At 49.9% G+C, this 71,196-nt stretch overlaps 1 protein-coding gene across 1 annotated transcript; it reads right to left on the bottom strand.

The window, feature by feature from the left end:
* Positions 1-48,727: 48,727 nt before the first annotated feature.
* Positions 48,728-70,362, bottom strand: LOC144276036 (uncharacterized). The gene is made up of 9 exons (XM_077835856.1): positions 70,075-70,362; positions 67,302-67,435; positions 64,631-64,727; positions 63,770-63,894; positions 62,928-63,111; positions 60,935-61,010; positions 54,851-55,008; positions 53,540-53,663; positions 48,728-52,491 (listed from the first exon to the last, which is right to left on the bottom strand). Exons 1-9 carry the CDS (start codon positions 70,105-70,107, stop codon positions 52,175-52,177), a joined length of 1,248 nt encoding a protein of 415 aa, XP_077691982.1. The 5' UTR covers positions 70,108-70,362; the 3' UTR covers positions 48,728-52,174.
* Positions 70,363-71,196: the final 834 nt, after the last annotated feature.

Here is a 71,196-nt window from a genome sequence, read left to right as displayed (position 1 = left end):
GCAGGGGGTTGGACTAGATGACCTCCAGAGGTCCCTTCCAACTCTGATATTCTATGATTCTCTGGTATTAGACTGGGCAGTGAGGGGATGGGACTGGCACCAACACGCACGTGAAACTGCAGGGAAATAGGCACAGGCTGGCGAGAATGGAAACTGAGGCACCGAGCCAGGGAATGAGAAGGCCAAGGTTTCCCAGACAGACAGTGGCAGGGCAAGAATAGCACCTGTTCCCTGGACCCTGCTGCCACTCCTGTAGCTGATCCTCGGAGTGAGCTTCTCCCCAAAGCCATTGCAGTGTTACTGGAGTGAAAAGAACACCTCAGTCAGGAGAAAGGGAACCTTCCCACCACCTCTGCCAGAGGAGCCACCCTTGGGAGGTGACCTGGGAGTGGGAGGGGCCGTGACTCCCAGCCCTGGGCCTGAGCAGCACAGGGGTTATGGGAACCGGGCGGGAGGTTCTCGGTACCTGAGGTTGCCCACAGCAATCAGGGAGTTAGTGAGGACGGTGCTGGGTGGAGAGCGATCAGGAAGCTCCTCAATGAGCTCCTGCGAGACCCAAAGGACACAAAGGAGCGTGTGAGATTAGGGCTCACTGACACTTCCCAGCAAGGAGATTACCCAGCCAGCGTCCCACACAGCCAGCAGGATCCCCCACCTGCCTGCCACTCCTCCAATTCCTGTCCGCTAGTGATCAATCTCCAAATTTCTCCCGTCTCTTCTCCCCAGACTTCAGCCCCAGCAATCCCTGCCCTCAGCTGCCCTCCAGCACCAGCCATCCCCCATACATTGGCCCGGGGAGACCCCTGCCCCTCCCATGTCTCTGTCCTCCCTCCAGCTGCCGGGTGCCGTGTCTCGCTCACCACAATCCTCTCCACCACAGCCACCTTGCAGCAGTGCGGCTCCAGTGTGTCCTGCCCTCTCTGCTGTGCAGCGAAACACGCAGGGTGAATGGCAGGCAGGAACCTGAGCTGCTGGGCCTCATCCTGCACCCACCAGGAGTGGGGGTAGGGGAGAGAAAGCCAATTAGCCAGGGACCTCCCTGCCCCACCCACACCAGCTGCAGGACTCAGGCCTGAATGGGGGATAGTGGGGACCCGCCCACTGTCCAAATCACCCACAACTCCTACACAAGCAGGGTCAGGAACTGGGACAGGGCCTGTGGGGGGAGGAGACCCCGGCTGGTGTGTGACAAGCACCCCCATCTTGAGGGTCCCAGATCATGGAGGAGGAAGGTCCCCATTAGGGTTGGTGGATCATCAGAGACAAGACCCTCTGCAGGGGCTCAGGGTGCTGGGAAGGGGCAGGACAATCTCAGTTCCAGCACAGCTGGGGAAGGTCTGTACCTTTTCTCGGCCCTGGAGCTGTTCTTGGATGTTATTGAGAGCAGCCTCCTCTGTGGCCATGTCTACCCATTCCTCCTCTTTGTCTTCTGAGTCCCTGGGGGTCCCTGCACCAGGGAGAGAAGAGGACAGGGTGACACCTGCTGCTACTCGGGGTAAGGACAGGGGCATGGTGGGGCAATGTACCCCCTTCCCACCTCCGGACCCAGAGCAGATTGGGGCCCACACTCCCCCTCTCCCAACTCCGGGGAAGTGCCTGCACCGGGAGCGGGTTTCCTCTGCCAGAAGGCTGGGCACTTCCACCTCCTGGCCCGTCTGGGAGCTCCTTCCCCGCCAGCAGGGACGGAGGGGCCGCTCTGCTCCTGGGGAAGATGGCAGCTGCTTCCCTCAGCCTCTGGGGCCACCTGCAGAGCCTTCTTCCTGAACACCCTCAGGAGCCTGGCCGTCCTGGACCCGAGCGGGGAACAGGCATGAGTCTGGGCTCAAGGCAGCCTCTCATTAACCAGCTGTTTGGTCCCTCCCCATCCCTGCCCCAGCCAGAGCAGCTCCTCCTCCCCGCACAGGGGTGCAGGGAGTGCAATCTACACACACTGCTCGGAGTTCATGACATGATCTGCTCCCAACGTTCCCCCTCATCATCCCTGGTGCTGCAATACCCAGAGAGTCTCCTCCTTTTCGAGCACTGGGGTCAGTCACAAAGGCCATCAGCCACTTTGGACAAGCAGCTCCCTCCTGCCGTCCCAGGCCAGAGAAGGAAGAGAACCCAGGAGTCCGGACTTCTCCTGGGAAACCATTCTCCACATCAAAGTCCCTAGGCATAGCAAGACCAGGGCCCCCTTGTTTCCCATTGATTTCCATGCTCAGCGGCTCACAGGGTCAGGCCCAGCTCAGAGACTCTCAGCCTGGGGAACAGTCTCCAACAAGGGAAGGGCTGGGAGCCCCATTGCTGGGATCTTTCCAAACACAGTGGAGATGGCTCTGGAGAATCCGCTTCCCGGTCTGAGAGTGAGGGACTCCTGGGGGCAGTTTGCAAATCCAATCTCCTTTGGGAGATTTCAGAGTAACAGCCGTGTTAGTCTGTATTCGCAAAAAGAAAAGGAGTACTTGTGGCACCTTAGAGACTAACCAATTTATTTGAGCATGAGCTTTCGTGAGCTACAGCTCACTTCATCAGATGCATACCGTGGAAACTGCAGCAGACTTTATATATACACAGAGAATATGAAACAATACCTCCTCCCACCCCACTGTCCTGCTGGTAATAGCTTATCTAAAGTAATCTTCAGGTTAGGCCATTTCCAGCACAAATCCAGGTTTTCTCACCCTCCACCCCCCCACACAAATTCACTCTCCTGCTGGTGATAGGGGCTATCACCAGCAGGAGAGTGAATTTGTGTGGGGGGGTGGAGGGTGAGAAAACCTGGATTTGTGCTGGAAATGGCCTAACCTGATGATTACTTTAGATAAGCTATTACCAGCAGGACAGTGGGGTGGGAGGAGGTATTGTTTCATATTCTCTGTGTATATATAAAGTCTGCTGCAGTTTCCACGGTATGCATCTGATGAAGTGAGCTGTAGCTCACGAAAGCTCATGCTCAAATAAATTGGTTAGTCTCTAAGGTGCCACAAGTACTCCTTTTCCTTTGGGAGAGATTCTCTCCCCCTCTTTCTGCCTCTCCCCAGACAGACAGGGGACACCACAGAGGAACCCTAATGCTACTTACTTGCTCTAGGTGATGGAGCGATGGATGGCAGATTGTTCAGGGTCGATAGCTGTCCCTCGCCCTCCTCCTCACTCGCCAAGCCCAAGGCAGGCTGCAGAGGGTGGTGACCTGAGAAGTTACCCTGCCCAGCCAGCAGGCAGGGTGATGACACTGGGCGATTGACTGGCTGGGAAAACAAGTCTGCTTATTGCCAAGGGACGGAGAAACTCAGCCAGCCGCAGGGGGTGCAGAACACCGCACTAGTGCGGGGGTGACAGAGCCTCCCAGCTCCTGACATCCCGGCACTTTACACACCTTCCTGGAGTCTCCCACCATCCTGGACTGTACTGACCGGGACCTCAACCCTACTGAGGAGAAACAGGCCTGGGAAAGGGAAGCTACTGGCTCAGGGACACCCCATGTGTCAGAGCCAGGGATGGGACCCAGCAGTCCATATTTCCAGGCCCCTTCACTAACCACAGCTGCACACTCCCTCCCACAGCCTACAATTACAACCAGGCCCTCAAGTCCGGTCCCCCTGTCTTTGAGAGGGAGTGTGCTCTGCTGTAGTGACTAGACCAGGGGACTGGGAGTCAGGACTCCTGGGTTTCATTGCTGGTTTTCCTGTTGACCTGTGGGACTTTGGGCAAGTTGCTCCCTCCTCTAGGGCTCTGTCCGCAGCAGTTAAAATGAGATTTCATACTTTCCCACCATTGGAAAGTGCTGGGAGAATCCCCCAGCAGAAGCTGGTCTGACAGTGCGAAGCAGCATCTGCCCATTACAGGTCAGAGTGCACTGCCCAGGAGGAGTGTTTGGCTCTGGGGTTTCACTTCAGCCCAGTCTATAGAGAGGGGCCCAGCCATGGAGTTTGGCTCAAGAAGACCAAGTCTCCAATTAGTTAGGGGCGTTTTGAATTCCAATCCTGTGCTCCAAAGTGCTTGTTGTCATCTGTACATTTTAGAACCATACTCTCCACTCCATTTTCCAAATCCTTCATGAAAATATTGAATAGTACCAGACTCCGGACTGATCCCTGTCGGACCCACTAGGTACATCCTCTCCATTGGACAGCCAAACATGGAGAAGGACTCTTGGAGTATGGGCTTTCAACCAGCTGTGCACCCACATTGTACTAATTGCATCTAGACCACATTTCCCTAGTTTGCTTGTGAGAATGTCCTATGGGACTGTGCCAAAAGCCTTATTAACACCAAGATAGATCACATCTACTATTTACCCACCTCCACTAGACCCATAACCCTGTCAAAGAAGGAAATAGGATTGGTTTGGAATGATTTACTCTTGACAAACCCATGCTCACTAGTCCTAAGAACCAAATTATCCTGTAGGTACTGACAAACTGATTGTTTAATAGTGTGTTCCAGTGTCTTTCCAGGTATCATATATCTATGATATATGCTAGTATGGAAGTGAGGCTGGCTAGTCTGTAAGTCCCAGGGTTCTCTTTGTTCCCCTTTTAAAGATAGGGACTGTCTTGTTAATGGATGGGAAGATGTTCTTTTTCAGGGATCTCGGACGACAACTGGGCCACAGCACCTGGTTTGTTAAGGCCACAAAAAAAGAGTCAGGAACCTCTTCTCTCCTCCTGGCAAAGAACCCCAGGTACCTAAAAGAGTGGGACTCACATCCCTGAATGGGCCTTAAAAAAGACAATGGTTAAAATTTGGCCCCAACCATTTCTGGTTTCCGCAGACTAGACATTTTAGCAAAGTTTAGAATTCCTTGGTGCTCAACACCGTGAAACTCCCCTTTCTCCTTCACAAAGGGCTTTAATGCCCCTTTTCTCACCCAGGCTCACGATTGCCCAGAGTTCAAGAATTGTCCCTGTTCCCACTGGACAGATGGGGAGCCTGAGGTAAAAGAAGGGAAGTGACCTACCCAAGGGCCTACACAGCAAGAATCACTGGAGACATTAGAGTTTGTCCTTTTTGAAAGAGAAGCCACCAGTCCTGACTCCTGTCCTTACAGACAACAAACCCCCCAGAGGCAGGGATAGAGCCCAGGAAGCGCTCTGTATCGCTGCCCTCTCCTGATCAGGAATTACCACTCTGCCAGTATTTTGTCACCCACCAATCTTATCAGCAGTGATTGTATGTTTTCTCCCAATTCATTGATAAAATATATTTAAAAAAATTAGCCTGTGAGAGCTTCTTCAGACCCTTAGTACCCAGGACCTGCTCCCACAGCACAGTGAAAAAAGGCCATCCAGCCCTGCTGATACATAGGGGATAAGCACAGAACAAACACACCTTTAGGAGCTGTGTTGTCCATAGGCTCTGAACAACATGTGCAGGTCAGCAGTTTACAAATGCACTACAGACCTGTAGTGTAGACAGGTCCCAACTGTGTCTCAGTTTCCCACCCTGTAAAATGGGGAGAACAAACAAAACCTTTCTTGGCTCTATTTGATAGTTGGGGAAACTGAGGCACCTGGCAGTGAAGAGACTCGCTCATGGTCCCAAAGCCAGGAATATAAAACGGCAGGTCTTCTGATAGCCAGTCCTGGGACCTAGCCCCAGTTTATCCTGGCCTCACTGCTCTAACTTTAGTCACAGTCTCCATGTCTTTTCTTCCATGTCCCTCAACCCCGCATCACTGCAGAGAAAGATTTTCTGTCAGCCAGCTGGCTCTAATGCATGTGGATGCTGTACCAAAAGATGTGCTCTGGCTCAGTCACATGTTTTGGTTGGTTGAAGGAACCACTTGGTGACATTCTAGGGCCTGACAGGTTTCAGGGGGGCAGCCATCTTAGTCTGTATCCGCAAAAAGAACAAGGATCCTTGTGGCACCTTAGAGACTAACAAACATATTTGGGCATAAGCTTTCGTGGGCTAAAACCCACTTCATAGGATGCATGCAGTGGAAAATACAGTAGGAAGATATACATACACAGAGAACATGAAACAATGGGGGTTGCCATACCCACTCTAACAAGACTAATCGATTAAGGTAGGCTATTATCAGCGGGAGAAAAAAATTTTTTGTAGTGATAATCAGAATGGCCCATTTCAAACAGTTGACAAGAAGGTGTGAGTAACAGTAGGGGAAAAATTAGCATGGGGAAATAGTTTTTACTTTGTGTAATGACCCATCCACTCCCAGTCTTTATTCAGGTCTAATATAATGATGTCCAGTTTGCAAATTAATTCCAATTCTGCAGTTTCTCGCTGGAGTCTGTTTTTGACGTTTTTTGTTGGAGTATTGTGACTTTTAGGTCTGTAATCGAGTGACCAGGGAGGTTGAAGATCTCTCCAAGATCTCTTTCTTCAGTTGCAAGAGCTAATTTAGACCCCATCATTTTAGATGTAGAGTTGGGATCATGTTTTTCAATGTGCATTACTTTGCATTTATCAACATTGAATTTCATCTGCCATTTTGTTGCCCAGTCACCCAGTTTGGTGAGATCCCTTTGTCACACTTTGCAGTCTCTTTTGGACTTCACTAACTTGAGTTGGTTTGTATCATCTGCAAATGTTGCCACCTCGCTGTTTATCCCTTTTTCCAGATCACTTAGGAGTATGTTGAACAGTACTGGTCCCAGTACACACCCCTGGGGGACATCACTATGTACCGGTCTCCATTCTGAAAACTGACCATTTAGTCAGACCCTTTCTTTTTTGGCTTTTAACCAGTTACCTATCCCAGAGAGGACTTTCCATCTTTTCCCATTTTGCTTCAGAGCCTTTGGTGAGGGACCTTGTCAAAGGCTTTCTGAAAATCTGAGTACACTATATCCACTGGATCACCTTTATACACATGCTTGTTGATTCCCTCAAAGAATTCTAATCGATTCGTGAGGAATGATTTCCCTTTACAAAAACCATGTTCACTCTTCCCCAACAAATTGTCTTTATCTATGTGTCTAATAATTCTGCTCTTTACTAGAATTTCACCTGATTTGCCTGGTACTGAAGTTAGCCTTAGTGGCCTGTAATTGCCGGGAGCGTCTCTGGAGCCTTTGTCATATTAGCTGTCCTCCAGTCATCTGTTATGGAAGCTGATTTAAAGGACAGGTGACATACCATGGTTAGTTAGTAGTTCTGCAATTTCACATCTGAGTTTCTTCAGAACTCTTGGGTGAATGCCATCTGGTTCTGGTGACTTATTGCTGTTTAATTTATCAATTTGTTCCCAAACCTCCTTATTGGTCCTTACTGAATACAGTCAAGCCATGATCAGTGGCCCCAGAGCAACCACGAACATCCAGTCCAGTGATCAGTTCATCTTTATCCACCACAAGGAGGCCCACAATAGTCACCCCTAGTTGGGTACAAAATTTAGTATTAGAAAAGTATTTATAATTTTTCAAAATCTCCAAGGATGATTTATTCGTGGCTACGTGAGACCTCCCCCATCTGTGTCCCAATAGGAAGTCCCCCTGTGCTAACCGAATTTCTTCCCACAAGTCACAGACAGGTGCAAAAAGAGAAACATTTCCTGCTCTCTGGTTTGGATTCAGTGAACTGTGCCAGCCCCCCACCAGTTCATCTGCTGGGCTGTGTTAGTTAGCAGATTGATCCCCATCCATTCAAGGTCCTGGGGTTCTCAATAACCAAGAAGTTAAAACAGGTAATGATGTGTCTAATGCAGGGGTTCTCAAACTTCATTGCATTCCGACCCCCTTCTGACAACAAAAATTACTACACGACCGCAGGAGGGGGGACCGAAGCCTGACCCCTCCTGAGCCCCACCACTCCAGCTGTGTGTGTGGTGGTGGGAGAAAGCCAAAGCCCAAGACCCACCACCCTGCGTGGGGAGGCCAAAATCGAAACCCAAGGGCTTCAGCCCCAGATAGGGGGCCTGCAACCTGAGCCTGACTGCCCCGGGCTGAAACCCTCAGGCTTTGGCTTTGCCTCAAGCAGTGGGGCTCAGGCTTCAGCTTTGGCCCCAGACCCCAGCAAGTCTAAACCAGCCCTGTTGAACCCATTAAAATGGGGTTGCAACCCACTTTGAGGTCCTGACCCACAGTTTAAGAGCTGCAGATCTAATGGAAAGTGCCACCCTGCCCACCACATTTCTTACCCTCTCGCCCCTACCTCAAGCGGTTGTAACCAGTGACACTAACATTCCAGTCATACACATCCTCCCATCGGGTTTCCCCATTTCCCCTCCCCAGGGAGAATTTCCGACTCCTCTTCCTTATTGCCCAGACGCCAGTGCCAAGAGCAATGTCGCTTCCCTTCATGAGTGATATCTTGCAGGGCACATACACCGCAGCACAGCATTCCCCTGAGTCCACACTTGTGTTACTGCAGGACGGGTTATCTGTAAGCCAGGGAGAGACTCCATCTCATGTGCCCCTTTCTTCCCTCCATGGAAGGTGCCGGGGGTGAAAGAGAACGTGTCCCCAGGGCTGAGGCAGCATGGAATTGCTGGGGTTGCAGCATGCTGCCAAGGAACCCTCAAGCCTTCCCTATCAGCTCTGCAGCATCAGAACAGCAGAGCCTGGATTGGAGCAAGGGAAAGGCCTGTTTTCCACAGAATCCTTCCCTCAGGCCCAGAGCATTTAGAGCAGAAATTACATTATGCTCCTTTAATTCTTTATTAATCAAGTCCCTTATCAGCCACTTCATTATCTTGCCTGGGGTTGATGTCAGATTGACAGGCCTGTAATGACCCATGTTGTCCAGTTTACCCTTTCTCAATATTGGCACAACATTAGCTTTCTTCCAATCATCTGGAACTTCCCCAGTATTCTAAGACTTCTTAGAGATCCAGTGAGGTCCTGAGCCAGCTTCTTTATAACTCTTGGGTGCAAGTTAACCAGACCCACTGATTTAAAAATATCTGACTTTAGCAGCTGCCGTTTAACATCCTCCTAAGTTATTATTGGAATGGAAAGAGTGTCATCATCATTATCATCAAGTAATATGACTACATCATCTTTTTTTCCGAGCTTCTGATTTATATCAGTTACTATCGACTTCTCCTTTCTTCCATTTGTTGTCTTTTTTTTTTTTTTTTTAAATTTTCCATAGCTGCCTTTCACTTCCCTACCAGACCAGGTTGGTTTTTAAGACCTTTGTCCTCGATTGTGGCTTGTATCTCCTGTTTCCTCCTTCCCTGTAGCAGATTCTGGCATTCTTTGACATGGGCCCCCTTACCCATGTGTTATCTGCACACTCTAGGGCACCCTACCTTTACCCTTCTGTGGGCTAATGGTGTAACCCGGTTAATTTGGGCATCCCTGCCCCTTTCCCAGTTCCTAGTGCTCCAGGCTAAAGGCACCTACATTCTTAGGGCTCAGGACCACCCATACCCAATTTCTAGGGCTCCAGGCATAATCTTCTGCACATTTTCAGGGCCTTTTACCAGTGAAAGACGGGGGTATGCCATTTTTAAGAGCACGCTGCTCTCCCCCCAACCTCATTCCCCCCTGCCTCCCGTGACTTGGCACACACATCATGCTGGCAGGGGTGGGCCCAGGGCATTCCTGGCAGCACTGGAATGGCTGGTATTCAGGGAACTTGTCGGTGATCACCCTGTGTCTACACTGCAAACAAGGTGATGTCTACACAGCATTTTGGAGCTTTTCTTGACTTGCTGCTCACAAACCGGGAAGAACTAGTAGGGGAAGCAAAAGTGGATGGGAATCTGGGAGGCAGTGACCATGAGTTGGTTGAGTTCAGGATCCTGACACAGGGAAGAAAGGTAAGCAGCAGGATACGGACCCTGGACTTCAGGAAAGCAGACTTCGACTCCCTCAGGGAACGGATGGGTAGGATCCCCTGGGGGACTAACATGAAGGGGAAAGGAGTCCAGGAGAGCTGGCTGTATTTCAAGGAATCCCTGTTGAGGTTACAGGGACAAACCATCCCGATGTGTCGAAAGAATAGTAAGTATGGCAGGCGACCAGCTTGGCTTAACGGTGAAATCCTAGCAGATCTTAAGCATAAAAAAGAAGCTTACAAGAAGTAGAAGGTTGGACATATGACCAGGGAAGAGTATAAAAATATTGCTCGGGCATGTAGGAATGAAATTAGGAGGGCCAAATCGCACCTGGAGCTGCAGCTAGCGAGAGATGTTAAGAGTAACAAGAAGGGTTTCTTCAGGTATGTTGGCAACAAGAAGAAAGCCAAGGAAAGTGTGGGCCCCTTAATGAATGAGGGAGGCAACCTAGTGACGGAGGATGTGGAAAAAGCTAATGTACTCAATGCTTTTTTTGCCTCTGTCTTCACGAACAAGGTCAGCTCCCAGACTGCTGTGCTGGGCATCACAACATGGGGAATAGATGGCCAGCCCTCTGTGGAGAAAGAGGTGGTTAGGGACTAGTTAGAAAAGCTGGACATGCACAAGTCCATGGGGCCGGATGAGTTGCATCCGAGAGTGCTAAAGGAACTGGCGGCTGTGATTGCAGAGCCATTGGCCATTATCTTTGAAAACTCGTGGCGAACAGGGGAAGTCCCGGATGACTGGAAAAAGGCTAATGTAGTGCCAATCTTTAAAAAAGGGAAGAAGGAGGATCCTGGGAACTACAGGCCAGTAAGCCTCACTTCAGTCCCCGGAAAAATCATGGAGCAGGTCCTCAAAGAATCAATCCTGAAGCACTTACATGAGAGGAAAGTGATCAGGAACAGTCAGCATGGATTCACCAAGGGAAGGTCATGCCTGACTAATCTAATCGCCTTCTATGATGAGATTACTGGTTCTGTGGATGAAGGGAAAGCAGTGGATGTATTGTATTTGACTTTAGCAAAGCTTTTGACATGGTCTCCCACAGTATTCTTGTCAGCAAGTTAAGGAAATATGGGCTGGATGAATGCACTATAAGGTGGGTAGAAAGTTGGCTAGATTGTCGGGCTCAACGGATAGTGATCTATGTCTAGTTGGCAGCCAGTGTCAAGTGGAGTGCCCCAGGGGTCGGTCCTGGGGCCGGTTTTGTTCAATATCCTCATAAATGATCTGGAGGATGGTGTGGATTGCACTCTCAGCAAATTTGCGGATGATACTAAACTGGGAGGAGTGGTAGATACACTGGAGGGCAGGGATAGGATACAGAGGGACCTAGACAAATTGGAGGATTGGGCCAAAAGAAATCTGATGAGGTTCAATAAGGATAAGTGCAGGGTCCTGCACTTAGGACGGAAGAACCCACTGCACAGCTACAGACTAGGGACTGAATGGCTAGGCAGCAGTTCTGCGGAAAAGGACCTAGGGGTGACAGTGGACGAGAAGCTGGATATGAGCCAGCAGTGTGCCCTTGTTGCCAAGAAGGCCAATGGCATTTTGGGATGTATAAGTAGGGGCATAGCGAGCAGATCGAGGGACGTGATCATCCCCCTCTATTCGACATTGGTGAGGCCTCATCTGGAGTACTGTGTCCAGTTTTGGGCCCCACACTACAAGAAGGATGTGGATAAATTGGAGACAGTCCAGCGAAGGGCAACAAAAATGATTAGGGGTCTGGAACACATGACTTATGAGGAGAGGCTGAGGGAACTGGGATTGTTTAGTCTGCAGAAGAGAAGAATGAGGGGGGATTTGATAGCTGCTTTCAACTACCTGAGAGGTAGTTCCAGAGAGGATGGTTCTAGACTATTCTCAGTGGTGGAAGAGGACAGGACAAGGAGTAATGGTCTCAAGTTGCAGTGGGGGAGGTTTAGGTTGGATATTAGGAAAAACTTTTTCACTAGGAGGGTGGTGAAACACTGGAATGCATTGCCTAGGGAGGTGGTGGAATCTCCTTCCTTAGAAGTTTTTAAGGTCAGGCTTGACAAAGCCCTGGCTGGGATGATTTAATTGGGGATGGGTCCTGCTTTTGAGCAGGGGGCTGAACTAGATGACCTCCTGAGGTCCCTTCCAACCCTGATATTCAATGATTCTATGAGTGTGGGAGTGAGTCTCCCAGTCTAGGCTGGGTGAGTGGGGCTCGCGCTAGCGAAAAGAGCTGACGCTGCAGCTAGGACGGGGGGACGATTTTGTGGAGGAAAAATCTAGTAGGCCTAAACTTATAGGTCTAAAACTTTGGTCAAGCTAACTGTGTGTATGAAGCATAAGAAGAAAAGTGAGAAAAGATTCCATTGTAAGGCAATTGCAACAACACAGCTTAAGAAATGTAACCCTAACAGCTAGAAATTAGGAAAGACCTGCTAACCACAAAGAACAACCTGTCAATAACAGGAAAAGCTTGTTTTGCTATGTTCCAAATAAGGGAAAGCTTAAGCTTTCTAAAACTTTCACTATATGCCAAATAAGGGAAAATGCTATTAAAGGAAATGTGCTTAACAAATTGTGGTTTTCAGCTATGTAAACTCCTGTATTTTCTGTTTACGCAGAGCAGCTTTGGCTGACTCTCCCTGTATGCGCATGCTTGAATAAACGGACCTCAGGCTTTGTTCTGATCCAAACACAAAGAGTGGTTAATTTTCCACCACAACTGGGTTTCACAAACTGAGCTCAAAGCACTGTCTACACAAGCCCCCTGCCCCACATCTCTCCACCTAGGCTGGGGGCTCGCTCCTGCGCTGTGTGGACCTCCCCGCAAAGGGGTGTTCTTAAGGCAGGTTAAAGTAGCAGCGAAGGCAGAGCCAGGGGGCCTGGAACTGGGGCTAGTGGCTGCAGGCCAACCCCTGTCTGCCCCACGCAGGCTCAGCCTGGGACGAGAGAGCCAAGAAGGGCGGCTGGCTGCCCCAGCGCAGCGCCCCCACTGCCTGCAGAGCCCAGCGGGACGTGGGGCCCTGCTCTGGGCAGCTGGGAGACCAAAGGGGAGCGAGCGAGCGAGCGCCTGGCGCCCACCTGGCCCGGCCCCAGCCCCAGGGCGCAGCGCGCACGGCCCGGCACAGCAGCAGCCCCGGCAGCCGCCGTGTCTCAGCCCCAGCGGGAGGAGGAGCCATGGGCCCATCACCTGCGCCCCCTCGCCCGGCACCCGGGCTCCTGGCCCGTCTCAGCCCCCGGGCAGCGCACCAGGAAGGAGGAGGAAGCCCCACCTGTTAATGCAGCCGCCCCGGCCCTGCCCCGGCCCCGGCCCCAGCCCGGCCGGCTCCAGTCCTGAGGGGACCGCACACCATGGCCAGGAAGGTGATCGCGGTGCTGCTGCTGCTTTGTGGGATCAGCATTGTGGGCATCCTGCTGCTGTGCTTGCCCACCACTGTTCCCTCTAAGCTGTGCGTGTGTGCACGAGCACAGAGATCTTAAACCCCGCGCACACAGCAAAACTGCGCACGCACAAAAATTTGCACAGAAGCACGACAATTTGCACAGAAGAAATTTTTGGGGCACACGGCCTGTCAAAAATTAGAGGCAACATTGCTGCTCACCAAGGACCTGCTGGAGCCGCCAGACATCAAGGTGAACGAGAGCCACCCAGAGTGTGGAGAACACAGGGGTGCCCAGAGCACCGGGGCCAGGAAGAGCTGGGAGACAGGGGCAGCCAGAGCCCGGGGGCAAGGCAGAGCCTGGGGCTCCCGCAGCTCCAGAGATGCTGGCTCAGGGATGCCCAGTGCAGAGGATCCATCCTGTCCCCTCCGCAGCAGCCAAGTGAACTCAAAGGCTCAGCTCCCTGGCAGAACAGCGAGCCCCCATGTAACACTGAGCTCAGGGCTCGTGGGCCGGTCCCTGCAAGCTCCCTTTGTTGCAAATAGTTTTATTTTCTCATTCAAAAAATAAATAGCTAGAAAACCGTAGCGGGTTGAGATGCAGTTCCCCACTCTAGGAGCAGCTCTAAGGGCTTGATTTTTCCAGAATTGAGTCCCACTGTTGTAGTGAAGCTGGTGCGAACTGTGGACTTCGCCAGCACCTGGACAGAGCCAGCCCCTGTCCAAAAATAAAATGGGCTGTTTTTTTCTTGCAGAAAATTCTGATTTTTTTTCCTGCAAAAATTCAAAAACTGAACATTTGCAGCTGAAGCCCCTCCCAAAATTTGATCCACACTCAAAATCATCTGTTTTTTGGCCAAAATCTTCTGCATTGGGGGTATTTGAGTTTTTCATTGAAAAATCTAAATTTTCCGCAGAAAGCAGATCCTGGTTTTGAAAAATGTGTATTAGTTGAAAACCCAATTTTCCCTCAAAAAACAGTTTTCTTGGAAAATGTTTGAACCCTCTCCCGCAAAACTGATCTCGCTATGTTGCCTTTTCTTAAGATTTGTTAGAGATAAGTAAGATCAGTTGTTCCATACAGCTGTTAAGAGACTCAAGGGTAGCACATTGCCAGCCGCAGATTTTAGAACTAGTCATTTCCTAGTCATTATTACCCCTTTGACAACATGGTGCTTGTGTTTACCAATCCAGCCTCCCATCAGGCTTGTGCAAACACATAATGGGCCAGATTCCCAGCTGGTGTAAATCATGCTAATGCCACTGAAATGAAGAGATGCTGATTTACACCTGGCCCATATTCACTGTACTTTATGCAGTTTTGAATGACTTGTGTTTCCTGAAGTTGATTCCTCACTGGGCCTTTCCTCTTTAACAAACTGCATTAATAATGATCAATATTTTATTTTGTAGCTAGGGCTTTGGGGAACTTTTCCGGAGATTTCCCCACTGTTAGTGGCTTTTGAGTCTCTGAGCACTCCTGTGGTTTTTGTGTTGCTGCGGGGAACATGTATTTGCTTCTCAGACCTGCTCCTACTTTCCTTGTGCACCTCCCAAAGCCAAAGGAAATTAGAGTGCCCAGGGAATGCAGGATCCAGTCTAGAAATAGCTCCAACCCAGCCTCACAGGAACAATGGACACTGGCTTAGGCAGCAACAAAAGAATCTGTTATACCCTCGAGGGAGTCACCCCCTTCCTTTGGGCCCTTTGGGACTGTGATGAGGTACTGTTCACCTGACTCTGAAGGGGGGGGGGGTCAAAGCCAGGAGGAAAGAAAGGACATGATAAAAGGGAGAGACATTTTGCCATGCTCTCTCTCTGCCACCTACATCTATAGACACCACCACCACCAAGCGACTGAAACGCTGATCAAAGGGGAGACTCTGACTGAAAACTAACCAGCCAGCCTGTGGTGAGAAGCATCTAAGATTTTAAGGACATTGAAAGTGTTAAGATCAGCTTAGAATGCTTTTTGCTTTTATTTCATTTGACCAAATCTGACTTGTTATGCTTTGACTTATAATCACTTAAAATCTATCTTTATAGTTAATAAATCTGTTTGTTTATTCTACCTGAGGCAGTGTGTTCAGTTTGAAGTGTGTCAGAGGCTCCCCCTGGGATAACAAGCCTGGTAAATATTAATTTCTTTGTTAAATTGATGAACTTATATAAGCTTGCAGCGGGGTCCTGGGGAAGCCCGAGGGTACTGCACCCCAACTCCGCAGTCAGACGTGACTCTCAGCCAGCCAGTAAAACAGAGGTTTATTAGGCAACAGGAACATGGTCTAACACAGAGCTTGTAGGTGCAGAGAACGGGACCCCTCAGCCGGGTCCATTTTGGGGGGCAGTGAGCCAGGCAACCACGTCTGCCCTTCACTCCATGTCCCCAGCCAGCCCCAAACTGAAACTCCCCCAGCCCCTCCTCCTCTGGGCTTTGTCCCTTTCCCGGGCAAGGAGGGCACCTGATTCCTTTGTTCTCCAACCCTTTAGCTCTCACCTTGCAGGGGGGAAGGGCCAGGCCATCAGTTGCCAGGAAACAGGGTGTTGGCCATTCTCTGTGTCCAGACCCCTGCACACACCTTCCCTCTAGGGCTCTGCAACGATCATACACCTTTATCCCACCACCTAGATACTTAAGAACTGCATGGGGGAAACTGAGGCACCCCCACAATATTCAGAGGAAACATTAAGAACAGTCCTGCTTCATCACATCTCTGCCCCCTTCGAGACCGAACTGAGCGGGGTCACGTTAGCCGGTGAGCTGGGGAAGTTCGAACCCACCAACTTTCCCATGGATGCCCCAGCATCTCTCCCATTTCTTGGTAGGAGTTACACCAGGTCCTTCCAGTTTTACGCCCTTCCAGTTTTACGCCCTCCCTTAGGTCGGGGGTGGTTGCTAGCACTCGCATGCCGCATGTGGGAAGGTTTATGCGGTCCGTGCCTTTTGCCACCCCAAAACCCGCGGGGGTCAAACTGGGATCGGGTCTTCTCCCAGCGCTCCAGTCTGGAGGCCTGCAATTCAGGCTCTCTTGGTTAAGAGTCCCCATCTTGACCTGGGCCACATAGTGTTCACTTACAGAACTAGCATGGAGACATCCCTTTCTCAACAACCTTGTCTCCCCAACAAACTGGCCCAACACAGCCACTTGGTTATAGGACTGTTTAACTTTCTTAACAGCTTTCACTCCTTAGTTGAATCCAGAACCAACTCTGAGACAACTGCACTATTCTCAACCGTCACAGGCTGAAAGGCCCTTTCTGTCTGCTCCACAGACAAGGAAGAGCCGGACACACTTTCTCCTTTTCCAGACACACAGCTTGGGATCTCATTCCCCTGGTCCCAGCACACAGGGCTGTTCACAGACAACTGCTTGGAGACTGGGGTAGCTCCCTCTACAGGCAAGTCAATACCCCTGACAGACACAGGCACATTTCCTTCACTGTCACAATTCTCGACACCGATAACAGGTAAGGTACAGGAACACTCCTCTTCCACTCTCGTCGCCTTCCCACACTGCTGACTAGACAAAGCCATCAGCTGACAAGGCTGCCTAGGCTCATCCAAACTTTCTTTACCAAGCACCTTGCCACTCCCAACAGATAACCTGCCCTGCCTGTGTCTTCCCACACTCAGCTGGGGTCTCAGCTCCCACTGTGCTCAGCGCTGCCCTTGCTGTCCCCGTGGGGGTAGGCAGCGAGCTCGCTGCTTTCCTTACTGCATCAGAGCCAGTGTGAGCCCCCACTCTGGTGTGCAAGGGGGCGGGGAGCATCTCTCTGTCCCACCCAGCCCCAGGGGTCTGGTTACAGGCAGGCAGGTAGCCTGAGCCTAGCAGCTCTTCCCCGCTGCCAGCGAGGTCATCTGCATTTTCACTGACCATTTCCCACTCCGCCAGTTGGTTCCCTGGATTCAAATTTAAACCTTTGGCCATTACAGGAGCAGGGCCTGGATTCTGTCCCAAAGAGACACAGTCACTCCCCAACAGGGTCTCACAGCTGATATCCTGGATAACCCCAACAACCAGCCAGCCCCACCCCTCCTGGGTCTGCACAGGGATCTGGGCCATAGGCAGGGTGAGGGACTTCATCCCTGGGACCCTCACCCAGGTCACACAGCCCCTCAACATCTGAGGCTGCACCACCAGGGGCCTGACAACAGTTCTCTCTGTCCCAGGATCTCGCCACCCCAGGAATGTCTCCCCATTGACCATCACCTTCCGCTCCCACTGGGGGTCCGAGGGGCTTGACCCCAGGAAACTCCACACAGACATACAGGTTGGGTCCAGGAGTGGGAGCCTGTCCACCTCCCCACCCATCTGGCTGACGGAGTCTATGGCCTTGGGACCCAGCAAGGGAGCTAGACACCGGGGCTTTTCCTCAGGGTCCCCCAGTTCAAATCTCCAGCCTGCTCAAAGGGGCATCCACATCCCCCCACTCCTTAACCAGGGGCAGCAATTTAGTCTCGAGGTTTCCTGCGGAACTGGCACCCCGGGGTCTATCCCCACTCACCCCGGGAGGTCCCCAATGCCTCTCGGCTCCACCATCGCCAGTTTATACTGCTGCTGCTTCTGCAGCTCTTTCTTGGGCTCTCGCTGTCTCTCACAGTCCCCTTGCTCTCTCGAACTCAGCTCCAATCCCGTTCGTCTCCGATCCCCGGATGGGGAACCCGATCGTGATGACCCTCATCTGGTCGGGGACAGGAGTCTTGTGGATGCCTGGCTCCCACTCCAGCTGCTCCCAGATCCTGCTATAGCCCCATTTGGGGTCAGGAATCTGTTTCTTAGAGCGGTCATCCTCCTCCAGCTGCACGATTAACTGTGCTTTGGTGAACTTTCCAGTGCACAACCTCTCTTTTTGCACAAGGTTACAATGTCCTTCTTAAGGAGACAGTGACAGGCCATCACTCCGCTGTTCCCAAGTTGTTGTGGACTCACAGGCCTGTGTGCTCTCAGCTCCCCACTGTTTCCAGGGAGAACCCCTAGGGTGCCAGCCCTTCTCGAGGTCACCACCTCTTTGCCAGGGTCGAGCTGCAGACTCCTCCGCCCCTTGGACTGCTCGCTGCAATCCCCAGGGGAACCCTGTTACTGCAAAAGTCCTTCTCTTTCCCAGGGCCAAGCTGCAGGCTCCTCCACCCCTGAGACTGCTCACTGCAGTCCCCAGGGGGACCCCATTAGTGCACAGTCCTTCTCACTGGTCACACACTCCCAGGGGTTAACCACCCCCTGAAACCACTCCTCTCTGAGCCTTCAGTATGCCTGGTCCTCGTCAATCCCCCTTCGTTTTACTGCTCCCCAGTCACTTACTGCAGGAAGCGCCATCCACGGGGTGCAGTACATCCCACCACTGCCACCAATTGTCATGGAGTCCTAGGGCGATGCTCTGGAACTGCTCCCCATGAAGCCAGGCAGGACTCTGGGGAAGTCTCCTTTCTGTGAGCAGACTGTCCTCAGGACACACAGCTCACACAACTTCCACCTTCCTGGGTCTGACCTCAGAACATTCAGCATCCTCTGCCCCTCCGTACGCTTCCCACAGTGAGTCCACCCAGACAGGGTCCTGGGGAAGCCAGAGGGTCCTGCACCCCAATTCCGCAGTCAGACGTGACTCTCAGCCAGCCAGTAAAACAGAGGTTTATTAGGCAACAGGAACAAGGTCTAAAACAGAGCTTGTAGGTGCACAGAACAAGACCCCTCAGCCGGCTCCATTTTGGGGGGCAGTGAGCCAGGCAACCACGTCTGTACTTCACTCCATGTCCCCAGCCAGCCCCAAACTGAAACTCTCTCCAGCCCCTCCTCCTCTGGGCTTTGTCCCTTTCCCTGGCCAGGAGGGCACCTGATTCCTTTGTTCTCCAACCCTTTAGCTCTCACCTTACAGGGGGGAAGGGCCAGGCCATCAGTTGCCAGGAAACAGGGTGTTGGCCATTCTCTGTGTCCAGACCCCTGCACACACCTGCCCTCTAGGGCTCTGCAATGATCATACACCCTTATCCCACCACCTAGATACTTAAGAACTGCATAGGGGAAACTGAGGTACCCCCACACTATTCAGAGGAAACATTAAGAACAGTCCCGCTTCGTCACAGCAGGTGACGTGCTTTTTGGCCCCCTCTTTTTCTCCAGGGCATAGAAGAAGCGGGAGCCACAATCCATCTCCCGAAGGATGCAGAAGCGTGATCAAACAAAGGCACCCAGGGCCCGAAGGTCCTCGAGGGCCCGGAGCTCCTCCCGCTTCTGCCAGCATGCTCCACAGAGGGGCGGATCCTCGGGGCTGGTGGCCAGACGCCTCTTCAGCTCTAAGACCTCCCGTTCCAACTGCTCTATCGCCGCATCCCTCTGTCAGCTGGCGCCCCGGGTGTAGTCACAGCAGAAGAGCCGGGCGCGCACCTTCCCCAGGTTCCACCACCACCGTGCCGAGGGAAAGGCACGCCGCTGCCCTCGCCAGGCCAGCCAGAACTCCTGGAAGGACATCACGAAGCCCACATCCTCCAACAAGCTGTTGTTGAAATGCCAGTAGGCCAGCGCCGGCCTCTCCGCACAGAGGGAGGCCGTCACGGTGGCTAAATGATGGTCAGAGAATGGGGCCGGCTGGATGCTGGCGGAGTGGGCTCGTGAAAGGTGGAAGCGTGATAAATAAATGCTGTCCAACCGGGAGTGGCGCGACCGATGGGCCTCCACCCGGACAAAGGTGAACATGGAAATGTCATCCGGGTGGTGGTCGCGCCAGACGTCCACCAGGGAGTGGTGTTCGACTATCTCCCGGAGGACGTCCGCGGCAGCCGGGCACTGCTCGGTCCCCAAGCGGTCCTGCTCCTCGAGGGTGGTGTTAAGGTCCCCACCCAGGACCAAGCACTTGTGAGGATCCAAGGTGCCGAGGAAGGCAGATGCCTGCTGATAGAATTGCAGCCGCTCCGGGCCTGATGTCAGGGCATAGACGTTAACGAGGTTGAGCATGAGCCCCTCCATATGGACCCGGAGGTGCAGCAGGCGGCCCGGCACAGCCTCGGCGACCCCCAGCACCTTGGGCCGTAGGTCGGGGGAGAACAGGGCCGCCACTCCAGCCGTACGAACTGTGAGATGGCTAAAGTAGACCCTGTCCCCTCATTCTGGCTGCCAGTTGTCTTCGGCGGCCGGATCCGTATGGGTCTCCTGCAGGAAGACCACAGAGTACCCCCCATCCCGAAGGAAGGAGAGCACCTGGGACCTGCGGAGACCCATCCTACAGCCCCGGGCGTTCAATTGTGCAATGATGAGAGGTGCCATGAGGAGGGCTGGCGGGGGATCCTCGCCGGCAGGGACGCTCGCGGCCCCCATTGGGCCACGCAGCAAACCGTGACCTACCCCTTAGGTGAGTAACAAGTCACGGAAGCCACGGACCCGCTAGTAGGCTGTGGCGGCCTGCTTCCCGGTCCTTTTACCCTCCCCCATAAGGGCCCTTGCGGCCCGGAGGATCTGATGAAAGTCCGCCCATCGCTGGAAAGCAAGCTGTAACTTGTTGCGGGAGCCACAGATGTCTTTTAAAAACTCCCGCAGCTCCTCTCACAGCGCATGGGGGGGTGGGGTTACTGTCTCCTGGTCATCCCGACGGGACCCTTGGTACAGCCCCGTGGCCCACCGGGACAGGTAGGCAGGGTGCGGACCCTCAATGGGGTGCCCGATGGGCCAGCGCCACACAGCCCGCCTTGAACCCTGGCTCAGTACGGGGCAGCGGAGGGAAGATAGCAGCCCCTAGTGGGTCGGGACAAGGAAACACAAAGGCAGCTCCCTGGGGCTCATCTGCTGGAAAAGAGAAGGAGACAGTCCAAGGGACTGCAATTATATCATGGGAGGTGGAGGGGATAGGGACAGGGTCAGCATCAGAGGCAGGGCCGGGGTCAGGGACAGGGGCAAGATTCTGGGCTCTAGAAGCCGAGCAACAGGGTAGTGGCACCCAGTCAGGCTCAAGGATTCGGGGGGTGGGGAGGGGGCTCTCCGCAATGCCCATGGTGGGTTTGGCAGCCATGGCATCAGGAGGTGGACTGTCTTCTGTAGGGCCCCCGCCTGGGAAGGAGGTCGGTTGCTCCACCCCAATGAGGGGTGCCCCTGGTGGCTCAGGTCCTGGCCGCATGACACTGGCCATCGCCTCAACAGGCTGGGCGGTGATCAGTGGGGTGCCATCTGCGGCCGGGTTGATGGAGGAGTCCAGGGGCTCCTCGGAGGTGGGAGCAGGAGCAACGGTTAGGGGGAGGGAGCATGGGGAAAGGGGGGCAGGAGTGAGGTCATCCAGATCGAGGCCCGCTGGCAAAGGGTCTTCGTCCCCCTGGGTGACTGGGGTCAGACCCAGGGCCTCGATCTCGTATATGGAGGGGAGATCGCCTTCCACCACCGCGGGGTTCTCCCCACTGGCACCCAAAGCGACGCTTGCCTTGGGGCTCACAGGGGCTTCAGATGGTACCGGGGCAGGAGGGGCTCCCTCGGGGGCCTCGGAGGGGAGGGACTCCCGTGGAGGTCTGATACTGCCTTCCGGTGCTGCCACGTCTTCCCCAGCCGTGCCAGTGCCCGGTGGATGGAACACACCCATGGGCAAGGTGGAAGGTTCAGCATTGGTGCCCCCCTTCCTGGTCTTCCAGGGGGCCTCTGTGTTGGATGGGAGGAACGGAGCTCGAGCCTTCCGCTTGCCCTGTTTCCCCTGGACTAGGGCCCAGCCCTCCACGGCATCATCCAGGGGCTGGCTAGCAGGGGTCGTGTCACGGGGCAGAGGCGATGGCTCAGGGACTTGGGGGGTAACAATGGGGCAGCATGAGGGAGGGAGGATTCCCCCTGGGGCAGGCCCTCTCCCATGCCCGGCGGTGTCCCTGCCGCACCCTCCTCCACAGGCCCCACCAGATTGCAAGCAGCGGGGGCGGGGCTCTTCCGCTTGTCTGGGCATAGTGGGGGAGGTGCCCCTTGGGCCCGAGCGGGAGCAGTGGTGGGCTGGGAAGGAGGAGGGGCGGCTTCGGGGGCCGGGCAGCCAGGGGCGCCGGCGATGACGGGTCTGGTGCCCTACCGGGGCTCGGGGGTCCCGGATGCCCCTCCTTGCCGGGCCAAGGGGCAGTCCCTCCGGACGTGCTCCATCGGCCGGCAGAGGTAGCACCGGGCCTCCCCCATGGAGTAGTGAACCCGGTAACAGGCCCCCTGGTAGGGGACCAGGAATGACCCCTTGAATCATAGAATCACAGAATCTCAGGGTTGGAAGGGCCTCAGAGGTCATCTAGTCCAACCCCCTGCTCAAAGCAGGACCAATCCCCAATTTTTGCCCCGATCCCTAAATGGCCCCCTCAAGGATTGAACTCACAACCCTGGGTTTAGCAGGCCGCTCCGTCCTGTGCCGCCGGTGGCAGTTGAAATGGCACCTGCCGGCGGAACAAGAGCACGTGACGGCGGGCGGGGTCTTTGCAGCCCAACGGGAGCGGGCTGACCATGGAGATGGGTTTCCCCAGGGTAGAGAGAGCGGGTAACAGGGCGACATTGGGAAGGAAGGGAAGGACGGAGATCAGGACCAGACGGACACCCAGGTCCTCCAGCGGCTCTTCCCGCTGGCTGCGGGGGCTCTCCCAGAGTCTGAGGGGGTGAGGGACGTGGCAGCAGCGGAGGTCGTTCTGCTGTCCACCACTGCCGGCGCCCCAGCGGGGGCAGTAGCTGGTGTTTCGGCCATGGCAGCAGAGGTAGAGGCTCAGGGGGGCAACGGGGCGGCAGGTGGGGGAGGGGCGGTGGGGTTTTCTGGAGGGGCCCCACCCGTCTCGTCCCCCGCCATCGAGAGCAGGGAGGGAAGGGGAGACGCCAGAAGGAGGAGAGGAAAGGGGAAGCAGGTCGACTACTCCTCCCCACTAGGCTGCAGGCAGGGGAGGAGGGTGCCGAAAGGGGTGGGCTGGCCCTGGGGGACAAATCAGGGGTTAGGGGTCAGTCGACGAAACAGGGTGGAATTCCAGTTCCTCTAGCTGCACTAGGGGAGGGGGGAAAACAACAGCATTAGGGGGTGCAGTGAAGGGGGTTCAAACTAAAATGGGGAGGGGCCAAGTGCATGGGAGGGGGCATGGGCGCACAGAGCAAGGGGCTGAGCGGGCTGGAGGTAGGGCAGGGAACCAAGGAGCTAGCTTCAGAGGCTGGGGCAGGGCAAACAAACAAAGGCTGCAGAGGGAAAATGGGCGGGGCAGGCAAACAAACTGAAGCTAGTAGGGGGGCTGGGGCAAAGGGGAGGGGCAAAAGGCTGCAAGGGGCAAATGGGGCAGGTAGCAAGGGGCAAAGGGGATGGGCAGTCCGGGGGGGGCACGTGCGCTTGCACAAAGAGTCTGTTTGGGCTGGCTGCTGCTTCTGGCCCAAAGGGTGGAAATAGGGCGTGGCAAGCCAAGCAAGCAGCTGAGTCCAGAGCCAGGAGCTGAGGCAGATGGTAAACAGCCAGTGGGGGTGGTTGAGGGGGCAGCGGTGGTGGTGGTGGTGGTGGTGGTGGGGTTTGGGGGTACAGATGGATCGGGGTGCAGGCTCCAAGACGCACCCCCTGTGTCCCCACAAGCACAGTCAAGTTCCCCACCACAAGAGCACAGTTCGAATGTTACTCAGTCCTTCATGGCCCCCTCCACACCGGTCTGCAGAGTCCCTGTGCGCTCCCCCAAGAGCGGAAGCTTGTATTAGTCTTTCTCCTCTAGGGTCCAGCAGCTCCCAGGCAGCAAGGGCAGCAGCAGCTCTAGCGACTCCAGGTGGCAGCCCGGTGGCTAGGCACTGGCAGGCAGAAAGGACCCCTCTCAGGTGGTGGTGTCCACAGCAGCAACAGCTAGGGCTGAGGTCCCTCACTCCCCACCTCTGGGGAATAGGCCAGCAGCCCCCCGCCAAGGGGCTGTAGTTAGAGCAGTAGAAGCACCCGAGGGTGGGGGATGTCTGGCCCAGACAGGGGAGCAGCTGGAGCAGCAATGGCAGTAGCAGTGGGGAGAGCCCAGGGCCTAACAGCAGCAGCAGTAGCCGCCCTCTCCCTCCTGCCTCCCTCCAGGCCAGGGGGCTACAGGAGAGTGATTTTTTTTTTGAAGCAGAAAAGAATTTTATTTGCATAACACTTACAAAGAAATCACCAAAAAGGAAAAAACAAAACTGTAACAAAACAAAAGCAAACGCAAGGTATAACACAGCAGCTTTCAGGGGAGAGAAGTGTTCAGGCTAGCCTGGGCCCAGAGCGGGGGGGCTTCCTCGACACTCGTCGTCTTCCACCCCCTCGAGTTAACCTAGTGCCACGCCCAGTGTCACCGATTGTTCCTCTCCTGAGAGTGCCCGACAAGATGGGCACGGCTCCAGGGTGGGCAGTTTGGGGGTGGGAGGGACGTACACCCACATGTGATAGGACCCCTCCGAGGTGACAGTGATGATGGTATCCACAGCGGCAATGGCTGGGGCTGGGGTCTCTCGCTCTTCCCCTCAATCAAAGGGTCAGACGGAGGGAACCTGATGGGGTCACCGAGCAGAGAACCTCGGACAGCGCCCACCGCTCCTCAAAGGCGTCAAGGGAGTCGGTGGACGCCACCCAGAGGAACTCCGCCCGGATACGTGAATGTACTGAGGATCGGAAAACGGCCCTACAGTCGCAGGACACTTCATTGGCCAACCTCCTCTCTCTGGTTTTATAGATGGCTGTTTTAGCTAGGACTAGGAGGAGGTTAACCAGGATCCCGCGACTTTGTGGGGCCACGGATGGGGAGTGTGTAGATTAAAAGATGAGGGGAAAAGTGTAGCCAAAAGCATAATAAAATATTCGTGAGGAGCCGGAAAAGGGGCTGCAGCCTGGCACACTCTAAATATACAAGCGCCAGGGTTTCCCTCATGCTGCAAAAAGGGCAAGTATCCGGGATGGGGGTGAACCATGTCAAAAACACGCCCGTGCTCACAGCTCTGTGAAGGAGCCACCAACTGATGTCCCCGACGGGTCTCGGGACCAAGGTAGAATACAGGCTGGCCCACCAGGGCTGCTCACCCTCCAAAGGTGGCAGGAAGTCCCGCCACTTTGTATCGGAGTGGGACACCAGGGTGTGGGCGTGAAGGGTGTGAAGCATGAGTGTATATAGATGTTTCCTTGGCGCGGTTTGGAAGCTGACCGGCTGCAGTTCATACAGCCGGCTTGCAGTGAAAGGGTGAGGGGTTTGTTGGGATCTACGGGGTAGGGGCCCAATTGAAAGGTCCAGCAGGCCTGGGTAAAGGGTGGGCGGGATGCTCCCTTGCGCAGGGCTCGGCTGAGATAAGCACGAGCAGCGGGCGTCAAAACGGCCTTCACCTCCTGAGGTACACGCCGGAGGGTAAGAGGTCTGGAGAGCCCCATGCGTCAAGCGAGCGTCAGGGGATCCAGCCAGTCTCCCCGGTCATAGTCCAGGAGGTCTCCGACTCTCGTGACTTCCGCCAGGACCAAACTCTGGCACACCGAGCGGGACTCTGCCACCTGCACACGGAACTGGGGGTTGTGTAGCAGGGGCTCCACGAGGAGATCCGCTCCCACGGTGGCCGCCATGGACCTGGTCATTGAAAACAGTTTCCAGGTCCGGAGGAGGTCCTGGTAAAAGACCAGCAGCCTGGAGAGGTCTCACGGAAAACCTCTCGGACAGAGATGAAAGAGCTGCCGGTCGTATCGGAGCCCTTGGAAGTGGCTCAGGAAGGCATGCACCAGTATGCTCCACGTCGAACTACCTGCACTATAGAGGAGCCTCTGCAGGGTCTAGAGGCGGAAGACGCAGACCTGAGTGTGCAGACACTTCAGGCCCTGTCCTCCTTCCTTCGGGGGTAGATGAAGAACCCCAACACGGGCCCAGTGCATTCCTGACCAAAAGAACTCTAGAATCGATGTCCGGAGGTTGGTCAGGAAACCCGGGGCCGGGGCCAGGGTGTTGAGCCGGTACCAGAGTGTGGACAGGACTAGTTGGTTAAGCACCAGTGCTCTCCCTCGGAGGGAGAGACATCGGAGTAGCCTCGTCCATTTCCGGAGCCGCTCTATCACCCTGCTCTCTAAATTTTGCCAGGTCTCCAGCGGAGAAGGGTGCATGGCAGAAAGGTAAACGCCTAGGTAGAGCAACGGACCCGCGCTCCACCAGATGGTCTGAAGCGCGGGTGGGAGGGAGCTCACCCGCCGCCAGTCCCCTACCGCCAAGCTAGAGCTCTTGACCCAGTTGACTCGGGCAGAAGAGGCTGCCGAAAAGATGGCCTGGCAAGCCTCCACCCATGCCAAGTCGCCTGGGTCCTGGACCACAAGAAGCATGTCATCGGCGTACACCGACAGGACCAGCCGCAGCTCTGGCTCCCGCAGCACCAACCCTGTTAACCTCCTGCGGAGGAGACAGAGGAAGGTCTCGATCGCCAGAGCGTACAACTGGTCTGAGAGGGAGCACCCCTGCCGTACTCCTCGCCCAAAGCTGACCGGTTCAGTCAGGGTCCGGTTGAGCCTAACCAGACTCTCCGCGGAAGCGTACAGCACCTGGAAAAAACTCACAAACTGAGGTCCGAATCCAAATGCCTGCAGAGTGCCCAGGAGGTACCCATGGTCCACTCTATCGAACGACTTCTCCTACGAGAGACAGGAGGGCGAATGACAGACCGTCTCGACGCCCGAGTTCCAAAAGGTCTCAGACTAGAAATAGGTTGTCAAAAATGCTGCGGCCTCGGACAGTGTAGGTCTGGTCTGGGTGGATCACGTCTGCCATCACGGACCCTAGCCGCAGCGAGATTGCTTTCGCTACCATTTTGTAGTCCGTGCTAAGGAGCAAGACGGGGGACCAATTTCGCAAATTGCGGAGGTCCTCCTTCTTTGGCAACAAAGTGAGAACCGCTCACCTGCATGAAAGAGGGAGGACCCTGTCCTGCAAGGATTCGGCCCAAACAGTGGCTAGGTCTGGGCCAAGGATGTCCCAGAACGCGCGGTAGAACTCCACGGTCAGCCCGTCCATGCCCGGAGATTTATTGGTGGGCATGCGACGGAGGGCTTCCGAGAACTTGGCCAGGATGAGAGGCAGCTCTAGTCGGTCTCGGTCGCCCATGCTGACCATAAGGAGTTCCTCCCAGAGCACCCTGCAAGCGCCAGGATCGGTCGGATCTGGGGAGAAAAGGCTTGTGTAGAAGTCACGGGCCCTCCCAGACATCTCCACTGGATCTGTGAGGGGGTGCCGTCTTCTGCTAGAAGGCAGGTGACGTGTTTCTTTCTCCAGGGCATAGAAGAAACGGGAGCCGCGATCCATCTCCTGAAGGAGGCGGATGCGGGATCAAACAAAGGCACCTCGGGCGCAATGGTCCTCGAGGGCCCGGAGCTCCTCCCGCTTCTCCCGGCACGCTCCGCAGAGGAACGGGTCCTCGGGGCTGGCAGCCAGACACCTCTCCAGCTCTAAGACCTCCCATTCCAACTGCTCTATCGCCGCATTTCTCCGTCGGCTTGTGCCCCGGGTGTAGTCACGGCAGAAGAGCTTGGCGCGCACCTTCCCTAGATCCCACCATCGCCGCGCCAAGGGAAAGGCTTGCCGCTGCTCTCGCCAGGCCAGCCAGAACTCCCGGAAGGATGTCATGAAGCCCTCATCCTCCAACAGGCTTTTGTTAAAATGCCAATAGGCCAGCCCCGGCCTCTCTGCACGGAGACAGGCTGTTATGGTGGCTAGATGATGGTCAGAAAATGGGGCCGGCCGAATGTTGGAGGAGTGGGCTCGTGAAAGATGGAAGCGGGATAAATAAATACGGTCCAACCGAGAGTGGTGTGACCGATGGGCCTCCACCCGGACAAAGGTAAATGTGGAAGTGTCATCCGGATGGTGGTCATGCCAGACGTCCACTAGGGAGTGATGTTCGACTATTCCTCGGAGAATGTTCACGGCGGCCGGGATCAGCTCGGCCCCTGAGCGGTTCTGCTCCTCAAGGGTGGTGTTAAAGTCCCCTCCCAGGACTAGGCACTCGTGAGAATCTAGGGTGCTGAGGAAGTCGGACACCCGCTGATAGAATTGCGGCCGCTTTGGGCTCGTTGTCGGGGCATAGATGTTAATGAGGTTGATCACGAGCCCCTCCATACGGACCCAGAGATGCAGCAGGTGGCCCAGCACGGCCTCAGTGACCTCTAGCACCTCGGGCCGTAGGTCAGGGGAGAACAGGGTAGCCACTCCAGCCTGTCGAACTGTGAAATGACTAAAGTAGACCCCGTCACCCCCCTCCAGCTGCCAGCTGTCCTCAGCGGTCGGATCCGTATGGATCTCCTGCAGGAAAACCACAAAGTACCCACCCTCCCGAAGGAAAGAGAGCACCTGGGACCTGCGGAGAGCCATCCTACAGCCCCTGGTGTTCCAAGTTGTGATAATGAGAGGCGTCATGTGGAGGGCTGGGGGCGTGGGGGTTCCTTGTTGGTGGGGGTGTTCTCGGCCCCCAGAGGGGCCGTGCAACAATCCGTGATCCATCCCATAAGTGAGTAATTTATCACGGAAGCTGTGAACCCGCCCATAGGCCACAGCACCTTGCCTTTCTGTCCCTCCACCCTCTCTTATAAGGGCCCTTGTGGCCTGGAGGATTTGGTCAAAGTCCCCCCATAGCTGGAGAGCCAGCTGTACCTTGTGGTGGGAGCCACGGATGTCTTCTAAAAACTCCTGCAACGCTTTTCACAGCTCATGGGGGGGTGGGGCTGCGATTTCTTGGTTTTTCCCTGGTGGGGCTCTTGGTGCAGCCTCGTGGTCCGCTGAGGCAGGCAAACAGGGTGCAGACCACCAACGGGGCATCTGACAGGCTAAAGTTATTAGGTCCGTCTCAAGCCTTGGGGTAGAAGAGGATGGCGGAGGGAAAATTGCAGCTCTTAATGGGTCACGGCAGGAAAATGCAAAGACTGCTCCCTGGGGGGGATTCGCAAAAAACGGGAAGGAAATAACCCCAGGGGCGGCAATAGCATTGCAGGAGGAAGTGGATTGGGCAGGGACGGGATGGGTGCGGGTGGGGGCAGGGGCAGAGGCGAGGCTTTGGGCTTCGGGAGGCAAGCAGCTGAGAGGTGGCGCCTCCCGAACAGATTCGAGGGTTAAGGGGGTGGGGAGGGGGCTCCCAGTGATGCCAGGTGCAGGCTCTGTGGTAGATTTGGCAGGCACGGCATCAGGTGGTGGACCACCTTCTGTAGGATCCCCGCCTGGGAAGGCAATTAAGGGGAGAGAGCATGGGGAAAGGGGGACTGGAGTGAGGTTGCCCAGATCGAGGCCAGCTGGCAGAAGGTCATCCTCTCCCTGGGTGACCAGGGTCAAACCTAGGGCCTCGATCTCCTCATACATGAAGGAGAGGTCGCCTTTCGCCACACCGGGGGCCTCCCCTCTGGCACCCGCCTCGACGGTCGCCTCGGGGTTCGCGGGGGTTTTGGGTGATGTCCGGGCAGAAGGGGTTTTCCCAGGGTTCTCAGAGGGGAGGGTCTCCCGTGGAGGGGAGATTCTACCTTCCAGTGCTATTTTGTCTTCCCCTCCCGACACCAGCGGATGGATCTCACTCGTGGGCATAGCAGAAAGCTCAGTATCAATGCCTCCCTTCCTGGTCTTCCAGGAGGCCTCCGCATCGGATGGGTGTAGTGGAGCTCGAGCCTTCCGCTTGCCTCGCTTTCCCTGGACTAGGGTCCAGCCCTCCATAGCATCGTCTGGGGGCTGGTTAGCAGGGGTCGTGTCGGGGGGCAGAGGCGATGGTTCAGGGGTTCGGGGGGGTAACGATGAGGCAGCATGAGGGGGGTTTCTCCTTGGGGCGGGCCCTCTCCTATGCCTGGTAATATCTTTGCTGCACCCTCCTCCATAGGCTCTGCTGGATTGTCAACAGCAAGGGCGGGGCTCCCTCTCTCGTCTGGGCATTGTAGGGGAGGTGTCTCTTGGGCCCGGGCAGGAGCAGCGGTGGATCGAGCAGGAGGAGAGGTGGTTTCAGGTGCCGGGCGGCCAGGGGCGTCGGCAACGACGGAGCCGATGTTCTGCCGGGTCTCGGGGGTTTCGGGTGCCCCTCCCTGCCGGGCCAAGGGGCAGTCTCTTCGGACATGCCCTGCTGATCGGCAGAGGTAGCACCGGGCCTCTCCCGTGGAGTAAAAGACCCGATAGCGGGCTCCCTGGTAGGGGACTAGGAAGGACCCCTTGAGCGCCTCTCCATCACGTGCCGCCAGCAGCGGTAGAAGCTGCACTTGCCGGTGGAACGAGAGGACGTGACGGAGGGTGGGGTCCTTGCAGCCCAACGGGAGAGGGCTGATGACAGAAACAGGTTTCCCCAGGTTGGAGAGAGCGGGTAACAGGGCGGCATTGGGTAGAAAGGGAGGGATGGAGGTCAGCACTAGGCGGATGCTCAGGTCGTCTAGCAGCTGCAGGGGGACAAACACCCCCCCCACCGCCAGGCCCTTCTCCACTGCCTCCTGGGCGGCAGCCTCCAATGCTAAGAAAAAGACGACCTTCCCATACATTTTGGAAGCCGCCACAATAGCTGTGGGTCCTACCACCCTCGCCAACGCCTGCACGTATGTCTCCACGTGGGGCGAGGCGGGCACCAGGAGGCAACGGACGCCGTGCTTCCTGGTCATGGTGGGAAAGGGGGCCCGGCCGCTATTGATGGTAGCGGAGGTGGTGGGTGGGCAAGATGATGTTAGCCGACGGCCAAGGATGTTTGGTGAGGTGCCAGCTATGCCCGTTTATACCATCCGTGACTTTAACCGCTAGGACGCACTGTCCCTTCGCGGCGGGCAGCCCGGGCTAGGCTGACGGATGCCCCAAGGTCCTAACCACCCGTGACTTTAACTGCTAGAGCTCAGAGCTCCTTCGCAGCGGGCAGTCAATACTGACTGACAGGTGCCCCAATGGCAGCACTAAGAGCCTCTCCACACCCGTGACTTTAACTGCTAGAGCTCACAGCTCCTTCGCAGCGGGCAGCCAGGATTGACTGACAGGTGCCCCAAGAGTTTGCCCCGTGGAGGCGGCACAACTCAACGCTAGGCTCTTAGTACTCTCACCTAATGGCCAGGCTTTAGAGCCAAAACGGCTGAGGTTCTTTAATTGTGTTGGCTGCTTTACAGTAAACCAGAGAAAACAAGTCAGGCTTATGCATAAATGGTTACCAAAATTTATTAAGCTAGATTCTAATCATGTGGTTACAAAATTGCTAGTGCCTACTTATTTAAATGTAGAGATGTTACACACACAAACAAGTTACAAAACTGAAGCCACAATCCCAAAGAAAGAAAACAAAGTATAGAGCTCTATTTCAAAATATGTGTACACTAAAGATAGGAGATCAGGTGTGGGTGCTTCTTACCCTCCTTGCATCTCTCGATTCCAGCGGTGCCAAGCCAGGATCGGTCACTCAATTCCGCGGAAAGACGAATAAGGGACAAGGCGTAGGGACCCTCTTAGCTGCAGAAGCCTTGGGAGGCTGTCACTTATCTGACCAGCAGATAGATAGTGAAAAGCACTCAAAAATCATGGTGCTGTAGGTCCCCTACTTATACCTCTGCACTCCTTTATTCTCTTTCTCCTTTCTTATGCCAAATTGAGGCTGGTCTGTCTGGGTGACGCCAGCTTTCGCAAGAGTAGTTTACACTTGCAAGGGAGAGAAACAATAAGTGTTGACTACTGGACATTTCTTTTATCAGGGTAAATATTTTCCCAACTAGGATGTTGGTGTGTGTGCATCACGCTATTTAGTAGGGGCTAAAAGCCATGTCTGTCACAGGGCCTCTGCCTGCTGTGAGCTTAATCGTTGTATCTGCCCCCAGAGGCACACCTGTGCTTTCACAGCTTCAAAGGCTGTGCTGGAATATATGTTAAGTGCCCTGTTCCGGCTTCCTCCTGTGTTTCCAGCAATGCTGGTCTGAGGGGGGGGGGCTGGCTGTCTGGCTACAGATGACGAGGCAGCAGGCAGTGGGAGAGCTGCTACCACCTGGGCATACGTCTTGGGGGCCGGGGGAGGGACACTCGCAGAGCTGGTGGAGGGAACAGCGGGGAGGGACGCCATGGTCAATGACGAGACCACAGCGGTGGGGGTAGCCCCTGCCATGGAGGGCCTGGTGGTTGTAGCAGGGCCCTTTCCCTTCTTCATGCCCTGGCCTTTCCGGCTAACCAGGGGGGCTCTCCTAGAATCTGGGGGGGCAGTGGGGGTAGCAGTGGCAGTAATCACGCTGGTGCCTCCTGCTGCCAATGCCCCTGCAGGGGCGGTGGCAGGTGTTTTGGAAGCAGTGGGGGGGGGGGAGGCTTGGGGGTTGGGCGGGGGGTAGGTGGGGGAGGGGCAGCTGAGGTTGTTAGAGGGGCCTCACCGCTCTCAGTCCCCACCATCGTGAGCAGGGAGAGACGGGGAGACACCAGAAGGAGGAGGGGAAAGGGGGAAGCAGATTAACCACTTCTCCCTGTTGGGCTGCAGGTGGGGGGGGGGGGGGCAAATGGGTCTGACTGGACAGGGGAAGGAAACAGAAGTTGGGGTCAGGTAGTAGGGGCAAACTGTGGGGTGGGCAGTCCGGTGGGGGGGGCGGAACGTGGACCCACGTGCATTTGTCCAAAGAGTCTCGTTTGGTCGGCTGTCGTGTCTGGTCCAGACGGCGGAATTCAGAGCAAGCAGCTGAATCCAGAGGCAGATGGCAAGTTGCCAGCAGGGACGGACGGCGGGGGGGAGGGGGCCATGACGGCTGTAGTAGTGTTGGGGGAGGGGCACCGATGGATCGGGGGGCAGCTCCGTGCCATACCCCCTGTGCCCCTACAAACACAGTTAAAACACAGTCAAACTCCCCCCACACGAGAGTACAGTTCAAAAGTTACTCAGTCTTACGGCCCCCTCCATGATGATTTGTAGCTTCCCTGGGCGATTCCTCTGTTGGCTGTTTTCTCTCCCGGGCTTTGTGGAGCATTCCAAAAATGTCAAGCAGATAAGAAGAAAAAAAATAACTTGTCGGTTAATTACGGATCCACAAACGAACAGCAAAACGGTTGGGTCTGGGGGCGTCCACTCCCCTCCTCCGGGGAGCGGGTCGGCAGTCCTCTCCCCGTCCTCCGGAGGTTTCAGCTGAAGCAGTAGCAGCGTCCGAGGGCAGGCGTGGGGGGGCTGGCAGCTTGCTGGCGGCCGACCAGCACTCGAACGGCAGCAAAGAAAAACAGCAAAAAAAAACAAAATGAAGAAAAAGCGTCTGGCTCAGTCGGGAGGGGGAACTGAAGCAGGGTCAAAAAGTAAGAAAAGCCCAAGTCAGGGGGCTTTAGGAGAGCATAGAAAGCAGGTAGCTGAGCAGCAAGTAAAAGAGGTCCCTTTTCCCTGGGTAAGGGAGCAGGGAAAGTTCCAGAATGATAAGGAACTTTCTGGAAACAATTAAGACAGACAGGCTGATTAGAACACCTGCAGCCAATCAAGAAGCAGCTAGAATCAATTAAGGCAGGCTAATCAGGGCACCTGGGTTTAAAAAGGAGCTCACTTCAATTTTTGGCGTGTGCGAGGAGCTGGGAGCAAGAGGCTCAAGAAGCTGAGAGTGAGAAGGCGTACTACTGGAAGACTGAGAAGTACAAGCATTATCAGACATCAGGAGGGAGGCTCTGTGGTGAGGATAAAGAAGGTGTTGGGAGGAGGCCATGGGGAAGTAGCCCAGGGAGTTGTAGCTGTCGCACAGCTGTTCCAGGAGCCACTGTAGACAGCTGCAATCCACAGGGCCCTGGGCTGGAACCCGAAGTAGAGGGCGGGCCCGGGTTCCCCCCATCCCTCCATCCCCTCAACTCCCTACTTGATACCGGAGGAGCAGACCTGGACTGTGGGTTCCACCAGAGGGGAAGGTCTCTGGCCTGTTCCCTGATACACTAGGTGGATCAGCAGAGACTGCGGGGATTGTTCTTCTTCCTTTCCTCATGCTGGCCAGTGATGAGGCTAACTGAGTGAACGGCAGATTTGAGCCACAAAAGTGGCCAAACTGAGGGCTGCTGTGAACCTCTGAGGTGAGAAAATGCGCCAATAAGCGCTGGACCCACCAAGGCAGAAGAGGAACTTTGTCACAGTAGGTAGGGAGAACAGCAGCATTGACAGCACGGAGATCCTGGACAAAGCACCAAGTCTGCTTGCCAGGTTTCCTTACAGGTAGAATGGGGGTGTTGCATTCATTGACTGTAGGAATAATAATTCCTTGTTGAATTAGGGAGGTAATTACTGGGTGGATTCCCTCCTCTGCCTCCCTTGAGAGAGGGTATTGCTGAACTCTAAGAAGGGGTTTTGCCGGATCTAGGTGAATTTGAACCGGTCGGGCAGTCCTGATGCACCCCACTTGGTTGGTATGCTCGGCCCACAAACGGGGGGAACCTTGGCCAGCAATTCCTTTTGCAACAAGGAAGGGCAGGGGTCAGTCTCCTCTTCTGGGGCGCTTAACTGCAGGACTGCCAAGACGTCATTTTGACTGGGGTCAGGGACATCCAAATACACACCATCTGGGGTGCAATAAATTGTACAGTTTAATTTGCACAGCAAGTCTCTTCCCAAAAGGTTAACAGTTGAGCAGGGGCTGAGGAGGAAAGCATGGTGCACAGATAGAGGACTGATAGAAATGGTCAGAGGTGAAGAGACGGGATGGGGAATAGGAGGGTTGCTCACTCCCACTGCATTTACTATTTCTGAGGTTACTGGGAGGGAAGGGAAATCGCTTGCGCAGAGAGTAGATCACGAGGCATCGGTACTTAGCAGGCAAGAGGTAAGGGTGCCATTAATTACACAGTTTACATATGGTCCCGTCTGGTTTAAAGGAACAAGCAGAGCGATGATGTCACCCATCTCCTGGCTATCTTTACAGCTTTGAGGGCATAAGGGAACAGGGGAAGAATATTGCAGTGAAAAGACAGGGTTAATTGGTCGGTTAAAATGATTGGGACAATTACCTTTCCAATAGCCCATCTGCCCACAACAGTAACAGGCATCATTGTCTTGCCCCAGAGTAGGGGAACAGTGGGAACCTCTGTTGGGTCTCCCTCCTTTCCCCCTTATTTGGTGGTTGCTGTGGGGTTTTTGTACATTCTGGATCTGAAAGGCCATTAATTTAGCTTCGATGTCGTCCTTTTTCTTTTCTGACAGTAGTAGTGCTGGGCGGCTGCTAGAATTTTGCCTGGGTTTTTTCCTTCCTAATCCACAATACCAATTTTTAATTGGTCCCCCAATTGTGAATTGAGTCCTTGGACAAAGGCAGCCACCACTGCTTGTTTAGCATCTCGCTTTGTATTATTTATGCCAGAATATCTCTCGAAAACCTACTTAAGGTGCTGCATATAATCAGCAGGGTTTTCTCCTTTAATTTGCCTACAAGCACTAATTTTAGTCCAATCTGCCTTTCTTGGGCAGATTTTAAGAACCATGTCCAACAGCTTATTTCTGTCTGAGTTTAAGTCCCTATCCTGGCCTTGGTCGTTGTCGAGCCACCAGGCCTCTTGTAGGAGGCGATTTAACATTTTCCTGGGCAGGACTGCTCTCAGGAATTTATTTAAATCTGCCCAGTTAGGGTTGTAACAGCTTATGACTGTTCTTAATTATTCTTGGAATTTGACAGGGTCTTCCCTTATTTTAGGGAATTTTTCAACCAAGTTATACAAATCTGTGGGAGACCACGGTGCATGTACAGTTACCAGGGTCGCTTGGCCTGACTCCTCTAAACCTGGGCCTGGAAGTTGGCGCAGGGAAAAGGTCGCCTCATGGTGGGGAACTAGGGGCCAGGGACTGGGCACAGGGGGTTCCCAGGATCGTAAAGTTCTTTGTAACCTAGTATTCCATGCCGGTGGTCTGGGTGAATTCTCCATCCGTCCATCTAGTTGGCCAGATAGGTATCGGACCGCGTCTGCTAGGGCAGTGATTGGGCTTTCTGTGGGATCCGAGGGTGACTCAGGGGAGGGGGGTGAAGTAGATGCTGATGTTGGTGTTACTGCTTGGAGTAGGGGTCCCTGGATAGTGGAGTCAGCCTCCCGGTTGTACTCTGGTGGAGGCATGTGGGGTCTACCGGCCTCTCTATTTGTCCTGCCCTGAGTGGATGGACCTGCACTATCTACCTACCTATCCGGTTCTCCCTGGGTGGATGGTCCTGCACCCATCTAGGTGATGTTGGGGCAGCCGGTTGTCTACATGCTAAGTATAAATCTACAACATCTCCGGATGGGGCCGTGGGGGTTTTTTGGAGAGGCCTTAAAGGATAAAGGGGTATCTGCTGGCCAACCGGGGTTTGGGGAAGACTTAATTTCTCCTTTTAATTGGGTTTTAAGTTTCTCCTGGGAGTCCTTGAGACTCCTCATTTGAGATTCACGGCACCATTTTCCTGTTTCCCCATACCAATCAAAATATGCATTAAACTGACATTGTCTGATATTATTGGCAAAAATTGGGCCTCTGAGGAGCAAAATCTTGTCAAGGTTGAAACTTCCCTCTAAGGGAAACTGTAATTTCAGATCATCCCTGGTATACCAATTCCATTTCTTTAGAAACTTGCAAGTGAAAGACTATAATTTGCGTATATGTAGTATGCCAGTGTGCCTTTTCGTGGGGCAGTGATCCTTTCAGACTCCCCAGCTCCCATCTGTACCTGGCGAGAGGGGAATCCACTTGGATCCTCCAGCCCCCAGTACTTAACTCAAAACACACTCATACAGGGAGGGTTCTGTTTAGGGCCTCCACAACGGTCTTACAGCCCCCTTTCAGCAAAGAGCATCGGCTGGCGCAGCATACTCTGTCACTTCAGGCCAGGTGATCACACCAGTCAGTGGCTTATCATAACCGCCTCCAGGCAGGAACCAGAGATAGGGGAGGAAAGAGGGTACGGAAACAGATCTTCCAAGGATGGAAGGGATGGGATCACACACTCCTAGACCCAGACAGACCCCTCGCCAGTCATGCCATGCAGAGGGAAAGTGCCGAGGTCAGGGCATTTATCATGATGCCCACTAGATGGAGTCACAGGGCTTGTGTTAGAGGCACCTCTGCTGTGTAGGGAGCTCTGGGCATCTTCCTGTGACTCTCATCACTCTGGTCTTCCGACGTTACTCATTTCACACTGGCACACAGAACCAGGTCTACCCACAACCTGCCCAGCCAGCCTCAACGGCTCTTCCCGGGGAAACCAAACCTGGATGGAACTCTGACCCACCCCAAGGGCGTCAGGCGTGTCTGGCAGCAAAAGTCTGGATAGAACGTACAACTCACTGAAGCCCCAGAGCCTACGGGCGGTCCTCCACCATAAACCCAATATAGAGATTTCAAAAGGTCTCTTACCTTTTTGGATGGGCCCAGGGTCTGGTGGGGAACAGCTCGCGGTCCTCCAGCTCTCGGGGGTCACCAACTATCTGAGTCACGGCACCAAGATTGTGGTGGAAAATTAACCAAGCGTTGTGTTTTGGTTCAGAACAAACCTGAGGCCAGTTTTTATTCAAGCATGCGCATACAGGGAGAGTCAGCCGGAGCTGCTCTGGCATAAACAGAAATACAGGAGCTTCGATTGCTGAAAACCACAATTTTCCAAACCCACTTCCTTCAACAGCATTTTCCTTCTTTGGCATATAGTGCAAGCTTCAACAGTAGCTTTGCCTTACTTGGAGTTTAGCAAAAACAAGCCTTTCCTATTATTCACAGGTGTTTCCTTTGCGGTTAACAGTTTTTCTAACTTCTAACGGTTATGGTTACATTTTTTAAGCTGTGCTGTTGCAATTGCCCCTTAATGGAATTTTCCTCACTCTCTTCTTATGCTTTATAGACACAGTTAGCTTGACCAAAGTTTTAGGCCTAGAAATTTAGGCCTACTAGATTTCCTTCAAACTGGGCTCAATGCAAGGATCCCTGAATGAGGATCTCTGCCTTGTGCTTTGAAGGAGATTAGACTAGATAGCTGGGGTGGGAATGGAGAGGGTATTAATGCTTGTGAAAGGAGGCCATGTGCCCAAGCAGGCCCCAATCTAAAGTACCTATGAGTGTGCGCTTGTTTATGCAGAATATGGAGCTGCATGGGGGTGACCCGGGTGCTCCCCACCACCACACACCCATACACCACACTGTGGAGTGCCAGGAGGAGAGAGGGGACTGACGGGGCCATTTTGTCTCTCCTGGATTCTGGCTGGGGAAGGAGGAGGATCCGGGGAACTACAGGCCAGTCAGCCTCACCTAAGTCCCTGGAAAAATCATGGAGCAGGTCCTCAAGGAATCAATTCTGAAGCACTTAGAGGAGAGGAAGGTGATCAGGAACAGTCAGCATGGATTCACCAAGGGCAAGTCATGCCTGACTAATCTAATTGCCTTCTATGACGAGATAACTGGCTCTGTGGATGAGGGGAAAGCAGTGGACGTGTTATTCTGGATTCTGGCTGGGGAAGGGGAAGTCCACAGGCCTGGCCCATCCACTTTTTGCTACAGTCCCCGCCCCTCCTCTTCCCCACGAGGCCCTGGCCGGGGAGCCCGGGCAACTGTGGGGTGTTGCACCACAGACTCTTCACCTGCCCGGGGTGGGGGGATGGAGAGCAATCCCCAGCCTACCTCCACGGGCCCCCCGCCCAGGGCAGGTGGAGGGTCAGCGGCTCCCCACAGCTGCCCATGTGACTCTTACCATGGTTGGGCTGCGATCCCTCCAGGTGCAGCAGCTGGTGCGTAGCTGTGGGGAGCAGCTGGTGAGCAGTTGTGGGGAGCTGCGGACCCTCCACCTGCCCTGGGCGGGGACATGGTCCAGGGCCTGCTCTCAGCCCCTCTAGCCTGGGCAGGTGGAGGGTCCGGGGCTCCCATCCTGCTCCAGCTTCTGGTTTGGCCGGGGATGGGACCTCGGGTGGAAGAGGCAGGGCAGGGGTAGGGCCAATGGGTAGGGGGCCCTCGGGCCCCCCACTTTTGGGAAGGCTCTGCCATCCCTGGAAGCTGAGTCTCCCATTGCCCTGGGAGAAGAGGAAGACCTGACTTGGCAGGTTCTGCCTCTGCCCCTCCTCGCCCCCCTGGGGGGGCAGCCAGTATGGGGACAGATCTCCCAGTGGGAGGCAGATAGGGGACTCACCGTTTGGACACCCCACCTCCCCTCCACTTGGAGCCCCCAGGCTCCCCAGCCAGATACCAGCTCCCCCTGCTGGTCCCACATCTTGCGTGCCCATGAAGAGGCAGGAGAAAGGGGAGCACATGGAGAGGGACCTCGCTGTACTAAGGGAGGAGGGGGAGCTTTGCTCTTACATGCCACGGCAGGGCCCTGTGCTAGTGTAAACAGGGAAATGGTCCTGCTAGTGTGGGGAACTTCCCTGGCTTATACACAACCCCGGTGAAATGGGCTAGCGAAAGGATCTGAGTCCTCGCTCCCACTCCCTTTACCCCGAGGTCTGCCTGACCTCGAGGGCTCCCTTCCACTCTCCTGGGTGGCAGAGTCCTCATAACCCCAACAAGTCTGGGCCAGGATTCCTGGGGGGCTCGACCCCCCCACCTTGTCATGGTCACTCAGGACAGAGTCTAGGGTGTCCTCAGTCCAGGGTGCTCTCTGTGCTCTGGATGCTTCCCTGACCCACTGATCGTTCCATACAGTTCAAAGCAAATACAATTTATTAAGGTTTCAGAATTTATTAAACAGCAATCAGTTTAAAAATAAGGAAAAAATGGGAAAGGTGAAAGGAAAACCCGTCACCCCACTCTGTGGCCCGGAGACGTCACAACCAGCGTCTCTGGAGCATCCGGGCAGTTCAGTCTGTCCCTCCCCCAGCCCAAGCCCCTGCCCAGGCCCTGGCTGTGCTGCAGGGATGCTTCGGGTTGGACACTTGCTCTGGTGGTGGCTGTCAAACAGGCTGACCTGGAGTGTTGGCCTCTCCCCATTGCCCCCTGGGACTGTCAAGTCACAGGGTCCTGGTTTCTCATTGACCCTTCTCCTTCCTTTTGGTGCTGGGAGATGGCCAGCCAAAAACCCCACTGAGTTTTGTAAGGGGCCAACAGTCCCCTTACACTAGGTCACTGGCTCAGCAGCTAGGCCAGAGCCAAGTTGCAGGCCCTGGGAAGCGGCTGATAAGTGCCTTGCCATGAGGATGTGGAGCACAGAAGCCCCAGACTCAGCACCAGTCTTAGAACATAAGAATGGTCCTACTGGGTCAGACCAAAGGTCCATCCAGCCCAGTGTCCTGTCTACCAACAGTGGCCAATGCCAGGTGCCCCAGAGGGAGTGAACTAACAGGTAATGATCAAGTGATCTCTCACCTGCCATCCATCTCCATGCTCTGACAAACAGAGGCTAGGGACACCATTCCTTACCCATCCTGGCTAATAGCCATTAATGGACCTAATATCCATTAATTTATCTAGTTCTCTTTTATACCCTGTTATAGTCCTAGCCTTCACAACCTCCTCAGGCAAGGAGTTCCACAGGTGGACTGTGCGCTGTGTGAAAAAGAACTTCCTTTTATTTGTTTTAAACCTGCTGCCCATTAATTTCATTTGGCGGCCCCTAGTTTTTATATTATGGGAACAAGTAAATAACTTTTCCTTATTCACTTTCTTCATACCACTCATGATTTTATATACCTCTATCATATCCCCCCTTAGTCCCCTCTTTTCAAGCTGAAAAGTCCTAGCCTCTTTAGTCTCTCCTCATATGGGACCTGTTCCAAACCCCTAATCATTTTAGTTACCTTTTTCTGAACCTTTTCTAATGCCAGTATATCTTTTTCGAGATGAGGGGACCCACATCTGTACACAGTATTCAAGATGTGGGCATACCGTGTGTCAAGGTTCCTTCCCCACTCTGAACTCTAGGGTACAGATGTGGGGACCTGCATGAAAACCTCCTAAGCTTACTTTTACCAGCTTAGGTTAAAACTTCCCCAAGGTACAAAATATTCCACCCTTTGCCCTTGGAATTTCCACTGACACCACCAAACTTTAACTGGGTTTACTGGGAAACGTAGTTTGGACACGTCTTTCCGCACAAAATCCTCCCAACCCTTGCACCCCACTTCCTGGGGAAGGTTTGGTAAAAATCCTCACCAATTTGCATAGGTGACCACAGACCCAAACCCTTGGATCTTAGAACAATGAAAAAGCATTCAGTTTTCTTACAAGAAGACTTTTAATAGAAGTAAAGGAATCACCTCTGTAAAATCAGGATGGTAGATACCTTACAGGGTAATTAGATTCAAAACATAGAGAATCCCTCTAGGCAAAACCTTAAGTTACAAAAAAGACACACAGACAGGAATAGTCATTCTATTCAGCACAGTTCTTTTCTCAGCCATTTAAAGAAATCATAATCTAACACATACCTAGCTAGATTACTTACTAAAAGTTCTAAGACTCCATTCCTGTTCTGTCCCTGGCAAAAGCAGCATACAGACATTTGTTTCTCTCCCTCCTCCCAGGTTTTGAAAGTATCTTGTCTCCTCATTGGTCATTTTGGTCAGGTGCCAGCGAGGTTACCTTTAGCTTCTTAACCCTTTACAAGTGAGAGGATTTTTCCTCTGGCCAGGATGCATTTTAAAGGGGTTTACCCTTCCCTTTATATTTATGACACCATGGATTTATATAAGGGCAATAAGAATCACAGAATATCAGGGTTGGAACGGATCTCAGGAGGTCATCTAGTCCAACCCCCTGCTCAAAGCAGGACCAATCCCCAACTAAATCATCCCAGCCAGGGCTTTGTCAAGCCTGACCTTAAAAACTTCTAAGGAAGGAGATTCCACCACCCCCCAGATAACCACCCTCCTAGTGAAATAGTTTTTCCTAATATCCAACCTAAACTTCCCCAACTGCAACTTGAGACCATTACTCCTTGTTCTGTCATATGCTACCACTGAGAACAGTCTAGATCCATCCTCTTTGGAACCCCCTTTCAGGTAGTTGAAAGCAGCTATCAAATCCCCCCTCATTCTTCTCTTCCACAGACTAAACAATCCCAGTTCCCTCAGCCTCTCCTCAGAAGTCATGTGTTCCAGTCCCCTAATCATTTTTCTTGCCCTCAGCTGGACTCTTTCCAATTTTTCCACATCCTTCTTGTAGTGTGGGGCCCAAAACTGGACACAGTACTCCAGATGAGGCCTCACTAATGTCAAATAGAGGGGAACGATCACGTCCCTCGATCTGCTGGCAATGCCCCTACTTATACATCCCAAAATGCCACTGGCCTTCTTGGCAACAAGAGCACACTGTTGACTCATATCCAGCTTCTCATCCACTGTAACCCCTAGGTCCTTTTCTGCAGAACTGCTGCCGAGCCATTCAGTCCCTAGTCTGTAGCGGTGCATGGGATCCTTCCATCCTAAGTGCAGGACTCTGCACTTGTCCTTGTTGAACCTCCTCAAATTTCTTTTGGCCCAATCCTCTAATTTGTCTAGGGCCTTCTGTATCCTATCCCTACCCTCCAGCGTATCTACCTCTCCTCCCAGCTTAGTGTCATCTGCAAACTCGCTGAGGGGGCAATCCACGCCATCCTCCAGATCATTAATGAAGATATTGAACAAAACTGGCCCCAGGACTGACCCTTGGGGCACTCCACTTGATACCGGCTGCCAACTAGACATGGAGGCATTGATCACTACCCGTTGAGCCCGACAATCTAGCCATCCAGGCACCAGTGCCTGTGAAATCTCTGACTCCCCACATGGGGCCTCTCCAATGTCACAGCCCAAAGGCCTATTGGCTCCTAACTTCCATTGAATTCCATTGAAGTTGGGAGCCTAAATGCCTCTGTACCAAGGCCTCCATGAGGGCACGCGCTTAGCAGCTTTAACATACTAGGCTTAGGGCATGCAGCTCTGTGGGCTTGGCAGAAGTGACTGACCGGTGGGTTATAATGCTGACAGAAAATAGCTGTGTTTATGTTTTAAGCTTTTTTAGTTTTATCAATTTCAATTTTCACAGTTGTGTAAGGTTGTGGGTTTTAAGCATTTTTCCTTCAAGTTTTATTTATTTAAATTTTCGCAGTCACAGGAAATTCTGGAGGGGTCAGACAGTAGTTAGTTAACAACAGTAGATGTGGAGATTCTAAAAGTTAAAGGTTTATAACCATGAAACATAAATTGTCAATAACACATGTCAAACTCTACAATGTAAAACTCCTTAAATTAAACTCTGCAGCGCTGTCTTACTTTGCCTATCTGTAAACATTGATTATTAGCAATGGAAATATTTTTTCATCAGTTTGCATGTGTATGGTGAAATCTGCTTTTACTGATAAAAATCTAATCCTTCCGACCCTAGGATCATATGAGGGCCATTGGCTCAACACCTCTGTCTTGCTAGGCTTATGTTCAGGTATTAAGCTCTGTGAGGCCATTAAATCAGCGCCTTTAGCTTGTACAGCTTATTTGAAAGCTCAGACTTCTATGACATCTCTAGCTCAGTGTCTTTGGGTGATGCTAAGGTTGAGTTTTTGGTGAGATTATTCCTTTAGGTTCCTTAATTTGCTGCGCTGTGAGGTCTGGGCTCGGTGTTCAACTAAATTAAAATAAACCCCTCCCTCCTCCCAGTGCAACCCAGATATGGTGAAAATCATAGGTGAGGACACCCAGTTTAGGTCTCAATTCAGGAAAGCAATTAAACACATGTTTAGGTCCCACTGAATTCAATTAACTGCTGTCAGAGCACAGAGCTTTAATTAATCAGAGTATTAGTTTTTATTATGTTCTGACACTTCTCACTCTCTTTGCTCCCTATCCCTACCTTTTTGACTCTTCAGGGGGCAGTTTGCAGACCTCCTTATTTCCCTACTTTCTAATGTGGGGGTTCTTTAAAGATTTTGGAGAATGTTCTCCTTGTTAGGATATAGATATTCAGGCCTGTCTGTAAAGGCCTACACTCTAAGAATTTAGGTGTATTCTTATCACTTAGTTAGTTCTAGAGGTATAAAAGAAAGAATCAGAATCACTGTCTGCCGGTGTAAGGACCTTCTCTTACTGTGACAGTCTGAGGCCCTGCTCTTAGGCTAAGATCTCTGGCTAAGCAGCAGAGGCAGCCATAAGCTGGGAAGCGAACGGTCACCTCCTCACATTCCAAACTAGTCACATTGAAAGAAGGCAATCTGGGGCTGTTAGAAAGGTGATCTGATCTATCACCTCCAGAGAAAGGGAAGTGCCTAGGGGATGTAAAAGGAAGTTTAGTTTGACAGTTTTCTGTTCAGTAAGAACTCACTTATCAATAGACACAGCTGGGAAACCCTTATCTCTTTATAGATGTAGTTGTGAAATCCTCACTTCTTCTGTATTGTTTTGTCATTATAGTTCTCACTTTGCTATTGTTTATTTGCATGGTCTCTGTCTGGTTCTGTGATTGTTTCTGTCTGCTGTATAATTAATTTTTCTGGGTGTAAACTAATTAAGGTGGTGGAATATAATTGGTTAAATAATCATGTTACAATATGTTACGATTGGTTAGTTAAATTTCAGGAAAATGATTGGTTAAGGTATAGCTAAGCAGAACTCAAGTTTTACTATATAGGCTGCAGTCAATCAGGAAGTGTGGGGTGGGGGAAGAATGGGAATGGGGTGGGGAAATCGGAATCGTGTTTTGCTAAGGGGGGGAAATGGGAACAGGGACACAGGTAAGGCTCTGTGGTGTCAGAGCTGGGAAGGGGGACACTAAGGAAGGAATCCGGAATCATGCTTGCTGGAAGTTCACCCCAATAAATATTGAATTGTTTGCACCTTTGGACTTTGGGTATTGTTGCTCTCTGTTCATGCAAGAAGGACCAGGGAAGTAAGCGGGTAAAGGAATAAGCCCCCTAACATCTTGGTGCCGTGACTTGGATACATCACATCTGATAGGTGAGTGGCAGCCTGTAAGTCCCCCTCCCCAGCAGTCTGCAAAGCTGCTTGGATGGGGTTTAGCGAACTCTCGTGATGGTAGTTGCGGGTTCTGGCAAGCCAGCGTAAAGGATTTTTTTGGATAAATGGATCAGGAAGAACCAGGCCCATACCAGGTGCAGGGGTCAACCTGGGATGAGATTAAAAAGGAAATGGAGGAAGTGTTAAGGGATGCAGAGGGATGGGGCGTGGCTGAGGAACCCACTCTCCTTGGTATATGGGTAGTGGAAGAAGGTCCCTGCCCATGCGGACTGGATGCCTTCCAGGGAAAGGAGGCACTTCAATCCCCTTGTGAGAGGTTTGACGTGAGGGCAGCATTATGGGAAGCTGCCAGTAATCTTTCAAGTTTGGTGCTGCTTCAGCAAGGGCTGCTGAAGGCTTGTAAATTAGTTAGGGGTGGTTAGAGATGATTTGGCACAACAGGGTTTAAAGTCAAAAGCAGAGTTAACAGACCACCTTTAGAGACTGGAGCTGGGACTTGGTCCTGGGGGAGTGGAGAAAAAAAAAAAGGGTTTCAAAGTGCAAAATGGCAGGGTTTGGAGGAGCAGGTAACAACCCCCACTCTTCTCCCAGGGCCAGAATAAGAACCTGGGGCTAAGGGTTCCCAACCGTTTCAACCCAGGGAGCCTACTCTTGGCTCAGAGCTATGTCCTTTTCCTTCTTCGTTTTCTCAGTTTGCTTAATTTGCTGCTGGTAGCCTATACTTTAAACTGACCTGACCAGCTTAATTGGTTTCTTTCCACCTCTTCCCCCTCCTTTCCCCCTGCCTTTCCCACACTTTTTTGTTTTTCTGAAGTTTTAATGGAGGGTACTTTGGATACGTGAAATGTTTTTGGTTATTTTGGACAAAGCATGATGGAGGTCTGCTGTATTCCGCTGGAATTTTTGGAGTAAAAGATCCATGGGGACAAATGTTTTACTGCCTTTTTGAACAGTCTCAAGGTTAAGACAGCACAGGTTAAGGCAGCTGTGTGGCAATAATTGTACTTGGTGGCGAAGTTGTTACAGACAATTTGCACTACCTTAAAGAACTGAATGTAGGAGTAAGTAAGTGAGTGAATAGTTACAAATGCCTTTGGCAGAAATTAATAATACAGGGTTTGGAGGAAAGTAAACATTTGGGAGCTGTGGAAATGGTAAAAGGTAACTGTTGTAAAGATGTTAAAGAGTAACAGTTGTGGTGTTACAAGAAGGAAGTTTTGTTTAATGATAAAACCCAGTTATCTAACTGTAACTGTATGTGCAACTCTGTGCAGTCACATTGGATGGAAGCTTGGTAATTAAATTATCCAAGGGGGTCAGGTAGAGTGTCTACTACCACCACTATGCTTCTGTCCCCAGAAGCCTTTACAGCTATTCTGAGGGGAAATGGGCCCTTTTCCCACAGAAATGGTCTATAAGGGACTGCTGCAGGTGGCAGAGAGAGAATCTGATCAAAATTATTTGACTTGGGTAATGTAATCAAAATCACTAAAGGAATGAAAGGAGTTTCTATTGGAACTTAACTTGGCTGCCCCTGGTTGTGTCTAGTTGTACAAGATGGGAGTGTAATCGGGTACAGTTGTGTAAAATAGAGTAATCGCAGTGCAAGAAATGTTAAGCAAAAGAGAATTTTGTGTGTGCACAGGTAAAAGAAAAGGAAAAGGGGAGGAATGATGGGAACACTAAGGCTTGGGGTGGATCTGGGGGATTGGACTGTTGCTTTGGTGGGTGTGAATAAAAACTCTGTGGGCATGGGGGAGGCAGTTACACCTTGTGTAAAATTAATATGGCTAATATAAAGTTATGGAGGTTAAACTATGGAAGGAATGCACATTTTCCCAGGACGTGTGCAGTGTATATTGAAGGAGTAAAAAAAAAAACATGCAAACAAAACATGGAACTTAATTAAAATCCTACCTATTAGGGCTCCAAAAGGGGCCACAATAGGTTGTGCTTTCTTTTTCACATCTCTGTGTGTTTTGGAGCAGGAGATGAAAGTGGAAGTGGATTCTGTCCCTTTTAAGACCATCTCTGAGTTGCTAATAGCTTTGGATCCAAAAGCAAGCCAGAAAGCCTCAGTGTAAATGCAAATTACCTAGCTGACAGGCACAAAGGAGCTGCAAATAATGAATACATCTGGTCAGCAAACAAGCTACTAGAAGACTCAGATTATGGCCCTCCAGGAAAGGGAAGTGAAAAAACAAGTCAAGCTTGAAAATAAGGGGAACAGGTTAACCCTAAGGGGTAGGGAGAAGTGTGTGTGTGTGTGTGTGTGTGTGTGTGTACAGTGCTAAAATCTGAAGCTGTCTCAGCTATTACCTGAGAATAAACTTAAAGGTTGGTACAGCAGAGAAACTATTGCAAACTTGGTTTGTTGTACAGGAGGGGAAACTGAGGTACACCACCTCATGAATTTCATAAATGACCAGTGAGTGGGGTAATTCACTAGCCTGACTATAGAACAAAATAAGGACAGCCTGGAGGTAATTCAGCCTGGAGGTTTTTCCTGCAATTAGCAAGGAAATTTGTAAAAGGAAGTGGTATTATATTTATTATTATTATTAAGCAATAATCTTTCCTACTAGGGGGTGGTGGAAATTGTTTTTGTTTTTCAGACACTCTACAAGCAAGCTGGCATCTGCAGAAAAATAACCCAGAATACCATGGATCTATGTTTTGTGTTGTTTGTCTGTGGTGTTTGTCTTGTTGCTAGCACTGTTGTTTTAATGAACAAAACAACCTCATGACATGGGCAGGAGATGGCTTTAAAAGGCTGACCTTGCGGGGGGGAGATGTGTATGGGAATGCAAAATGCTCAACTAGGAGGCCAGCACCTGTGTAATAGTTACCATGGTACCTGGAAATGGAATAGCAACTGAGGTGGTCCCCACAAGCCCTATGGAAATAATGAGAAGGGGAGGAGCTCACTGGGAATCAATGGAGGGGTGTGTAAAATAGTGTAAATCAACAGAAGATGTTTGGATGTGCCCCTCTCCTATGACTATGGAGGAGCAGGATCAATGGCCTATGCAAGGGGTGAACAATTGGGTGTACTGTGTATAAGGTGTTTTGCTGGGAATGTACATATTACTGGGGGCACAATTACACAAGCCCATAACCAAAGTACACCCATCTACATGCTTATATCTGGACACATGGATCTGTGAATTTTATTGCTGTGAATAAACAAACCAGGGCATGCTGCCTGATTCCATACCAAGTGGTTAAGCTGGTTTGGACAATATCCCATTTCTCTGTGAACATTCAATGGACTTATGATATGGACAAAAGCATGCAAAACCTGCAGGGGCAGCTTGTTGCAACTGCCAGCAACTGGACACACAAGATTGTGATCCTGTCAAAGGAGGAGAGGCAGTGTTTTGGGGGTGTCTCGGATGTTGGACCATACTGCAGTGGTCAGGACTCGGCGTTGCTGTGGATATTGTATTGTTAACTGTACTTGTGTTACGTTGCATATGGAGATAACCTATAAGTACTGTAGTAAGCACTCCCCACCCTGCAGTGTACTAGACAACTTGGACCCAACCTTCTCGGGCCCACTATAATAGGAAGTCTGGAACACTAATTGAAATAGGTGTGGTATGCTCGAAGTCCAAAGGTGCAAACAATTAGATATTTATTGGGGTGAACTTCCAGCAAGCATGATTCCAGATTTCTTCCTTAGTGTCCCCCTTCCCAGCTCTGACACCACAGAGCCTTACACCTGTGTCCCTGTTCCCTTTCCTGCCCTTAGCCCAACATGATTCCAATTTCCCCACCCCCATTCCCTGTTCCCATTCTTCCCCCGCCCCCCACTTCCTGATTTATTGCAACCTATATAGTAAAACTTGAGTTCTGCTTAGCTATACCTTAACCAATCATTTTCCTGAAATTTAACTAACCAATCGTAACATATTGTAACATGATTATTTAACCAATTATATTTTACACCCAGCAAAATTAATTATACAGCAGACAGAAACAATCGCAGAACCAGAGACCAGGCAAATAAACAATAGCAAAGTGGAACCTAAAATGACAAAACAATACAGAAGTGAGGATTTCACAACTACATCTATAAAGCAATAAGACATAAAGGTTTCCCAGCTGTGTCTATTGATAAGTGAGTTCTTACTGAACAGAAAACTGTCAAACTAAACTTCCTTTTACATCCCCTAGGCACTTCCCTTTCTCTGGAGGTGATAGATCAGATCACCTTTCTAACAGCCCCAGATTGCCTTATTTCAAGGATTTTTCCAACCTTCACTCCAGTGTAACAACATTTTTGGGCTGGGACTTTCCTTAATTTCCCCCAAAAAAGTCAGAGATGAATTCTGCTAGGTGCTCTCCCTCTGTCTCACCCAGGTGTTGCCAGATTGGCTCGCTGGCACCCTGCCACTGCTGAAGTATGGAATTGCATTAGGAAATCTGGATGCCAGTTGCTGGGGAAGCATCGGGCAAAAGCCTAGCCAGACAAGGTGTCTGGGGGAACAGGGAGACAGAATCTCAATGATGAACCTCCCTGGCGGTTACATTTTGAAGTTTCCTCTCAAGAAAAAGTGCCAGGGCCATTTTTCTAGTAGAAACTCTTGGCCAAGCTTCTCAGGCCTCTTGCTTCTGGAGCAGCATAGAAGGACCTTAAAGTAGCCCTTTCCCTTTGCTTTTGCCCCAATGCCCGGTTAATTTCCTCCTGCAGCCTCTCCATCTTGCATGATTTTTGCAGATTTCGTACATGGCTACAATGTTACTAACTCTCATCATTTTATCACAAAGCTCTTGCTCTTCAGCAGTTTTCTTAAAGCCCCAGCATCCGGAGGCCTGTGACTAGGTAAGAATTTCAGCTTTCATCGCCAAAAAAAACAAAAGGTTCCAGCCCTCATGATTTGCAGAGAAAAGCTTCAAACCGTGACCCAAGTGCAATCTACAAATTCAAACCCCTAAAGGCAAAGCAAAGAACCCAGCATTTCTTCTTATTGTTTTGGGGGATCTGACTCGTGAGTTTTGATGCTTGGGGCTGGCAGTGTTGCACCTGAGAGCAGAGGCGAGTGTAGGAGAACAGAACAGGGGTCACAGAAGGGGCAATCCTCACTGGGCAGGAGAGAAGAGTAAAAGGGGCAGCTCTTCATTCTAAAGCTATGGCCACCTCGCAGGACATTCTGGGGAAACTGGAACCTCACTCGCCCCAATTCACAACAAACACTGGGGTTTAAGTCAAGGCCTGCCTAGGAACCACAGGCCAAAAGGACTCCAGCTCAGGGTTTTCTGGTACCTGATAGAGGAGCCCCTTTGCTTGCCACGGGAGCACACTGACTGAGGCACTCGTCTCCATGGCCTTGCCTCCTCCATGTTCTCTTTGGGTTGACTAACGACCCAAGGACTGCAGCTGTAGCCAGCCGAAGGGCATCCTCCCCACTTTGCACAGCCATGCAGGGGACAGTCTGGGTCAAATCAGCACAAGGCTTGCAAGAGAGGTTGAAATGGTTATTTTACAAGCCACTCAGCAGGAAGCCAGCCAATGTTCCCAGGGGACCAGACGAATCCCCGCTGACTCCTGACCATATTTTAGACAAGTCTCAGGAGTGGGGAGGGAATCCCTTCCTCTTCATCTTATCTAGGGCTTATGGAAAGCAGCTGAACCTCAGTGGTGGCTCACCTAGACAGTGGAAGTGACCTTCTTAACTTAGCAAGGCCAATTCTGATGAACCATGAAAGCAGCGCTTCTCCAACAGACAGACAAGCAGATCTGTCCTGGGTGGTTTCTGGTGCTAATTCGTTGAAACAGGAACTGGATCTGTTTTGGTTGCTGAATCTGGACTATGGCTCTCCCCATTGGGGAAGTATTGCCAGGCTCTGGCCAGCGTTAGTTGCTCTGGAGTCACAAGAGCCTAAAGTGTTCAGAGCAGATTCTTTTCCTCAAAGCATCTGTCTTTCACTGCAGAGACCCCAGGCCTTGTATATATAGGAAGCTGAGCTTTAACCTTCAGCATCTGCCAGCTGCTTGGTGCCAAATTGAGCATTCTAGTGAGAGGCAGTGTTGATGCCATCCACTATGCCAGGGCAGTGGGGCTGGTCTAGGAGAAGAGCTCAGGAGAGATCTTTACTATACAGAAACATTAACAAACTCTGAGCTTTTACACCCATGAAGGATAAATACTGACCGCAAAGTCATCTACAAAGACTAGGTTACTGGCTTGGTGCTCCCTGCCACCTGACGGAACTACAGCTGGGCCCTTGGCTGGCAGGGGCAGAAATGCCATAAGGAGAGTAGCCCATAGAGGTAGGGTTTACTTATGTTTATGTAGAAAAGGGTTGAAATGTAAATAGGCCCAAAATCTATTTCCTAAGAATAGTCACATGAGGTCTGAAAAAATATGAGTAAAGTGACAATTCAGAGGCAAGTTGAAGATAAGTCAGGACAGATCTATGTTGTAAACATGCTTTTGTCCTAATTAGTTTTTACAAATGTTTTACATAGCATTTTCCAAAACATGAATATTTTATCTGTATTGATAGTTATTGACATGGCATTTATGTAAATGTTAACTAGGAGAATGTTTAATGTTGAATAGCCAATGAGAAAGTAGAAAATATTTAATTATGGTTGTGGAAATATAGATATGGTAACAGATGGGTTTAATGTTAATTAAGGGGCATAATTATAATTGATTATAAAAAGGGTAGCAGGCTAACTTTAGATTACATGCAGCCATGCACCGTCAAGGTACTGTTAGAGAACGTTTTATACCCACACTTCTCATTTAGGGACTGATCACCCCTAAATATATCATTTCATGTTAGACTAAGTATCAGTTCAGTGTAGGTTATAGCATAATACCTGTTTGCTTAACTATTTCCTATTAAATAAACTTTTTAATTGTATCACTCATCGTGTTATTGACAGTCATCCACTAAATTAGATGATCTGGAACCACCCTGGAGGCTGGAACTGTAAAGAATTCAGTTTGGTTTTATTCTTTTGTTTAACTATTTCATTGGGAACACACATGTATAAGGTTACAGGAGCTGCAGGGAAGTGCAGCAAAGCAGAGCTGGGTGGGGGGAACTCCTTTTCCCTCCCACAAATTGGCCCCTCTTCTGGAGAGACTAGCCAGGATAGATAGACATCCAGGGAGGAGGATGGAAAGCTGTGGTTTTAATTACAAAGCACAGAGCATTCAAGCTGTCCTGTACATTCAAAGGTCCCTGGAGCAGGCAGGTTACCTCACTCACCCTCCTTCTTGGTCTCTTGATGCAGCTGTCTATGGCAAGAGCAGGCACCCAAGGAGAGTGCCTGAACTCAGTCAAACTGCTCCTTAACCTGCACATTCACTTACAATCACCACACATTATAGGGTCAAGTTCCCACTGCAATTATCTAATGAAGGGTTAATCAAGACAGTGGCCTTGTTCACTGGATGCCCTTAGAGCACTGTCCTCTCTGAAGAGAGGGGATTCTACATCTGGGGAAGGCTTGTCATTGTCCCTCAATGGGAAAGGAGAAGGGGGAGGGGGGGGAGGGTAAGAGTCATCTTCATGTTTATCATTGTCTGGTGTTAGAGCAGCTGGGCTTGGCTGCAGCGGGCTGCTCCCTCCCTGAAGATAGCCCAGTGCCTGTGCTGCTTCCTTCCTGCTTGCTAGGCGCTTGCAGGACATTTCATGCTGTGCTCCTGGCCTTGGCAGCAGGTACCCGTTGTCTTCAACACCTGAGCAGAGAAGGAGAGATGAGGACATACCACCTCTAGTATTGCTCTGTCTTTTGTCTTTTTCCTCTGGGCTCTGACAAACAGGACCCAGGAACACATCTCTGAGGGATGAATGCCAAAACAAAACACCATGGGACAAATCTCGCAGTCCCTTCTTCAGGCAAAACGCTCGTTGAATTCAACAGGTGTTTTGCTTGAGTCAGGACTGGTGGGTTTGGCCCCATGTGACAGAACAGTCTATTATCCTATGGTGACGTCTCCCAACTCCAATTCCATGTCTCTCTGCTGCTGTCTCTTACACTCCCAATGGCCATTCAATAGAATAAATGTTACATTGTTATTCCACCTGTATCTGGTGCCCACCAGCTACAGATGACCTTTTAGACATTAAAAATTTGTTTAAATATTTGTATTTCAAGTCATTTATTTTTGAAATGACATGTTTCTATTTTGAACATTGTGATAACCAACAGGATAATGCTGGGTATCAGATAGGTAAAAACGGAGTAATCTCCTATGATAGTCACCTCAGATTTTAAAGAGCAAGCCTTAACCACCTTCATTCAGAGAGCAACCTCCCTTCGGTGTCCCCTATTTTCAGTCCTCTGAGTGGTCTCTTAAATAGGGGTTTCTCTGCATTCTCTGGAGTGAGTTTGCAAATAATTGGTTATTCGTAAGAGTTTCGTGTGTGTTAAGAACAAATGTGCTTTGATGCATAAGCTGTGTTCTGACTGTATAGAAATACACTGCTTCACTTCCCTCTGGTGCATCCAGCATGGCCATTTCCACAGGCAGATACCAGACTAGGTGGCCTAACAGTCTGAGATGCTGTGGCAACTCTTATGATCCTAACTACAACACTCTTCTCACAAAGCCAATTGGAATGCAGCTAATCAGCAATGGGACAGTAACCTTGGCACATGTATTTAAGTGCCTTCCCTCCCACACCCACCCGCACTATTCTGACATGGTTAATGCATAACAACACTGCAAAGAAATGTCTAATGCACTGTCATTACAGTACAGTGGAGATGTTTTCATCACTCACCCTCAAGGACCAGGCTTGCCGTGCTGCTGTTGTACAGCACATACATCCCCGAAGACCTTCTTTTCCCAAGTCCCATGTGTTGCTTCCTGGGGCCTTCCTCTTCCTGGGATTCCTGCTCTTCAGACTAAAAAGGTTCACAGACAATTCAGATGGGTTAGGAGGATATCAAATAAAAGGGGAGATTCTCTAGAGCTGCACATTATTTTGTTTCAGCAGGTGAGCACACTTCTGCTCCTCACTCACTCAACAGCAGCCAGGGCATATGGTAATAGGCTATTGGCTCAGTGAAGCAGGATGCCAGAAGATCATGTCAATCAAAAGGAGAATCCGTTTTCATTTCCCCCCATAACATTCTTCATTTTCCTTTTGTCACTGCACACAGACCATCCCTATAGCTAGTCAGCTCGCCTAGGGTAGCTTAAACTAATCCTACTCTTTAAGATCAAGAAGGCTTTTGCATGTAAGTTCTTTACTGGGAGGAAAGTGTCAAGGCTGAGGGAAACTCGTGTTCTGGAGACTGTCAAGGCTGATCTAAAACCCAGGTCTCCCTCAGCAAAGTCACTGTGCTGACCCTTTCACAATCAATACAAGTGACCGGGTGGAGTCTGATGCTAGAATAATGCCAACGATTGCATCTCTATAATAGTGTAATTACTGAGCATGCAAGTGATCAAGACAGAGACAAATGAAACCTCCTTGGTCACCCACTGCCAGGAGCTTGCTTTGTGCAGCATGATGTGATTAACAGGCCACAGAGAGCATGGACTATCCACATGCCTGGTTTTGGACCTTCTCAGTGATACTCCTCAAGTCTGTGACTGAGTACTGATGAATGCTGGAGCCACAGAGCTGTTGTCTGGGCTCTGTCATACAATTGGCCCTTGGAGAAGAACTCTTCTGTGCTGGTTAATGGAAAGAAAAACATGCTGCCCCTGCACTGGTATCTATTTTAAGGGATAAACAAGAGGTTTTGCTTGTCAGTTAACCCTTGTCATCCTGCCATTTATCCCAGCAGAGAGGATGTAACCTAAGGAGGGGCCTGGGACCTCAAAGAGAGCATAGTGAACATGCTCAGAAGACTCCAGTCCAGACAGCAGGAAGGGAGATTTTTGTTGATGGTTTGAACTGTTGGTTCTTTTCTTGCAGTTGCTGCTGCTTGGCAGAGGATAGGCACACAGGCAGGGATCTGTGACACATCCGATGCGGGGCTGAGGTGATGACTGTTGTTAAGCATAGTGTCAGGGTCCCTTTCCTGGCAGGGAAGCCTAGTCTTTCTGGCCTGTTGTTAGACATTGCTTTACTCAGACTTACTGGTTTTTGTGACAGTTGTTTTTTGTTTGCAGAGGCTTCCTCTGTGCCCGCTAGTGTGCAGGACTCCAGAGACTGGGTGGTGAGTACAATTAGCCCTGCTTCAGCATAGCCCGGTTGCTGGTCTAGTTTGGTCTCGTGGCTCTTCATACCGAAGGAGCCTACAGTGGGGTACAGAGAAGACAACTTAACCTTCCTACAAAGCCATCTGAACATCAGGCCTGTCAGAGCTCTCAGCCTGGAAAAACTGGAGAGAAAGAGACAAGTGTACAGGCCTGAATACAGCAGTCTTAAAGGTGACCTGTGAGTTAAGGGCTAGAAGATGCCCTGGCACTGCCCTGCGGCAGATGCATCTGGAGAGCACAAGAGCACTTGCACCCCTGTACAGCAGCCAAGCACCATGGCAATCTCCATGCTCCCCAAGCACAAGCACTTCTCCCTCCTGCTACCCCTCTGTACACTAGCCAGTATAAAGGGGATGGACAGGAGATGCAGCCATGGTTCTGTTACTCCCCCCACACCACCCAGCAGCAGTGGGACAAACATGCAAGTATGTTCTGCATCCCTAGAAAGGGCATAGCAGCCTGTGTCCTGGAAGGGACAGTCCTCCTAGTGCTCCTGGTATGCAGATCCACACCACTTACTCAGAGCGGTGTCTGTCAGCTATGGTTGAGCCCTAAAATGTATACGCATCACTCAAGGGTTTCTATAGCATCCATCGCTGTAGGACATAAGAGCCCAGACAAAAATCTATGGTAAAATCGAGTTAAGACAGAGAATAAATATCAGTCATTTAAGGGCAAATTGTTGCTGTGATTATCCCCAAACACACATAATAAACCAAGGTAATAGAGAGAGTTAAGATTACGTTGAAAAAATCCACACATATTAAGATCTGGAAATACAGTTAAGGCACCCAGTCTGTACTCTACCTTGTAGTGACACCAGACAATTACCATACCATTATGAGGAAAGCATCTTAGTGTCTCTAATCCTGCATGAGGGGACACTGAATTTTAAAGACTTGTTAGATTATTTTCATTTTGCCCCATCATAGTGTCCCTACAGGACAGAATTCATGTTACTTGGGTGTCTTAAATGCATTTGTAGCTCTTAACATGTTTAAGTGTAACTATAACTCTGAAATTGCTGGATTTGTTACTCTTGGTTTTGGGATAATTATAGCATTTGTGTATTGTTTTTCACCCTTAAATTACTGATAAAGTACTCTCAACCTTAACTCACTTTTAACATAATTATGTGTTTTGGAACTTTCTTTTTTTTAAAAAAAGGAGTGCTTGTGGCACCTTAGAGACTAACAAATTTATTTGGGCACAAGCTTTCGTGAGCTACAGCTCACTTCACTGGATGCATTCAGTGGAAAATACAGTGAGGAGATTTATATACACAGAGAACATGAAACAATGGGTGTTACCATACACACTGTAACGAGAGTGATCAGGTAAGGTGAGCTATTACTAGCAGGAGAGCGGGGGGCGGGGCAGGAGAGTCGGAGTGGAGGAACCTTTTGTAGTGATAATCAAGGTGGGCCATTTCCAGCAGTTGACAAAAACGTCTGAGGAACAGCAGGGGTGGGGGGGGGGCGGAAGGGAGAGTAAATTAGGGGATATAGTTTTACTTTTTGTAATGACCCATCCACTCCCAGTCTTTATTCAAGCCTCAGTTAATTGTATCCAGTTTGCAAATTAATTCTAATTCAGCAGTCTCTCGTTGGAGTCTGTTTTTGAAGTTTTTTTGTTGAAGTATTGCAACTTTTAGGTCTGTAATCGAGTGACCAAAGAGATTGAAGTGTTCTCCAACTGGTTTTTGAATGTTATAATTCTTGACGTCTGATTTGTGTCCATTTATTCTGTTAAGTAGAGACTGTCCAGTTGGCCAATGTACATGGCAGAGGGGCATTGCTGGCACATGATGACATCAATCACATTGGTAGATGTGCAGGTGAACGAGCCTCTGATAGTGTGGCTGATGTGATTAGGCCCTATGATGGTGTCCCCTGAATAGATATGTGGACACAGCTGGCAACGGGCTTTGTTGCAAGGATAGGTTCCTGGGTTTAGTAGTTCTGTTGTGTGGTGTGTGGTTGCTGGTGAGTATTTGCTTCAGGTTGGGGGGCTGTCTGTAAGCAAGGACTGGCCTGTCTCCCAAGACCTGTGAGAGTGATGGGTCGTCATTCAATTGGATCATTACACAAAGTAAAACAATTTCCCCATGTTTATTTCCCCCCCCCCCCCAGCTGTTCCTCAGATGTTTTTGTCAACTGCTGGAAATGGCCCACCTTGATTATCACTACAGAGGTTTCCCCCCCTGCACTCCTGCTGGTAATAGTTCACCTTACCTGATCACTCTGGTTACAGTGTGTATGGTAACACCCATTGTTTCATGTTCTCTGTGTATATAAATCTCCCCACTGTATTTTCCACTGAATGCATACGATGAAGTGAGCTGTAGCTCACGAAAACTTATGCTCAAATAAATTTGTTAGTCTCTAAGGTGCCACAACTCCTCCTTTTCTTTTTGCGAATACAGACTAACACGGCTGCTACTCTGAAACCTGTCTTTTTTTTAAAAAGAAAAGGAGTCCTTGTGGCACCTTAGAGACTAACCAATTTATTTGAGCATGAGCTTTCGTGAGCTACAGCTCACTTCATCAGATGCATACCGTGGAAACTGCAGCAGACTTTATATATACACAGAGAATATGAAACAATACCTCCTCCCTCTGCTGCAGTTTCCACGGTATGCATCTGATGAAGTGAGCTGTAGCTCACGAAAGCTCATGCTCAAATAAATTGGTTAGTCTCTAAGGTGCCACAAGGACTCCTTTTCTTTTTGCGAATACAGACTAACACGGCTGTTACTCTGAAACCTGTCTTTTTTTTAAGTTTATTAACGCTTTCATGCATGAACACACTGACGCTGGCAGACTAGCTCAGGCCAGAGTCACAGGTCAATTCGCTTGGGGGTGAACATCAAAGGGTTAAGTGTATTAGGGGTGGCGATTAATTGCAGTTAACTCACGCGATTAATTCAAAAAATTGATTGTGATTAATCGCAGTTTTAATCACACTGTTAAACAATAGAATACCAATTGACATTTATTAAATATTTTTGATGTTTTTCTACATTTTCAAAAATACTGATTTAAATTACAACACAGAATACAAACTGTACAGCGCTCACTTTATATTATTTTTACTACAAATATTTGCACTGTAAAATGATAAACAAAAGAGATCATATTTTTCAATTTACCTCATACAAGTACCATAATGCAATGTCTTTATTTTGAAAGTGCAACTTACAAATGTAGATTTTTTTTTTTTTTTTACATAACTGCACTCAAAAACAAAACAATGTAAAACTTTGGAACCTACAAGTCTACTCAGTCCTACTTCTTATTCAGCCAATCGCTGAGAAAAACAAGTTTGGTTACATTTTGCAGGAGATAATGCTGCCCGATTCTTATTTACAGCATCACCTGAAAGTGAGAACAGGCATTTGCATAGCACTTTTGTAGTCGGCATTGCAAGGTATTTATGTACTAGATATGCTAAACATTCGTATGCCCCTTCATGCTTCGGCCACCATTCCAGAGGACATGCTTCCATGCTCATGACGCTTGTTAAAAAAATGTATTAATTAAATTTTGACTGAACTCCTTGTGGGAGAATAGTATGTCTCCTGTTCTGTTTTACCCACATTCTGCCATATATTTCATGTTACAGCAGTGTAAGATGATGACCCAGCACATGTTGTTCGTGCAGATTTCACTGCAGATTTGACAAAATGCAAAGAAGATACCAATGTGATATTTCTAAAGATAGCAACAGCACCTGACCCAAGGTTTAAGAATCTAAAGTGCCTTCCAAAATCTGAGGGATAAGGTGTGGAGCACGCTTTCAGAAGTCTTAAAAGAGCAACACTCCAATGCGGAAACTACAGAACCCGAACCACCAAAAAAAGAAAATCAACCTTCTGCTGGGGGCATCTGACTCAGATGATGAAAGTGAACATGCATCAATTTGCACTGCTCTGGATTGTTATCAAGCAGAACCCATCATCAGCATGGACGCATGTCCTCTGGAATGGTGGTTGAAGCATGAAGGGACATATGAAACTTTAGCGCATCTAGCCAGCTATAACAGTATCATGCCAATGTCTGTTCTCACTTTCAGGTGACATTGTAAACAAGAATAGGGTAGCATTATCTCCTGAAAATGTAAACAAACTTATTTGTCTGAGTGACTGGCTGAACAAGTAGGACTGAATGGACTTGCAGGCTCTAAAGCTTTACATTGTTTTATTTTTGAATGCAGTTACTTTTTGTACCTAATTCTACATTTGTAAGTTCAACTTTCATGATAAAGAGATTGCACTACTGTACTTGAATGAGGTGAATTGAAAAATACTATTTCTTTTGGTTTTTACAGCACAAATATTAGTAATCAAAAATAAATATAAAGTGAGCACTGTTCACTTTCTGTTCTGTGTTGCAACTGAAATCAATATATTTTAAAATGTAGAAAACATCCAAAATATTTAAATAAATGGTATGCTATCATTGTCTGACAGTGCGATTAATCACAAATGTTTTTAATCACTTGATTATTTTTTTTAATTGCTTGACAGCCCTAATTAGTATATACTCAAACTAATTTGTTCGTACACTAATAGAGATCAAAAGTGATGCTAATGGGATTGTATTCACTTACCTGAAACTGGATGTCTGCTATTACATTACATTTACCCCTGAAATTACATTTACATTATGTAAATCCCTGTAATTAGATTAAAGGGTGTATAGTATGAGAATGTACTCAGATGTTCAATTCATGAAAACTAGTGAAATACCCGATTGTTTGTTTGCTATTACAAACATTTGCATTTGTGTATAACCCTGTAACTAAATCACTCACTAAAGAAATCTTGTGAAATGCTAATGAAGGACTGTAACTACTTGAAATGCTAATTGCAAAGCAAGTGGCCATTGTGCGAGTAAAAACACTGATCAGGTTGTTTTCTGGAGAAGAAGCTATAAGAACCAACTCAAAGGAAGAGCATGTATCTCTGGACTGTTTAGATTCTAACAGGAAGGAATAACTGAATGAGAAGACAGAGATCTGGGTAGCCCTGAAAGACTTTTGGGAAACTGGCAGTTTATTACACCACTGCCCCTATTTGGAGTTACAAACTGTGATTCACCTGTTTATTATATTTTACCTGCTTTAATCTCTCAATAACTTATTCTTTTTTCTTACCCAACAAACCTATAGTTAGTTTAATTAGTTTCCATAGAAGTGGCTGCCAGTGTTGTCTTTGGTGTAAGATCTGGAGTACCAATTGATTTGGGGTAAGTGACAGGTCTCTTGGGACTGGGAGAAACCTGATGTGGTGTGATTTTAGGGTTAAATCTGACCTAAGATTGGCACTCACTGTTGCAAGCTACTCCAGACAGTGTGACAAACACTAAATAAGAAATCCAAAGACCACTCTTTCATGTGATATTTCTAGTAGGGTGAAGATTTGAATGGCTGTGCACTGCATTGGTGTTACAAGGCACCTGTAAACCCAATTTGATTGCCAATGCACTCTGGTTGCTGTGTACTGGTGAATCTGCCCTTGAAAGGGAAATAGCAACAGGATCTGGGAGCTATAGTTGCCAGATACAGAGTTTCTGGACTGGAACCCAGAGAAGTGGGCCAGCCCAGGTTCCCTTACCAACTGCTGGGAAAGCAGCCCTGGGCCTGACCTGGGACCAGAAGGCTGACTGGAATGGCAAGCAGGTCACTGATCCAGTGGGTCTTTCATACCCCAGAAGGGCAGAACTATAGTGACCTGGCCAGAGGGCTGAGTCATGAAGAAGGGGCATCCTGAGTCCTAGAGAAATAGGGAGACCACAGGGCAAGGAACTGACCAAAGGAAGCGTCAAACTGGTGGAGAACTAATTCCAGAGCTGCAAGGAGAAGGCCCCACCAATGGTGAATGAACCCCGTTACAGTAGGAAAATGCACCCTGGAAGGGTTTAAAGGCAAGCTTTAGTTTTAACATCCAGTCCAGTTTCACCTTCAAATGCTTTCCTCAGATAAGGACTGTTGCTGATTCTTTCCAGGCCTTGTTCTTTCAAACTCACAACTGGAATCTAAAGAAACAGCCCAAATATCACAGTTTAACCTGGTAGCTTCAATCAGCATTTTAAATAAATAATCAGTTTATTCACGCCTCCTACCCAACACATGCTCTTCCCCATCCCACATCTGCCCCTTTCAGTCTTCACAGCCAGGAGTGTTTATTGTCTCATTATTATTTGAATAGGAAGTGTGTGTGTTAGAGTGCAAAGAAGTCAAAGTGGAGAGGGAGGCTTGTAGCTTTAAAGCTCTGACAGTTGTTGAAATTGCTTGGGGCAATATCAGCCTCTCTCCAGCAGGGCAGCTGCACGCTGTAGTATGGGGACGCTGGGAAGAAAGCTGTAAGGCCTGGTCTATACTAGGAAATTAGCCTGTTATAACTATGCAGCTCAGGCATGTGACAAATCCAACCACACTGCCCCGGACCTACCGACCGCCTCTCAGGGAGGTGGAGTACCTGCACCGATGGGAGAACCCCACCAGTTGGTGCAGTCCGTGTTGTCCCTGAAATGCGCCGCGGTATGACTGCAGTGTTTTCAGTGTAGACAAGCCCTTAGGCACTAAATGCTGGGGAAGCTGCGAAGGGTTCTACAACTATAAATACCAGGTGGCTTGGGGAAGCCTTTCCCATTAGAGTACAGCTGGGGACACGCATTATCCAAGCCATGCCGTGATGAGCTAATGGGTGACATCACAGCCGTGATTCAACTCCCTGCAGTGCCCAGATGGGACCTGATCATCGACAGAGAGGGAACCCCCTGGCCTCTTCCATGGGCAGTTACGCTGGATTTCAAAAGTGGGCTGTTGGGAACGGCCTTATGTCTCAAAATCCAATTGTCCTTTCTTCCATTTCAACACTCAGTAGTGCCTCCCCAGAGCTGTAGCTCTTTATAGCATATGATCTGTACATTATCAATATCAAATTAATAGTATCATCATTGCCCTTTAGCTAACCAGGCTGAAGAGTCAGTGAGACCACGGGAAGGCTCCTTATCCAACTGCCAATGCCCCAGCTGTCCAGCTTTGCCCCCATATAAAGAACTTTTAGACACTGAGATACTGGAGGAAACTCTTTTAAATAAATAAATAAATAAATAGTCATTACTATAGTACCCAGGCACCCTAGTCATGGACCAGGACCCTACGGTACTAGATGCTGTAGGAACACAGAGACAGTCACTGAAAGGCCAAGTGACAGGGCATGGGCAGGGGGAAAAGGAAACTAACTGGCGATGCTGAGTGATACCAGGTGATGGTCAGAGAGGGGGAACACCACAGCAGAAAGAGCAGTGTTTGCTGAAGACCAGGTCAAGTGAGCAGCCCTTTTGGTGAGTGGGAGAGATGAACCAGGGCTGCAGCCAAATGCAGAGGTGAGGAAATGTGCAACTAAGTGGCCGGCTGGGTCATCAGCATAGAAATTGAAGTCACCGAGGATAAGTGAGTGTGGGAGACGGTGAGATGAGCCAGGAGTGGAAATCCAAGAGGCAGGCTGACGAGGAGCAGGTTGATGCTGAGGACAGTGAGTAGATGACACCAGCGTGGAGGTAGAGTCAGATGCAGGGCTGTTCAAGAGGAGAAACAGTGGGAAGGGGGGAGTGGGAAAGGTTGGAAGCAGGAAGACCAGGAGAGAAGAAGCCCAGCATCCCAGCAGTCTGACCCAAGGCAAGGAATGGTGGAGAAGCAGAGGCCTCTGTAAGAGAAGGCCATGTCAGACAAGCCAGGAGCTGGAGAGAGCGACCTATGGAAGAGTGACATGAATGGCAGAGGCCTTTTAGAGATGGAGTGGGCATTCCAGAGACATGTATTGTCTTTCATTTTGCTAGCAAAGACGGGCTCAGCCTGAAAACCAGCTACTGTAGCTTTCTGTTCTACACTGGCCTTAAGGCCAGTCAGGCTCTCATTGCATTGGCTAGTTTGTATAAACTGGGTACCTTCTGCACAAGCAAAGGACATGTGTGCTTCTCTGTAGCATCAGGCACATCCACTCTCCGGTTCCCCAGCTGCAGGGCACCCTGATCTTGCAGCTCTACTATTGTAGCAGTCTGCAGGTGTCTGGGGGAAGAATACCTATTTTTTATTGGACTATCCTTTGGTTTCCCTTCTTTGGTTGCAGAACTAAAGACAAAACAAAGCAAAAGGGTCAATATTGCATCATTTCAGAGGGGAAAGTTTGTAGCTGAAGTTGCTAAAGCTGGAAATGTATTAGTACTAAATTAAAGCCACTGACTCATGTAAAAGAAATTTCTATTTGAGGAGGTGGGGGATTGACCAACCCTTCCTATGCAGCTTTGAGGTCTCCTCTGCTATTGCATATACCATCTTAATGTGTCCTTTCCCTTCTTTAGCTGGCCCTCCTCTGAGCTGGCCATACCCAAGAGAAAACAAAGATCTTGGAGCTGGGGCAGAGAAACCAGCCTGAAAAGCTGCTATTGTTTCCCCTTGCCTTAGCCTGCAGTCTTCCTGCTCTCCAGGATGCCATGCAAGTGGAAGCTACTGTAAATCTCCTTTTGCATTTTCACATGTAAACTCCCCCAGTGCACAGAGAATCGAAACCGAGTGCTGGAACTCTGCTTCTGACCCCAAAGGGAACAGTAGAGGCTGCTAGTGCAGGAGTGTGGACCCGCCCCCAGAGCAGTGTCACCTCTGCAATGCCTGCATCTGGGCTGGCCCAACAGCAGTGGCCTGAAAGAGACAGAAGCTCAGCCAGCCTGCATGGCAGCACACTGGGCTAGAGTGTGGGGGCTGGCTTTGTGGTCTAATTCAAAAGACTTACCTGTCACCTCTGTGGCTTGGGACTGATTTTATTTTTTTGGTCACCAACTTAATTTTCTGGCTTCTGTTTGTAAGCAGCTGATAGGGTTGGCCTCCTGAAGGGACCTTCTTGGACTTCTTTCTCTTCTGGGGGGCAGAATAGTTACAGTGAAATACAGACCCAGGAGGAAAACATCCCGTGCCCTTTCTCCTGGCATGTCTAAAACCCCTTCCTGACCTCTCTCCAGGAGAAATGTTTCCCAGTGAGAGAAGCCAGGAGGATGAGCCTTTGATCCTAAACCAATAGAAGAGGCATTTACCCCCATCAGGTAAGAGGATGGTGTAATGCACATGTGATCCCACCAGAAACATGACGAAAGTCCCACTAAGTGAAGACAATGCCTCCCCAAAGGGAACTATTGCTGAATGCGTGTTTTTAAAAAGGCAAGCTACCTGTTAAATACCATTGTGTGCAGTAAGGAGAGCTGATGAGGCACAGGGATTAGTGGGGATTTCCTACACCCCCCACTGTCCTGCCTTTAGCCCTATCCCTGTTCGTGTCTTCATCCCAGCAGGACGGGACATCTTTGGAATGCGGCAATTCTGCGGCTTGGTCATTTGCTGTGGAGCGACATGCAGCAATAACTCTCTTACTGGGGCTGAGTGAGCGCCCTGCCTCCACAACTCTCTGCCCATCCATGAGCTGGGAATTCTATACCCAGAGGCATGTGTGTGCGATGCCTGAAAGCAAAGTCCTTAGCCCTCCTCACTCCCAGAAGGCACAAGCATTTGCCCATTTTACAGTGGTCTGTTTGTCATCCCTGCAGTATAGCACTTGGCTGGGCACAAGGCTAGTCCACCAGCAAACCTCCAAGAAGCTCACAATGTCAAGATCTCTTCCTTTGCTTTGCAGTTCTTTGAGGGAAAAGAGATTTTCAGAAGCAAGGTTTTTAACACAGACTCTTCTTAAAGGCTTTAGTCTAAACAAATAAAAGCACAAGGAATCCAATTAATTACAGAAGTAAAATACTCATGTCATAACCCTTTACCAGACACTTCTACTCCCAGCTGACCTGAGAGGTAATAAAGCTAGATCCAGACCAACATTAGAGTAGCCAAAATCCCTAATGCTCACCAGTGCCTTTATAGGATTCCTGTATTGGATTCCCAGTTCTCTTCCTGTAGCAGTCCCATGCTGCTAGAGGCGGGACTGCTACAGATGGAGCCAGGATGTGGGGTCAGGAGAATAATGCCTCCTGTCTCAAAGGGTGTCAGCTGGGAAGAGAACAGTGTTAAGGGAAGTCTGATGCAGCTGTCCTTGGCCAGAAGGTTGAGAGCCAAAAGCAGAGCCTAAAGGATAGGGACCCAAAAGAAGGGGGAATTCAAAGATTCTCATGGCTGCAACAGTGAAATGAAAGATTCCCTCTCTCCCCAGTCCCAAAGTGAGAGACAACAGAATAAAACTAGCAACAAATATATCTGAAAGGGTTAACTGGCATCAGGCCTGAACATAAGATACCTAGTTGTGACATTTTGTGCTACAAAGGAGGGGTGTCTGGGTTTGAATTCCAGACTCTTACACTCCCTAAAATAGCACAGACAAGGGCTAATTTTGTGGTATTCAACTACACCTGCCCACTGACCAGAAGTCAAATTCCAGCCAAATGAGAGTCTTAAGAAAAAGAGGAGAGACCAGGCAAGGCATCCAAGCCAGATTCCCTGGAGTTAAAGACCCAACTCAGTTCCCCAACATACGAAGGAGCTCCAGCCTATGGAGAGTATACCGGGGCAGGGGGAGAGGGGGTAAGGACGGCTGGTGGCTAAGTAGTACTGGAGAAACTAGGGTTGGGCTGGGCTGGGCTGACAACAATTAGAGAACCAAAACAAACAACTACATTGGGAGTCTGGCTACCGCCTTCACAGCCCAACAGGCATGAGTGGCTGGGTGGGCAGCTCCTGCACAGCCATTCCAGTCCACAGATTGTCCGAGCGGCTGCTAGACATTAGGGACACTAGATGGGTGTATTCATGAATCCGGTGTCCCTGCCCCCACTCAATACTGCCTTCTGTGCCAGCCTGGACAGAGCTGGCATGCAGGCCTCAGAGGCATTCAGGTAGTGCAGCACCGCACATGAGACACGTCTGCCTGCCGTCTCCCCTCTGCACGACAAGTGAATTTCACCCTGGGAATTTCAGGCCACATCTACTCCAGTGATTAGTTGCACAAATATGCAAATTACACATCCCTCTCATGCATGCACCCTGATGGCTATTTTATCTGTGTATAAGTCACTGTACCAGCCCAGGAATCTCACCCAAATCGGGGTCTGTTCTTAAATCACTGACATCTTATGATGAACACAAAAGTACTATGAACATGCTTATTAATCCAACAGAAATGACTGTAAAGTAGCTCCCGAAGACTGGGGGCCAGACTCTAATAACTGACGTCAGTAACTGATATTGGAATGTGGCCTGGGCTCTTGACTAGAAAGCTTGGCTGAGATTTTCCAGGCCACCTAAAGCTTTAGATGCCCAGTCCTCAGTAAATTTAATGGGAAATGGGCATCCAAATCCCTTAGGCAGCTATGAAAACTCAGCCCTTGTGTGTTAGATTCTACCCCTCTGTGCTAAAGAGAGAGAATGGCCTGAAACTGAGGAAAAGTGATTGAGGCTAAAAGCATGAATGAGACTCACGTAGACTTACTTCTCGAGATGGATGGAGTACAGTGCAAAAGCCAGAGGGTGGCACTCACACACAGCATATGCCTAGCAGGCTCTTCCCAGCTTCTCAGACTTCTGAAATTGGGTCTCATTTGCCATTAGTAGGACTCAAACTCATTTTTAACACAATTCTGTCCCATTTCCTTCACAGTTCACATAAATACCATTAAGAAAAGGAGGACTTGTGGCACCTTAGAGACTAACCAATTTATTTGAGCATAAGCTTTCGTGAGCTACAGCTCTCTTCATCGGATGCAAAACTGAATGCATCTGATGAAGTGAGCTCTAGCTCACGAAAGCTTATGCTCAAATAAATTGGTTAGTCTCTAAGGTGCCACAAGTCCTCCTTTTCTTTTTGCGAATACAGACGAACACGGCTGCTACTCTGAAACCTATAAATACCATTAGTTTCACAGTCTCACAGTTGAGGCTGCAGCCAGGTTTTCAGGCTGCTGCCAAGGTTTGTGAGCTACAAGACTACTGGTGTTGGATTATGGCTGAAACCTGCTATCCATGCGATTCTGATGCAAAGGACACATTTTGCTCATCTCTGGCCTGGATGCTCCAAGTGCAGCTTCTGAACTTCTGCAATACTTATCCCAGATTTAATACAGAGGTATGACCAGCAAAGACTATATGGTTCATCTTGAGCCAAGCTGAGCGCATTGTACACAGGGATGGGGCGCCTCTGCAGGCCACACCTCTGGGTAAGGGTGACTGCCATGTGTTCTGTTATATGGAAAATAGGGGCAACTATGTGACCTTCAGCTAGTCACTCTTAGGAGATGGACTCTCCCAGTGTATATTGTATTTATCACTATGGTACTTACTCTGTTACTGCTTCCATGTCAGGCCTCTGGGATTTTCTGTGTATGTTTGGGACCCATTTAACAATCAAATTTCCACTGTCTGGACAGTAGTCCTGCTTGGGAGCAGCAACCTCACTGCGATCCATCACTCGGAGCTACGACATAAACATGGTATGATTAGTCGCTTGTAGAGGTTAGTACTCTTCCCTGAGCCAATGCCACCGGTGCTGTGCAGTCACTGAACTACAGCAGGTGCCATGTATTACAGTCTTGTTTTCTGTCACAGGAGAGAACTATAAAAAAATTGCCCAAATCACTTGTGATCATTAAAGATTCTGAGGCACTTCTCACAAGAGACAGAATATTAATCCTGGTGGCCTAGTCAAAGTCTAAGGTAAATAATTATATTTTGCTGCCTTAAAATTCATCCTGTAATTTCACATGGAGAAATAAAATTATTCTTCATTTCCCCTCCAAAAAACTCCAGCTGTTGGGTAGTATTGCTGGAGGAAACCAGCTGCTGCTTTCCATCCAAGAGGTGACTGCAGCAGATGAATGATCCTTCTAAAGTCTGCAAAGTGGCTTTGGGATCCTTCGGGATGAAAGGCACTATGCAAATGAAAAGTTCTAATTATTATTAAACCTCAAAAACTAGCTAGGCAGATGCAATGTGAATGAGAGGAATCAAGTAAATGTAAGACTCTCATAGCAATATTAAAGGGGAACTGCAAAGGAAAAGTACTTATGCCTTTTGCTCTCCTTGATGATTACATGTCATAACTTTTCAAAAAGAAAACATGCTAAAAGCTCTGCTTGTTTTTTCGTATAAAAATAGCAAATCACAGTCTCCCTGGTTTTGCTGGAAGACGCTTTTGAGGGCTGTAGAACAAGATTTGGATAGGAACATTACAGCAGCTTTCCCAGCCCTCCATTGAAAGCCTTGCCTCAGCCATCACCTCCCACATGAGGACAGGAATCAATACGCTGGAAACATTCAGAGCTGTTTAAAAGGAAGAGAGTTTGCTTAGCTGGATTTCCCAGAGCATAATTTCAAAGTGAATAACTGCAAAGACTGCACCAACTCTCTTCTCCACCAAAAAAGTCACTGAATCAATTTCCGTTATTGGATGCAAAGCAATGAACAGCAGTAGACTTGGCAGAATTTGATTATTTTAAAAAAAATTGATGAATTATATCAATGGGTATTTAAGCATTTTTAAATTTTGTACCAATTTCAGTTTTCACAGCTGCATAAAATTATGGGTTTTAAGAAAAAATTCAATTTTTATTGATTTTTAAATGTTCACAGTTGGAGAAAATTATGGGGGGTTGAGACAATCGGGGGTGGAGTCAGACGATTATTTAATGACAGTCTTTCATATTCAAAAAATTAAGGCTTTAGAAAATAAGAACATAAGAACGGCCATACTGGGTCAGACCAAAGGTCCATCTAGCCCAGTATCCTGTCTTCCAACAGTGGCCCATGCCAGGTGCCCCAGAGGGAATGAACAGAACAGGTAATCATCAAATGATCCATCCCCTGTCGCCCATTCCCAGCTTCTGGCAAACTGTGGCTAGGGACACCATCTCTACCCATCCTGGCTAATAGCCATTGATGGACCTAACCTCCATGAATTTATCTAGTTCTTTTTTGAACTCTTTTCTGTTATAGTCTTGGCCTTCACAACATCCTCAGGCAAAGAGTTCCACGGGTTGACTGTGCTGTGTGAAAAAATACTTCCTTTTGTTTGTTTTAAACCTGCTGTCTATTAATTTCATCTGGTGATCCCTAGTCCTTGTGTTATGAGGAGTAAATAACACTTCCTTATTTACTTTCTCCACTCCAGTCATGATTTTATAGACCTCAATCATATCCCCCCTTAGTTGTCTCTATTCCAAGCTGAAAAATCCCAGTTTTATTACTCTCTCCTCATATGACAGCCATTCCATAATCTTAATAATTTTTGTTGCTCTTTTCTGAATCTTTTCCAATATATCTTTTTTGAGATGGGGTGACCACATCTGCATGCAATATTCAAGATGTGGGCGTACCATGGATTTATATAGAGCCAATATGATAGTGTGTGTCTTATTATCTATCCCTTTCCTAATGATTCCCAACATTCTGCCGCAGCACATTGAGTGGATGTTTTCAGAGAACTATCCACAGTGATTCCAAAATCTCTTTCTTGAGTGGTAACAGCTAATTTAGACCCCATCATTGTATATGTATAGTTGGGATTATGTTTTCCAATGTGCGTTACTTTGCATTTTTCAACATTGAATTTAATCTGCCATTTTGTTGCCCAGTCACCCAGAGATTCTTTTGTAGCTCTTCACAGTCTGCCTGGGACTTAACTATCTTTAATAGTTTTGTATCACCTGCAACTTTTGCCACCTCACTGTTTACCCCTTTTTCCTGATCATTTATAAATTTATAACTGTTAAAACACAAAATGTCAACATCTCACGTCAAAATATACAATATAAATATCCTTAAATCAAACTAAGTTCTCAAGCAGCATTTTCTTTCTTTCATGTTCTGTAAATTTCAATTATTACTTATGGAATTATTTTTTCGCTGTGTGAGGTGAAATCGACATTTACAGACATACCTAAATATCAGCCACACTGAGAGATGCTTCTTTTCTTTGTGCCATAACACAAGAGTGCCCAAATAGTGTCCAGCTGAGGGCCCCAATGGCAACTTATCAGAAGCTCAAAGGTTAGCCCTGAGTTCTATAAAAAGGATATCCTTGCAAGCACTCATCTTTCCCCCATTTAAATCACTCACATTTCCAACTCTATTCAAGTTGGTGAAGCTCATCTCTGTCTGTGGGATCGTGTGTGACCCTACCACTGAGTTCAGTCCTGGGAAATGAGTTCTTTCTGAACTGAAATATAGGCACAAACCAAAATCACAGTGAGAACAATACAAACTAACAGCATGCAAAGGACACTATCTGCTATTAAGGTTGTAGTAGACAGAGCTCCGCGTGGATACAAAATTTGCATCGCATGCGATCTGCAAACATGGTCCGTGGATACAAGCAGATTTGCAGGGCTCAAGTGGTGGATTCTCCATCACGGACAGTTTTAAAATCAAGATTGGAGGTTTTTCTAAAACATCTGGTCTAGGAACTATTTTAGGGAAGTTCTATGGTCTGTGTTATAAAGGAGGTCAGACTAGTGACCACAACGGTCCATTCTGGCCTTAGAATCTATTAATCTATTATACCGAGCTTTTCCTCTTCAAAGAACTTTATAGGCACAGTTAACACAACTAGCATTAATGCAATGGCAACAATGCAAGCACTCAAGATGTTCAGGAAATTCAGTTACAGTGGACAGCTCCTCCTTTACTCTCTGTCTTGGTGCAGCTGCCTTGTGTTCTCTTTTGTATATCATACAAGAAATTCCAACCATCTAGTAGAATTTCAGGGTTTTACGATCCCTCTCAACAGGTAGAGCAGTTTGCCATGATGCTCTGAGAAGCACTAAAACTTTGGATTGATATAAACTCTGGATGGCTAACGTGATCTAAACTTTGATGCTGAAACAGCTGGATTTGGAGGCCTTGGTCACAGTTGGGCTAAGTTTAGAAGGCCTCAGTTAAGGAGGACAGTGTTCGGGAGGGCCAAGCCAGCTCATTCCAGATTAAGAAACTTGCAGATTACACTGGAAATTATCTTCCTTCCTGGGTGTTTTTTTTTCCCCGCTTTCTGAAAGGAGAAAAGGAAATCCATGGAAAAATAAGGGTTAACCTTGCCCTGACCTTGACAGGGGAAGCATTCAAAAATTAGGAAATGCCAAGGTAAGCGTGAAAATTCCAATTTTAAAAGGGATGTCACCAAGTTTAAATAAATCGTACTTATTTCGGTAATTAAAACAAAAAGGAAATGAGCAAGATGAACAA

The sequence above is a fragment of the Eretmochelys imbricata genome, chromosome 16 (genome assembly GCF_965152235.1).
Source record: "Eretmochelys imbricata isolate rEreImb1 chromosome 16, rEreImb1.hap1, whole genome shotgun sequence".
Classification (NCBI taxonomy): domain Eukaryota; kingdom Metazoa; phylum Chordata; order Testudines; family Cheloniidae; genus Eretmochelys; species Eretmochelys imbricata.
Note: the sequence above shows the minus strand (reverse complement) of the source record. Positions and strands in the feature narration are given on the sequence as shown.

Bases quoted from the DNA above. Each gene is read 5' to 3' on its own strand.
- LOC144276036 (XM_077835856.1), bottom strand. From the start codon at position 70,107: ATGAGCTTCACCAACTTGAATAGAGTTGGAAAT. The intron at 55,009-60,934 runs GTGAAACTGGAC...ACCCCACTGTAG, and splicing joins TCTGAGGAAAGCATTTGAAG to GCTCCTTCGGTATGAAGAGC. The intron at 53,664-54,850 runs GTAAGTCTGAGT...GAACCTTTTTAG, and splicing joins AACAACTGTCACAAAAACCA to TCTGAAGAGCAGGAATCCCA.